General features: G+C 43.5%; 2 protein-coding genes across 2 annotated transcripts; both read right to left on the bottom strand.

Moving 5' to 3' along the window:
- Positions 1–9,264: 9,264 nt before the first annotated feature.
- On the bottom strand, positions 9,265–38,256 carry LOC117668587 (perilipin-3-like). Its single transcript, XM_087893933.1, has 8 exons — positions 38,114–38,256; positions 24,933–25,003; positions 23,745–23,940; positions 22,111–22,193; positions 16,779–17,076; positions 15,723–15,922; positions 15,293–15,424; positions 9,265–10,563 (listed from the first exon to the last, which is right to left on the bottom strand). The coding sequence occupies exons 2-8, from the start codon at positions 24,993–24,995 to the stop codon at positions 10,135–10,137; spliced, it is 1,401 nt and encodes a 466-aa protein (XP_087750059.1). The 5' UTR covers positions 24,996–25,003; positions 38,114–38,256; the 3' UTR covers positions 9,265–10,134.
- A 9,629-nt stretch (positions 38,257–47,885) lies between these two features.
- Positions 47,886–51,647, bottom strand: LOC117668580 (phospholipase A2 inhibitor beta). The gene is made up of 2 exons (XM_087893624.1): positions 51,297–51,647; positions 47,886–49,628 (listed from the first exon to the last, which is right to left on the bottom strand). Exons 1-2 carry the CDS (start codon positions 51,317–51,319, stop codon positions 48,629–48,631), a joined length of 1,023 nt encoding a protein of 340 aa, XP_087749750.1. The 5' UTR covers positions 51,320–51,647; the 3' UTR covers positions 47,886–48,628.
- Between the last annotated feature and the right edge of the window lie 1,311 nt (positions 51,648–52,958).

Below are 52,958 nucleotides of genomic sequence, written 5' to 3'. Positions count from 1 at the left end.
TCCTGGGGGTCGCCAGCCGGCATTGTTTATTTATTGTTAAATGTTAGTTTATTCCAAAGAAAGATTAAAATACAAAAGGTCAAAATATTTTTTTGAAAAAACAAACAAACAAACAAAAAAAGAAACAAAAAAAAGACGCTTTTGCACTTTTATATGAAAAGGAAAGTCAATTCGGGCACCTTCAGGGATTGGGTTCAGTAATAAGAGTTGGAAGGGACCTTGGAGGTCATTTAGTCCAACCCCCTGTTCACGCAGGAGAACTTGTACGAGGGATTTGAACCGCCGAACCACAGACCTTTCTGATTGACAAGCTCAGTGTCTTAGCCACTGAGCCACCTAGTCAGGCTCAATTAATTGATTATTAATTAATCAATTAATCCAGCCAGTTTGGGCTACCTCCAGGGATCTTGCAGTGCGATTCCTCGGAGCTGATTTCTCAATGAAATAAATATAAATTATCTCTTGGATGAGCCTCGTAATAAAGATGGGAAAAAAAGAAAGAAAAGACACGGGATCGAAATGTTAAGGCGGATTTACCCAGAAGTAGCTGCGTTACGAAACCAGCTTTTTTTTTTTTTTGCACGATTCCTTTTGTGGCTTGTTTGCAAACCTCTGGAGTGAATCAGGAGGGTAGAGAATCGTTTTCCAGTAAAAAATTAATAATAATAATAATAATAATAATAATAATAATAATAATAATAATAATAATAGATTTCCTAGAAAGTGATTCAGGTTTGTGGTTAATCTGTTGCGATGTTCTTGGGCAGGATTGTTTCATTTTTTTGTAGCATTTTATCTTGGCAACAGATGGGAAGTGGCTTGCCTGTAGCAAAGGCAGGAAGCTATAGATTACAAATACAGGTAGTCCTCGCTTTATGACCACAATCATCATCAATTTTTAATGACCCCATAATCCCTTGAGTGGGTTGGAGTCTGGGCAACTGAACAGAGCTAGCAGAGTGTTTAAATGGCCGGATGCCTTTCTTGTCGCCGATGCGGAGTTTTGCTCAGCCAGATACATTCTCAGTGTGTCCTTAGGACCACAATGGAGGCCAAAATTTTTGCTGCTAAGCGAGATGGTTGTTAAGTGAGTTTTGCTCCATTTTGCGACCTTTCTTTGCCACAGTTGTTGAGGGAGTCGCTGCAGTCATTAAATTAGTAACACGGTTGTTAAGTGAATCTGGCTTCCCCATTGCTGATCAGAAGGTCACAAAAGAGGATCACGTGATCCCGGGACACTACAGCCGTCATAAATATGAGCCAGTTGCTAAACATGTCAATTTTGATAGCGTGACCATGGAGTGGTTGTAAGTATGCAATGGTTGTAAGTATGAAAATAGTCACTTTTTTCAGTGCCGTTGTAACTTTGAACAGTCACTAAATGAACTGTTGTAAGTCGAGGACTACCTGTAATGGAGAATATGTGACATACCAGTATTATTATTGGGGCAGCATAACCCTTTGGGGAATTTTATTTATTTATTTTATTTATTTATTCGATTTGTATACCGCCCTACTCCCGAAGGACTCAGGGCGGTGAACAGCCAAACAATAAAATAACATAGACATAAAAAATTTAAAAACCAGATAAAATCAAATTAAATTATTTTGGCCCAGACAGATTAAAACACCCCAATAATTTAAATAATTTAAAAACAGATTAAAATTTACATATTTAAAAGGGAAGAGATTAGGCCAAGCCCGCCTGCTGGAATAAAAAGGTCTTCACAGCGCGGCGGAAGGTGCTGTTTTTTCCCTTCACTTTTTAATATCTTGTTTTTCTTTCCAATTTTTAAAAGTTCACCCAGAATTGGCTAGGGAATTCTGGGAGTCGAAGTCTGTAGCTGGTGGCTGGGGAATTCTGGGAGTTGAAGTCTGTAGTTGCTGACTGGGGAATTCTGGGAGTTGAAGTCTACATATCTTAAAGTTGACATAATTGAAAAACGCTCTCCTAGATGCTTTTAACCCATAGCCCTGGGATCTCCTGGTGGTCCCTCTTCCAAACATTTAGAAGGCCAACCTTGCTTAGATCCTGGACTAAAAGTCTGCCAGATGCTACCGACTCCCGCCAATAGCTGCTAGGTTTTTTTAAAAAAGTTTTATTATATATAAGAAATTCCATTTCTAAATAAACAGTGTTTTGTCTGTGTACAAATAATTTTGAGAGATAATCATATTTACAAAAATATTCATCCCATTGGTATTGATCTCATAATAATCATAGTATTTGCTTGTCCATTTTAATAAACCTTGCTTATAAAATTAGTCCTTATTTTTCCATATTTCTAACTCCTGTTTTAATTGGCATGGATAACATGAGTCCCATGTTAAAAAGTATTCAGTTTCTTCCTTTTTCTTAATTTTAAGCGTTAATCTATCCATTTCTGCATAGCTGCTAGTTTTTATTTAGCACAAAAATCTTGAGTTTTTTGATGCCTTGTGTTCCTACTGACGATAGGATAAAAATTACCCAGTTGTTAAAATGCAACCCAACATAATTCATAGCGAGACCAACCTAAAAAGGTAATTAAAGCCTTTGAAATAAGACTGTAAAGATTTTTTAAAAAGGCATAGAGGATGAACATAACAATCTGTGTCCAGAAATCAATCTTGACTCTTTGATTTGATTTTTTGGGGGGGGGGTGTCTCTCTTCAGAATCGGGATGGGACACCACCAGGTGATCCCACGACTGCGGCGCTGACTGGGAATTTTAAAAATCGTATTAAAAAGCAACAATAAATTTTGTGGTTGCTGAATTCATGAGATGGATGTGGGCTCAGAAAGTTGCAAAGTCATTTTTGTTGGAAAGAAAATTTTATCTGTTTTGTGTTACCTGGGATTAACCTGGGTGCTTCTGTGTATATTTTGGCTATCAGCTGATTATAAGGGGGGGGTGTCCCTGGTGACCTTGGGGGGGTGTCTCTGAACTATGTGAAATTCCTTCAGGGCCTGATCGTGACTCACTTGCCCAAATAAGTAAAGTTCAGCTTTCTCTGGGCTAAAATTCAACCCGGCCTCAAGGTTTGTAACTGCATGATCGCATTTATATTATATACAGGTAGTTCTCGACTTAGAACGGTGCATTTAGTGTCTGTTCGAAGTTGCAATGGCACTGAAAAAAGTGACTTATAACCGTTTTTCACATTTACCACCAGCATCCCTATGGATATGTGATTAAAATTCAGATGTTTGGCAACTGACTCACATTTATGACGGATGCAGTGTCCTGCAGTCACTTTTGCGACCTTCTGACAAGTAGAGGCCATGGGGAAGCCCGATTCACTTAACAACCGTATTACTAACTTAACAACTACAGTGATTCACTAAACAAAACTGGCAAGAAAAGTTGTAAAATGGGACAAAACTCAGTTAATAAATTTGTCACTTAGCAACATAAATGTTGGGCTCCGTTGTAGTCGTAGGTTGAGGACCAATATACAGGTAGTCCTCGACTTACAACCATTCATTTAGTGACCGAAGTTACAGAGGCACTGGAAAAAGTGTCTTATGACAATTTTTCAAACTTATAACCATTTCAGTATCCGTGATCAAAATTTGGACACTTGGCAATGTACTTATGACAGTTGCAATGTCCTGGGGTCAATGTGATTCACTTTTACGACCTTTTGAGCAGGAAAGTTAATGGGGAAGTCAGATTCACTTAACAACCGTGTCACTAACTTAACAACTGCAGATTCACTTAACAACGGTGGCAAGAAAGATAATAAATGGGGCAAAACTCACTTAACACACATCTCACTTAACAACAGAAATTTTGGGCTCAATTGTGGTCGTAGATCGAGGACTACCTGTATTTAATCTTAATTTTTACAGCTAATATTATTTTCCCAACACACACAAACGTCTACTATTAAATATACAATATAGAGAAAGTCTGTTGAACTCAGGTGGGCTCATTCCTGCGTAAGCATGTACAGAATTTCTCTTTAAACATAGGAGAAAATATACTGTATTTTATGATGAATATTAGTTGATTGTTCTTTTAATTCTGCCCAATAGCTGGCATGCACACAATCAATCAGTAAGAGAAAGGCCTTCCTGCAGGCCTTATTGATATAATTAATATAAATTAATTAATTAATTAAAAATTAAAAATCCCATTTTTCTTCCCCATTACAGTAATTCTTTAAATTCAATAGTTTTTATATATTAACCAGCTAGAACTTCAGGAGAAGATGAAATGGCATATGATAAAACAGAGGCGAGATATGTAGAAATATAATATGTAACACTTTTATATAATATTAACATCAAAAAGAGATTCCAGCATTTTTAAAATGCTAGACAGAATTAAAAACACTTTTTCAATTCAACACTTCAGAAATCAAGGGAGCAAAAACTTTGTTCATAATTTCCCAGACGTTCAAAATAAATCCCCAAAGCGCACGAAACGATTTTTATTTGGTATAAAGAATAAAGCCTTTTAAATTACAAAATAATTAAGTTTGCCCACATTGCCCATAATGCTTTGCTTCCAGCCTTTCCTCGCACGCGTGCGCACTCATAGAAGGGCCCCTTTTATGCGCTTGCGCAGAGCCATCTCAAGGGCTAAATTTCTCGCGAGCGCAGAAGGTTCCCCTTTCGTTCCTCGAGGGAGGGAGATGGAGGCCTTGTTCGCGTTCTCCGCATGCGCGGTGAAGAGCTCGACCCAGCGGCCGTCGAGAGCTATTGCAGGCGCCGTAGTTACTTTGCCATTTGAAAAATTGGCGCATGCGTATATCTTCGATCCCCGGATTGTTGGCAGGTTCGAGTCCCGTCTTCTCCCCAAAAATGTTTTCGGTGGCTGCACCAGGAGTAAAATGTTAGGATAAAGTGGCAATGGAGATTATTGCTACTATTATTAATAATCCTGATATCATAATAACCAAAGACATACTGTTATTAATAATAACATTGTCCCTTTGGTTATTTCCCCTTCTCCTGTTGTTTTCCTTTTTATTCCTTTTCAGTTCCTTTCTTCCCTCCCTCCCTACTTCCTCCCCTTTTTGTCTTTCCTTTCTCTTGTCCTTATTTTCATGCCTTTTCTTTTTCACATTCCTTTCTGTCTTCTGTTTTTCTTCTCTTCCTCCTGTTCTCTCATTTTTTTCCTTCCTTCCTTTCCTTTCCTTCCCCTTCCCTTCCTTTGTTCCTCTTGCTGTTGGAATGAATCATCTTTGGAAAGGTTAGCAAGAGCCCATTCTCCCAGTCCTCTCACAGGGAGGGACTGGCCCAAAATCATCCAGCTGCCTTTCATGGTTAAGGCAGAACTAGAACTCCCAGGCTCCTGGAGACTGTCCCAGTCACCCAGCTGCTTCTCATTCCTAAGGCAGGACTAGAGCTCCCAGGCTCCTGGTGACTGTCCCATGGTCAGCTGCCTCTCACACCTAAGGCAGGATTAGAACTCCCAGGCTCCTGGTGATTGGTCCAGTCCCCAAGCCGGCTTTCATGCCTCAGGCAGGACTAGAACTCCCAGTCTTCGGGTGACTGCCCCAGTCACCCAGCTGCCTTGCCTCTCATTCCTAAGGCAGAACTAGAACTCTCAGGCTCCTGGTGACTGCCCCAAAGTCACCCAGCTGCCTCTCATTCCTAAGGAAGGACTAGAACTCCCAGGCTCCTGGTGCCTGCCCCAAAATCACCTAGAAACCTCTCATTCCTAAAGCAGAACTAGAACTCCCAGGTTCCTGGTGATTGGTCCAGTCCCCCAGCTGGCTTTCATCCCTCAGGCAGGATTAGAACTCCCAGTCTTCTGGTGACTGCCCCAGTCACCCAGCTGCCTTGCCTCTCATTCCTAAGGCAGAACTAGAACTCCCAGTCTCCTGGTGCCTGCCCCAAAGTCACCCAGCTCCCTTTCATATATAAGGCAGAACTAGAACTCCCAGGCTCCTGGAGACTGCCCCAGTCACCCAGCTGCTCTCATTCCTAAGGAAGGACTAGAACTCCCAGGCTCCTGGTGCCTGCCCCAAAGTCACCCAGCTGCCTCTCATTCCTAAGGAAGGACTAAAACTCCCAGTCTCCTGGTGATTGGCCCAAAGTCCCCCAGCTGGCTTTCATGCCTAAGGCAGGACTGGAACTCACCCCCTTTCTAACCAGGTGCCTTGACCACTAGGCCAAACTGGTCTATTTCTCTCCATCTCTTATGATGATCACTTCAGACATTGTGCTAAACTCTGGAATAACCTTTCCCTGGTCAGGATCTCCCCATATGTTAAATGGGCAGCCAGAGGGGTGTCTTATTTTTCTTCCTTTTCTTTCTTTTTCTTCCGCCCGTCGTTCTTTCTCCTTCTTCTTGGCCTACCAAATTCCGCTTCTGTCTCCTTCCTCCTCTTTGGCATTCGGCAAGGGGACGAGCCGTTTTCCGTCCAGCTCTGCATTTGGAAGATGTCGCGATATTCTTTTATCGTATTCATTTACGGAAGAATATTAGAATATTATTCATACGTCGCTGTACGTACCGTAACGGAAGCGTTCATCACCTCCATACACGCTTTCTTGAAAGAACTGGAAATTGGTTATATATGAAATTCTGTGGGAAATATTTCCAAATACTTTTTTTTTCTGACTGATTTTTTATTTCAGATTTATCCCTTATATTTATCTCAGTCCTGATACAAGTTTTAACTACAGGTGATCCTCGACTTACAACAGTTCATTTAGTGACCATTTGAAGTTACAGCAGCACTGAAAAAAGTGACTTAGGACCATTTTTCACACTTATGACCATTGCAGCATCCCCATGGTCACGAGATTTAGATTTGGGTGCTTGACAACTGGCTCACATTTATGACGGTTGCAATGTCCCCGGGGTCACGCAATCCCACTTTTGCGACCACCTGACAAGCAAAGTCAATGGGGAAGCCGGATTCACTTAAGGACCACGTGACTAATTTAACAACTGCAGGGATTCACTTAACAAAGGTGACAAGGAGGGTCGTAAAATGGGGCAAAACTGACTTAACAAATTTCTCACTTAGCAATGTACCTTCTGGGCTCAACTGTGGTCATAAGCTGAGGAGTACCTGAATTTATTTACTTTTGCTGTAAAAATTCCACCATTGCAAGCTAAGCCTTGGTAGTACAGAGCCTTGGTAGTACAGTGGTCTAAGGCACCCTGTTATTAAGCTGGTTATTAAGACCAGCTGCCTGCAATTACTGCAGGTTCGAATCTCACCAGGCTCAAGGTTGACTCAGCCTTCCATCCTTTCTAAGGTAGGTGAAATGAGGACCCAGTTTGTGGGGGCAATAAGCTGACTTTGTATAAATATACAAAAGGATGAAGGCTATTGCTTAACGCATTGTAAGCCGCCCTGAGTCTCCGGAGAAGGGCGGCATATAAATCAAATAAAAAAAAAAAAAAAAGTGAGCCATCACGACTTAGAATCTCAACCACTGGGAAATAGGAGCAAGATAAATTATATTTAAGTATAATCAACCCTAGAAATACAGGTAGTCCTTGACTTACGACAAGTGAGCCCAAAATTTCTGCTGTTAAGTGAGACGTACAAGTGAGTTTTGCCCCATTTTCCAATCTTTCTTGCCACGGTTGTTAAGTGAAACACTGCAGTGGATAAATTGGTGACCCGGTTGTTAAGTGAATCCGGCTTCCCCATCGACTTCACTTGTCAGAAGGGGATCACGTGACCCCTCCCCTCCCCACCCCAGGACACTGCAACCGTCATAACTATGAGTCAGTTGCCAAGTGACTGAATTGGGACCGTGTGACCTCGGGGATGCTGCAACGGTCGTTAAGTGTGAAAAACGGCCATAAGCCAGTTTTTTTCGGCACTGTTCCAATTTTGAATGATCACTAAATGAACTGTTGTAAGTCGAGGACTGCCTGTATCAAGTTAGAAGACCCTCCAAGGATCATCTAGTAGTCCAACCCTATGCATACAGGCAGTCGTTGACTTACAGCCGTCTGTTTAATGACAGGTTCAAAGTTACAACGGCACTGAAAAAAGGACCACTTTTCAGACTTACGACCGTTGCAGTAGCATCCCAATGGTCACACAATCAAAATTTGGGCATTTGGCAACTGGCATGGATGTGCAGCGCCCTGATGTCATGTGACTCCCATTTGTGACCTTCCCAGCTGGCTTCCGACAAGCCAAGTCAATGGGGGAAATCAGGCTCGCTTAACAACCTCATGATTCACTTAACAACCGCAACTGCTTAGATACTGTAATAACAAAAAAAAAAAATATGTTGTAAAATGGGGTGCAATTCGCTTAACAACTGCCTTGCTTATCAACAGAAATTTGGGGTGAACTTGTGGGGAACTTGGGAAGGGCACCCAAGGATCATCTAGCCCAACCCCCTGCAACGAGCCAAAAAGTTAACTAAACCACCCTTGAGAGATGATTGCCTAGGCGGCCAGATCTTTTGCATGCGTTCAAACAAATCATTCGGGTCTCCTCCGCGAATTTCTGGTCATGTTTATTTATTTTATTTATTTATTATTTCTATTTCTATACCGCCCTTCTCCCAAAGGACTCAGGGCGGTGTACAGCCTATTTAAAAACACAAAAACAAAAACAACAATTAAAATTTAAAATCATTAAATAATTAGGCTCTAATTAAAATCCCAGAAATTTAAAATACCCCAATTTAAAACGTTATGTTAATAGCCCAGCCTGGCGGAACAACAGGGTCTTCAGAGCGCAGCGAAACACCCGGAGGTCGGAGATCTTACGCACTTCCGGGGACAGTTCATTCCACAGGGCTGGGGCTCCCACAGAGAAGGCCCTCCCCCTGGGTGTCGCCAGCCGACATAACTTGGCCGATGGCACCCTGAGGAGACCCTCTCTGTGGGAACGGACTGGTCGGTGGGAGGCTGTTGGTGGCAGAAGACGGTCTCGAAGGTACCCGGGTCCTATGCCATGGAGCGCTTTGAAGGTGGTAACCAACACCTTGAATTGCACCCGGAAGACCACTGGGAGCCAGTGCAGCTCGCGCAGGAGGGGTGTCACGTGGGTGCAACGAGTTGCGCCCATAACCACCCGCGCGGCCGCATTCTGGACCAGTTGGAGCCTCCGAATGCTCTTCAAGGGGAGCCCCATGTAGAGAGCATTACAGTAGTCCAACCGGGAGGTGACAAGGGCGTGAGTGACCGTGCGCAAGGCGTCCCGATCCAGAAAGGTATTCTTTGTCTCTTTCTGAGCTCGGAAGATAAGCAGGGTTGGGTTAGAAAAGAGACCACAAGGAAAACCCAGGTTAGACTGATTTCTTCTATAAATATGGAAAAAAAGCTAAGAAGATCTTTTAACTTTTGGGAGAGACTTTTAATGCCTCTGGCTTGGCTCACTCAAGATTCGGTTGCAAGAAAATCCGTTTATTCAATTCGATAGGATGCTTGTAAGGCCGTTTGCAGAGAGGGTACATTGAAACAACAAAGATGGCCGCCGCTCAGGCATGATTTGAACCCACAGCCCCTTTTATAAAACATTCAAGGTACCATCTTGGTTATTTTGATCCTCCCACTGACACCGTAATCTAAGCTTGTGGTGTTTCTTAAACCTCGGTCTCTTTCAGATGGGTGGACTTCAACTCCCGGAATTCCCTGCGGGCTGGGGAGTTGAAGCCCACCTACAGGTAGTCCTCGACTTCCAACAGTTTATTTAGTGACTGTTTGAACAGCACCGGAAAAAGTGACTTATAACCATTTTTCACACTTTCGACCGTTGCACTTTCCTCACGGTGACATGATCAAAATTCAGACGCTTGGCAACTGTTTCATACTTATGACCGTTGCAGTGTCACGTGATCCTTTTTGCAACCTTCCGACAAACAAAGTCAACAGGGAAGCCCGGATTCACTTAACGACGGTGTTACTAGTTCAACAACTGCAGTGCTTCCCCTTAACAAAATGTGGCAAGGAAAGTCATAAACTCGCTTAGCAAATTTCTCACTTAGCAACATAAATTCTAGGCTTGATGGCAGTCGTACGTCGAGGACTTCCTGTATCTGAAAGGGACCGAAGTGGAGAAATCTTCTTCTAAAGGCACAACTGAAAGCAGATAAGGCAATCTTTTTGAAATCCCCATTCCTGATAAAATTCTATATATTTTTTAGTTTTTTAGCCATTCGCAGGAGAGTCCTAACTTGTTGGCAGGAGCCGTTTTCGAATCACGTCTCCTTCAACTCTCTAAATTAGAGTTTCCTTCTGCTCTTTTCTTGGCCTCCGCGATGAGTTTGAGTCTGGGGTTTTCTCCTTCCTCGTTCCCCTCCATGCTGGAGGCGTAAGGAAGTTCCACCAAGCTGGGGGCGAACGGCCCCACCACCCAAGGCAGGGGAACGTTCTGCACCACGTAGTCCACGATCTCGTCCACCGAACCCCGGGATTTGATGAGCCGTTGACAGCTCTGAGCCAACGTGGCTGACGGCACCTCTTCGAAGGAACCGGCGGCCGAGAAGGATACCTTGAGGTCCTCCAACGTGTGCCAGATCAGCTTGGCTTTGTCTTGGATGCCGGTGGGCAGACCCCGGAGCTGAGACATGAGGGTCAAATAGGAAAGCTGCACCTGTTGAGTCAGTCCACGAAACATGGCCAGCGTCCGGGACTCGACCTAGAAAACAGCACCAGAAAAAAGTGCTTAAGAAGTCAAAAGGAAAAGATGCCCTAGAACAAGGATGGCGAACCTTTTTGGTACCGAGTGCCCAAACCGGAACATCCGTGCATGTGTGTGCATGTGTGTGCCGGAGCGCCGGAAACCCGAAGACTGGCGTGCACATGCCTGCTTTTGGGCTGTTTTGGGGGCCATTTTCAGGCTGTTTTTGGGTCTGTTTTCAGGCTCTTTTTGGTCCGAAACCTGCCCGAAAATGGGCTGTTTTTTGGGCGTTTTTCAGGCCATTTTTTTAAAAAAGTTTTTTTTTATTTTTTAAAACATAAAATACATCTTTTTAGAGCAAGGATTTGATCTGGTATAAAGTAAATACAATTACTCACATTCCCTCAACCAATTTTGTTCCAAATTTTATCCATTTAAAATTTTATCCTCTTTAAAAAAAAAAGAAAAGAAAAGAAAAGAAAAAGAAATCTTATTCTAAACATTTAGATTTTAAACATTTAAACATTCTACTATGTCACCCTAAATTCTAAACAATTATTTCCAAATAGACATCATTCCAAATCTTTGTCATTTTAACAATCAATATTTCATATATATTCCTCATTTCTAAGACCCATTACATCGAGTTTGTACCTCTTTTAAATGACAACTAATATCCATAATCTTAACAAAAAATATTATCCTCCTCTCTTAATTGTTTCTAAATCAATCAACATTTCCATCTAAAATTTGTCACTCCCAAAATACTTTATTTTAAAGTCTAATATTTAACTGATTCATAATTTAAATAGCTATTTCCCAACAGTGTTTTCCGCCACTTCTATCTCTATTTATTTAACTGGTTCACAGTTTGGCTTAACTATTCTCCAGTATTGTCTCCTCCACTTCCTCCTGAATTTATTTTTTGGCTGGTTCGCAACTTAATCAGTTGCTTCCCAGTGATGCTTTCCTCCATTCCTGAGCTTACTTATTTATTTATTTTATTTATTTATTTATTATATTTCTATACCGCCTTTCTCCCGTAGGACTCAAGGCGGTGTACAGTCAAGAAAAATATAGACACACAAACATCATAAAATTGCTAATTAAAATTATTACTTAGTTTGGTCAATTAAATAAAACCCAGAATTAGATAACATTTAAAAAATCATTCACATGTTTGTATGTTTAGCCCCGCCTGTTGGAACATCAGGGTCTTGAGGGCACGGCGGAAAGCACGGAGATCAGGGATATTCCGTATCTCAGGGGGCAGTTCATTCCAAAGGGTTGGAGCCCCCACAGAGAAGGCCCTCCCCCTGGGAGTCGCCAGTCGACATAATTTAACTGACGGTACCCTGAGTTGTCCCTCCCTGTGAGAACGAACTGGTCGGTGGGAGGCTATTGGTGGCAAAAGATGGTCTCGTAGGTACTCAGGTCCTAAGCCATGGAGCGCTTTAAAGGTGATAACTAACACCTTGAATCGCACCCGGAAGACCACCGGGAGCCAGTGCAGCTCGCGTAGGAGAGGTGTTACATGGGCGTAACGAGCTGCGTCCATAATCACCCGCGCGGCTACGTTCTGGACCAGTTGGAACCTCTGGGTGCTTTTCAAGGGGAGCCCCATGTAGAGAGCATTACAGTAGTCCACACGGGAGGTAACTAGGGCATGAGTGACCGTGCGCAAGGATGATATTTGAGCTGGTTCACAGTATAATTTAACTGCATACCAACGTTATCTCCTTCAATCCTCCTAAATCTATTATGAAACTGGTTTGCAACTCAAATAGTTGCTTCCCAGCAATGCTTTCCTCCGCTCCAACCTCTATTTTTAACTGGTTCACAACTGTATTTTAGTTGCTTTCCAGGTATATTCAGGCCATTTTCTGAAGACCAGCTGGCCAGAAATGTGTGCCAGAAATTAGGAACCAGAAAAACAGCTGGTGATGGCATGCGTGCCCCCAGAGAGGGCTCTACGTGCCATAGGTTCACCATCACGGCCCTAGAATTTTGACTTTAAAAGAAAAGTGTTTTTTTTAAAAACGAAAAGTTTAGCCCTTTAAAAAAAAAGGGTGAAAAAAGGAGGAAAGGAGAGAGGAAGAAAAGAGAGGGGAAAAGAGTAAGAGCGAAGGTTAGAAAGGGGGAAAAGAGGGGAGGAGTAGGAGAAAGGAAGTAGGGAAGTAGGGAAGTAGGGAAGAGGAAGGAGAGGAGGAAGGAAGAAGGTAGGAGAGGAGAGGAGGTAGGGAAGGGAAAGAAAGAAGGAGAAAAAGGTTTGTTGTAAAATGAGGGGAAAGAAAGGGTAGAAGAGCAACCCCGAATGCAATTAAAATGTTTTATTGTTATGCTTTCTTTAGAAAAAATATGTATACAGTATGCATGATCAATTATGGATAAGAGAATATACATTTACAATATGGGTATAAGAAATAAAAATAAAAATCTTTTCAAAAAAAAAAATAAAAAAGGGGTGAAAGAAAAAAAAAAGAGGTTTTATTTTCCTTTCAATAAGGTCGAAGAATTTGAAAGAATGCAATGAACCTTGTTGATCAAAATGGTGACAGTTCGCAAAAGTTATTTATGAGGGGCAAAGAGAACGACATACTGTTTCCACAGCCAGGAAGATAAAAAGCAGGGATGGTTAAATTGATTGTTTTATTCAAAGAGGAAGTTACCACGGCACTGAAAAAAGTGACTTATGGTCATTTTTCACACAAACGTTGCAGCATCCCCATGGCCACGCAAGCAAAAGTCAGACTCTTGGGGTTCTGCCCCAGCTACGGACCCCAAAGAACGCAGCACACACAAAGTCTGTACAAACCTTAGTTTACTAAATTAAATCAGTCTTTTTTCAAACAAAGGCTGTTAATTAACTTTCTTAACAGCCTACAAGAATCCAAAGAATAAATAATCGTAATCTTACTATGGTTGGCAAAAAGCCCAGAAGCAATTTGCAGAGAACTAAGATCAAGGCACGAAGGAGAGTGAACTAAAGTTGTTCCCTGTAAATTGCTTCAGTCGGCATTCCTCCTTAAATAGGGTAAGGAAGTGGCCAATTAGCCCCCAGCCTTACTCTCGAGGAGACCTGCTCCTGAGGAGCCACTCCTGCCTTTTGGCAGCTCTGCGTGCCCGTGCATCGAGAAGAGGCTCCTCCTCTTCTTCCTCTTCACTTATGGGAGCTTCTGGAGGTTCTGAAGGCCTTGGCTGAATTCCCGCCTCTGGAACCACATCTTCTCCAGCCTCCTCATTGTCTGACTCGAGTGCCAGCTGCACAGGCTGCTGGCGCAGCACACCAGCCTCCTTGCTGTCGGAATCAGCTACTAGCTGCACAGACCGCTGACGGGCCACAACACTTGGCAACTGATTCATATTTATGACAGCTGCAGTGTCCCGGAATCAGGATAGTGACTGATTCCCTTAGTGACTGAAATCCTGATTCCAGCTGTGGCCATAAATCAAGAACTACCTGTACAACATTGACTTTTAAAGAACAGAAGCAATGCGACAAGAGGGCTACATATCACCGACTACCAAATTCCTGCTTGCCAGCCTGTGGCTTGGAATGCTGGCTGATTGCAGGCACCATGGTTTACAAACCATGGCTTAGCATGTTGCAGGATGTTATTGGTTTAGTGTAGGTTTAGTACTGAGAGAGGAAATTTGTTCCCAGCAAAACTAAACTAAACTAAATTAATTAATAAAACAAAACATAATAATAAAAACTAAACTAAATAATAATAAACTAAAAAAATAAAAATAAAACAAATAAATCAAAACAATAAAAACTAAATGAAGTAATAAACTGAAAAAATAAAAATAAAATAAATCAACAAAACAAATAATAAAAACCAAGCTAAACTAAATAATAATAAAATAAAATAAAATAAAGCAAATTAATAAATCAAAACAATAAAAACTAAACGAAGTAATAAACTGAAAAAATAAAAATAAATCAACAAAACAAATAATAAAAACTAAACTAAACTAAACGATAAACTACAAAAATAAAAATAAAACAAATTAATAAACACAATAAAAACTAAACTAAATGATAAACTAAAAAAATAAAAATAAATCAACAAAACAAATAATAAAAACTAAAAAGAAATAAAACAAAGCCAATAAACTAAAAAAATAAAAATAAAACAAAATTAAAAAATAAATTAAAATGAATAAAATAAAATTCATTAGTTAATTAATAAAATAAAAATAGCAAAATAAATAATGAAATAAAAGTAAAATAAAATAATAAAACAAAACAAAAAAGTAAAATTAAAATAAATAAAATAAAGTAATAAAAATAAAAAAATAAAAATAAAAATAAAACAAATTAATAAATCAAAACAATAAAAACTAAATAAAGTAATAAACTGAAAAAATAAAAATAAAATAAATCAACAAAACAAATAATAAAAACTAAACTAAATAAACAAACTAAAAAAATAAAAATAAAATAAATCAACAAAACAAATAATAAAAACTAAAAAGAAATAAAACAAAGCCAATAAACTAAAAAACAAAAAATAAAACAAAATTAAAAAATAAATTAAAATGAATAAAATAATAATAAAATTCATTAGTTAATTAGTTAGTTTTTATTTAATAGCAAAATAAATAATGAAATAAAAGTAAAATAAAATAATAAAACAAAAAATTAAAATTAAAATAAATAAAATAAAGTAATAAAAATAAAAAAATATAAATATAAAATTGAATCTAGTCCCAAAGAGGTCAGAAAAAACTGCCAAGCTACCTCGGGCTGTGCTGATGAATCCAGTGGCTTAAAGGTCCCAGCAGGCATCTCGCTCCATACCAGCCACATCTGATGAAGCTTCTCTTGGCTGTTTTGGAGGGTCTGGTCCACCCCGTGTTTGACGTGTTCAATCTAACAAAGGACAAAAAGCAGAGAGATGGGACAAGCTGCCCAAAACGTTATGTTTACCAAAAATCTTCTCTATCTTCCAGCATGCATAGCTGTACCTATACAATGCAAAATCCTGAGCTATGGGCATTTACTACGCTCTAGCCTTCAATTTTCAAAGTTGGCAGCTTTAAAATGGGTGGACTTCAACTCTCATTTTTTTAAAAAAAATCATTGATTTTTATCCACCCTGTTAAAAACCTCCAGTGATGAATCGCCCACAACCTCTGGAGAAAAACTGTTGAAAGAAAGTTTCGCTTACCAGTACTAAGGTCTGGTGGAGCTGGCCCAGGGCATCTTGGGCGCCGTCTCTGGCATCTTTCAACTTAGCCAGGAAATGCGGGAAGACGCGCTGGCGAAGTTTGCCGGACAAAGACCCCAGGCGCACAAAATAGCTTTTCTGCTGCTTCTGCTGCTCCACCGTGGCAATTTCGAAGCCCTCCATGGAGGTGGCCAGTTCAGCTGGAAGAAAAAAAGACGACACCTCATAGCCGGGAGGTTCAAAGTAGAAGTACAGGTAGCCCTCGACTTACGACCGGTCCCTTAGCGACCATTCGAAATTACAACGGACCTTGAAAAGGTACGCTTAACGAGCTCCGGTGATGCAGGGTTTAGAATGCAGTATTGCAGTCTAATTCTGCCGACTGCCAGGCATTCGATCTTCACTGGCTCAAGGATGACTCAGCCTTCCGCCTGAGGTTGACTCTGTAAACTGCTTAGAGAGGAGCTGTAAAGCACTGTGAAGCGGTATATAAGTCTTAAGTGCTATTGCTATCCTCTATCTCTTTCTATCCATCCACCATCTGTCCGTCCATCCGTCCATTCATCTATTCTTCTATCTACTTTTCTGTCTATCTCTATCTATCCACCATCTGTCTGTCTCTCTGTCCGTCTCTCCATCCATCTCTATCTATCCACCATCCATCCATCCTTCCTCTATCATCTCTCTATCTATCCATCCACCATCTGTCTGCCCATTCATCCATTTTTTCTATCTATTTTTCTGCCTATCTCTATCTATCTCTATTCACCATCCATCCATCCATCCATCCATCCTTCCATATCTACCTACCTACCTAATCTCTCTATCTTCTGTCTACAATATCTATCTACCATTTCTCTTTCCCCCCACCTTTGTCGCAAGAGCTCCGGTGGCACAGTAGTTAGAGTGCCAGGTCACAAAATGGGGCAAAACTCACTTCTCTCGCTTCTCTCGCTTAGTAACCGAAATTTTGGGGCTCAGTTGTGGTCGTAAGTTGAGGACCACCTGACAACCTCTGGATTACGGCAAGATGCTTAATTAGAAATTAGCACCCACCGAGCTCTCGATCCGTCATGGGGAGGTAATAATCCACCAATTCTTCGGACTTGCCCAGCATAGTATCCATACCGGCAGCGATCATCTCGCCCACTCTGGAGCCCATAACGCTGTTCACACCTCCTGCCACGACAGAGTAGGTCATCTCCACGCTGCCCTGGACGGCTCCCTTGGCTATGTCCACCATCCCACTCACGCCACAGGACACGGCTTCCTTCGCCCCGTTGACGGTGCTGGAAACGGCATCTCGGGCTCCGGTGACTTTGTTGGACAACAATTCCTTGGTGTCTGCTACCACCTGGGAAGGGAGATGAACTGTGAGAGGGACCTTGGAGTCCTAGTGGATGAATCATTTAAACGGGAGCCAGCCGCGTGCAGTGGCTGCCAAAAAAGCCAACACAGTTCTAGGCTGCATCAACAGAGGGAGAGAATCACATGAAGTGTTAATACCACATTATAAGGCCTTGGTAAGGCCACACTTGGAATACGGCATCCAGTTTTGGTCGCCACGGTGTAAAAAAGATGTTGAGACTCTAGAAAGAGTGCAGAGAAAAGCAACAAAGATGATTAGGGGACTGGAGGCTAAAACATATGAAGAACGGTTGCAGGAATTGGGTATGTCTAGTCTGATGAAAAGAAGGACTAGGGGAGACATGATAGCAGTCTTCCAGTATTTGAGGGGCTTCCACAAAGAAGAAGGAGTCAAGCTATTCTCCAAAGCACTTGAGGGCAGGACAAGAAGCAATGGGTGGAAGCTCATCAAGGAGAGAAGCAACTTAGAACTAAGGAGAAATTTCCTGACTGTTAGAACAATTAATCAGTGGAACAACTTGCCACCAGAAGTTGTGAATGCTCCAACACTGGAAGCTTTTAAGAAGAGATTTATTTTATTTTATTTTATTTTATTTTATTATTTTATTTTTATTATTTTATTATTTTATTTTATTTTATTATTTTATTATTTTATTTTATTTTATTATTTTATTATTTTATTTTATTTTATTTATTTTATTTTATTTTATATTTTATATTATTTTATTTTATTTTATTTTATTTTATTTTATTTTATTTATTTTATTGAATTTGTCTACCGCCCTACTCCTGAAGGACTCAGGGCGGTGTACAGCCATAGAATAAAACATATAAATACAAAATTTAAAATAGAATAAAACAAATTAAATAATTTGGCTGAACAAATTTAAAACCCCAATAATTTAAAACCAAATTTAAAATTTCCATTTAAAAAGGGGAAAAACTTAGGTCAGGCCAGCTTGCTGGAATAGGAACGTCTTGAGCGTGCGACGGAAGGTATGCAAATCCGGGATCCTCCGTATCTCCGGGGGGAGCTCGTTCCAGATCGTAGGTGCCTCCACAGAGAAGGCTGTCCCCCTGGGGGCCACCAGTCGACATTGTTTGGCCGACGGCACCCGGAGGAGCCCCTCTCTATGGGAGCGTACTGGTCGGTGGGAGGCTATTGGTGGTAGCAGGCGGCCCCGTAAATAACCAGGTCCTAAGCCATGGAGATTGGACAACCATTTGTCTGAAATAGTATAGGGTTTCCTGCCTGAGCAGGGGGTTGGACTAGAAGGTCCCTTCCAACAATTCTAATTCTAATTAATTCTAATTCCTATCCTATCCTATTGCATCCTATCCTATAGCCTGGTTCCCAAGATTTCGCTGGGTTTTAGTATGTAGGCAGTCCTTGGCTTACCACAGTTCGTTTAGTGACTGTTCAAAGTTACAACAGCACTGAAAAAAGCAACTTAGGACCATTTTTCACACTGACGACCATTTCAGCATTCTCATGGTCACGTGATCGAAATTTGGGACGCTTGGCCATTGACTCATATTTATGACGGTCGCAGTGTCCCGGGGTCACGCAATCCCCTTTCGCAACCTTCTGACAAGCAAAGTCCATGGGGAAGCCAGATTCATTTAACGACCGTGCGACTAACTTAACAACTGCATTTGATTCTCTTAACAACGTGTGGCAAGAAACGTTGTAAGACGGGGCAAAACTCTCTGTCATGACTGCATGACTGTAATTTTGTTGGTTGTATCCTTACGATTTATATTGATATTGTTTCCTGATTGCTTATTTGTAACCTATGACTATCATTAAGTGTTGTACCTTATGATTCTTGATGAATGTATCTTTTCTTTTTATGTATACCGAGAGCATATGCACCAAGACAAATTCCTTGTGTGTCCAATCACACTTGGCCAATAAAAAATTCTATTCTATTCTATTCTATTCTATTCTATTCTATTCTATTCTATTTTCTATTCCATTCCATATCCTCTATTCTATTCTATTCTATTCTATTCTATTCTATTCTATTCCATATTCTCTATTCTATTCTATACTATTCTATTCTATTCTGTTTTATTCTATTCTGTTCTGTTCTGTTCTGTTCTGTTCTGTTCTGTTCTGTTCTATTCTATTCTATTCTATTCTATTCCATATTCTCTATTCTATTCTATTCTATTCTATTCTATTCTATTCTATTCTATTCTATTCTATTCTATTCTATTCTATTCTATTCTGTTCTGTTCTATTCTATTCCATATCTTCTATTCTATTCTATTCTATTCTATTCCATTCCATTCCATTCCATTCCATTCCACTCTACTCTATTTTACTTTACTCTACTCTACTCTACTCTACTCTACTCCACTCCACTCCACTCCGAACTCTATTCTATTCTATTCTATTTTCTATTTCTATTCCATTCCATATCCTCTATTCTATTCTATTCTATTCTATTCTATTCTATTCTATTCTATTCTATTCTATTCTATTCCATATTCTCTATTCTATTCTATTCTATACTATTCTATTCTATTCTGTTTTATTCTATTCTGTTCTGTTCTGTTCTGTTCTGTTCTATTCTATTCTATTCTATTCTATTCTATTCTATTCTATTCTATTCTATTCTATTCTATTCTATTCTATTCTATTCTATTCCATATTCTCTATTCTATTCTATTCTATTCTGTTCTGTTCTATTCTATTCCATATCTTCTATTCTATTCTATTCTATTCTATTCTATTCTATTCTATTCTATTCTATTCTATTCTATTCTATTCCATTCCATATCTTCTATTCTATTCTATTCTATTCTATTCTATTCTATTCTATTCTATTCTATTCCATTCCATTCCATTCCATTCCATTCCACTCCACTCCACTCTATTTTACTTTACTCTACTCTACTCTACTCTACTCTACTCTACTCTACTCCACTCCACTCCACTCCACTCCACTCCACTCCACTCCACTCCATTCCATTCCATTCCGAACTCTCTTGTTCAGCAACATAAATTTTCAACTCGCTAAAGTCGAGGACTAACTGAATATGGTTGTTAAAAAGTCAATGTTGACTTGATGGTCCCCAAAATCACTCAATCCATCTTCTCTAATGTTTTTTTTTGTTGTTGCTTGTTTTGGGTTTCTGCTGAAGTTGCTCCATGAATTAGATCTTCCGCTAGATTTGCAAGATCATACAAGGCAGGTCCAACCCTTTCCTGCCACAGCTGCCGATCTTGAAACAAGCCTTTAAAATATCGCAATATTTCATTTCAAGCTAACTTCCAGGAAAGGTGGATTCTCATTCAAAATCAGAATGCTTTCTTAGAATGTTCATTGCGACAGCTTGCAATCCTGCGAAGCAACTCCTTAACCTCCCCTTTTTGCAAAAAATAATAATAATAATAATAATGATAAAAATTAAAATTAAAAAAACCTGGACTGTTTCTGGGAAAATTGGATCCAGTTTTTTTTTTTTTAAATTGGTGCACATCTGTAGAAAATAGCCAAGTCCTGAATAAATTTGCTGTAAATAAATCAGTGAAGGAATCCAGAGAATGCATCTAAATAAGGGGATAAATGTCCATTTTAAAGTAAGGGAGATGAAGAGGAGGAGGAGGGGAAAGGGAAAAAAAATAACATGTAGTGTTTATTTAGAACTATTTGTTTAGTGACCGTTCACAACAGCAGAGAAAAAGTGATGTGTGACCAGGGTGGATAAAAATCAATGATTTTTTAAAAAAAAATAAAAAAAATCAGATTTTTTTGATTTAAATCAGATTTTTTTGATTTAAATCAGATTTTTTTGATTTTTATCGAATTTATTTTAATAAAAAACTTTTGGGGTAAAAATCTATCGTGAGATAGTTTTCTATTTAAGATACATAAATAATTTAGTTTATTCAGCATGAAATGGAGCTTAGTTAGGTAGCATGAGGCTGTATATTCTGCAACACTGGGACTATCGGTGAGTCAACAGCGGGTCAAAGGAATAGCAGAGATGGCAGCTGCTCTTTAAAAATTATGATTTAAATCGAGCTGATTTAAATCAAGCCTTTTTCCTAGTGATTTAAATCATGATTTAAATTGTGATTTAAATCAACTCGATTTAAATCAAATCCACCCTATGTGTGACCATTGGACAAACTGTTCCAGCATCCCCGTGGTCGCGTCATTGAAATTCAGATGCTTGGCCATTGCCTCATATTTATGACTGTTGCAGTTTCTTGGGGTCAGTGATCCCCTTTTGCGACCTTATGACAAGCGAAGTCAAAATGGGGAAGCCGGATTCATTTAACGACCGGGTGACTAACTTATCGCCTGCAGTGACTCGTTTAACAACGGTGGCAAGAAAGGTCGTAAAATGGGGCAGAACCAGTGGTGAAATCTAAAATTTTTTTTTACTACCGGTTCTGTGGGTGTGGCTTGGTGGGCGTGGCAGGGGAAGGATACTGCAAAATCCCCATTCCCTCCCCACTCCTGGGAGAAGGATATTGCAAAAACTCCATTCCCACCCCACTCTGGGGCCAGCCAGAGGTGGTATTTGCTGGTTCTCTGAACTACTCAAAATTTCTGCTACCGGTTCTCCAGAACCTGCTCGATTTCACCTCTGGGCAGAACTCACTTAAGAACAGAAATTTGGGGCTCAATTGTGGTCATAGGTCAAGGGCTGCCTCTACTTGGATGGAAGTGGTTTCGCTTCAACATTTTACCCCAAAATGAGGTATATACAGGAATCCTTGAATCCAAGACTAACCAGATGCAAAAACTCTGAAACTTTTCTGAACTCAGGAAAGTGGGTTCCCCCAACCTGCTAGCTTGGTCCAAAGTAGAGCTGCCTTCAGGGATCCATTCCTTGTAAAGATCCTGGGTCTGCCTGCCATCTTGCGTTTCTCCAGGACGGATGGGAGACCACCCAGAGATCAATCAGCCGCCGAGGTGGCAGACTGATTCTGCGACGTGATTCAAGCCAAAGCAGATTCGTCATGAAATCAGAATGCCTGTGGCAAAGGGCCCCTCACCTTATCAGACGGCTGCTGCAGGATAGGTAGCTTCTCTTCCAGTTTATCCAGTCCTTTGCATGCGTACACACTGGCTGTTGCAACTGGGAAGAGAGACAGAAGAACAGCTCAGCTGGGTTCACACAATCTCCTTTACCAATCTAAGAAGTGTTTCTAAATCTTGATAATTTTCAGATGCGTGGACTTGGGACACCCAGAATTCCCCAGCCAGCATCTGGGAACTTCAACTCTCAGAATTCACAGCCAGCATCTGGGGACTTCAGCTCCCAGAATTCCATAGCCAGCATCTGAAGACTTCAATTCCCAGAATTCCATAGCCAGCATCTCGGGACTTCAACTCCCAGAATTCTATAGCCAGCACCAGGGAACTTCAACTCCCAGAATTCCATAGCCAGCATCTGGGAACTTCAACTCCCAGAATTCCATAGCCAGCATCTCGGGACTTCAACTCCCAGAATTCTATAGCCAGCACCAGGGAACTTCAACTCCCAGAATTCCATAGCCAGCATCTGGGAACTTCAACTCCCAGAATTCCATAGCCAGCATCTGGGAACTTCAACTCCCAGAATTCCATAGCCAGCATCTGGGAACTTCAACTCCCAGAATTCCATAGCCAGCATCCTGGCTGGGGATTTCTGGGAGTTGAAGTCCACACAGTTTAAACTTGCCAAGATTTTCTCAGGAATGGACCTTTTTTTGCACATCTCTTGAACTATTTGGGAATACTTCCAAAAAAATACAAAGACGTGAGCAACACACTAGATCAGCAGCTCCGTTGGGATCCCCAGAGGCTATTTTTTTTTCATCGCCTTGCCAGCCACCACAGCTGCAAAAATTTGTTTCAAGGTGCTAGTCCTCAGGATTGTTTGAATGATGCCCGGACATCAGACTTGTATTGATTGTTCATCAAGTATGCACGGCCGGTTTTAAGATTAAGAGAGTCTTAATTCTAGGCAGAAGCCTAGATCAGAAGAGCTAGGACAGGGGTTGGCAACCTTAAACACTCAGAGCCACAAAGGTCCTAACCGGAAGCCCCCGTTGAATTCTGGAGCCAACCGGAAGTCCGGTCTTCCCACCATAGAGCCTCCTCTTAACACGGCGTCCTTTTTCCTCTACCGGTCCTAACTGAAAGTCCTATCAATTGTGGAGCCGGCCAGCAACAGGGAGCCGCAACAGAGGGATGAAAGAGCCACATGTGGCTCCAGATGGGCTAGGAGATATCAAGATGTCATCTAGTTCTCAATCTTGGCTACTTCGAGACATGTGGACTTCAACTCCCAGAATTCCTCAGGCAGTATGCTGACTGGGGCATTCTAGGAGATGAAGTCCACGTGCCTGGGGAATTCTGGGTGTGGAAGTCCACGTGTCTTAAAGTTTCCAAGATTGAGAAAGTTCAGACTCATCCAACAAGCTCCAACAACAATTCGTGAAGCGGGCCGACATAGAATCCTAGGGCAGAAAATCTGGAAGGACCCTTAAAGGTCATCCAATCCATCCCCCTGGTCAACGTAGGACTCCACCGCTTCATTCCCCCCCCCCACACACACAACAGGGCCGTCCATTTCAGTGCCCAACTTTGGAGCCCATCTACTCTAGCCACCTCCCCAAAACATTGCTCCGGCCTTCTTACTCACTCTGAGGCTCCAGCCTGGTAACCAGAGGTTGGGCACCACACAGGGCAGCTGCCGTGAGGGTCTTCACCCCTTTCTCGGCCACATCGCAGACGGACTTCAAGTAGGGACTCGTCTCCTTGGTGGAGGTGTAGGCCGAGGAAACCAGGTGGCAGGTTGAGCTCACCAAGGGGAGGCTGGCCACCCGATCCATCACGTTCTGCAAGGAAAGAATTCCTGGTTGAATCCAACGCAAATCGGCTGTCGATCCCGGCGGCCTTGAATCAGAAGGAGGATCAAGGCTTGGCGGCCGCCAGTTGCCGACCAGACCTCAAAACTTCGCAACTAGACCCCAAGTTATCAAATGGCCGGTTGGGTTCTCTAGGACTCTCAAGGTCTCCAACCTTGGCAACTTTTAAGACTTGTGCACTTCAACTCCCAGAGTTCCTCAGTCAGCAAAGGTTGCTCTTGGATGTGATGTGGACACTCTGGGAGTTAAAGTTCACAAGTCTTAAAGTCAGTGGTGGGATTCACCGGTTGTAACAAACCGGTTCGCTTTGCATGCCCTCTGGAGGCCGGGAATAGGCTTGTTTCTGGACTTCCGGTAGGCCCATTTTTCACCCTCCCCAGGCACCAGAGGCTTTTCTGGAGCCTCCAGGAGGGCGATAACAGCCTCCCCCAGGCTCCAGAGGCCAGAAATGGGGCCGTTTCTGGACTTTCAGTAGGCCCATTTTTCGCCCTCCCCAGGCTCCGGAGGCTTTCCTGGAGCCTCCAGGAGGGTGAAAACAGCCTCACCTGGGCTCCGGAGGCCCTCCAGAGGCCAGAAATGGGCCCATTTCCAGATATCCAGTACGCCAGTTTTTCACCCTCCCAGAGCCTCCGTGCCTGCCCTGCACTTACCTAGCATCCAAAACGAGCAGGGTGGAGACTCCTGGGAGGGGTGGATTGGGCAGGGTCAGCCAGTCCTTGGAACAACCGGTTCGCCGAACCAGATTAAAATTAACATCCGGTTCGCCTGAACTGGCAGAATCCCACCCCTGCTTAAAGTTGCCAAGGTTGGAGAACCCTGCTCTAGGATGTGATGGGGACACAACTGCTGTGGTTTCCACATCATCGTTGTAACCCGACCGATGACGGCTTATTCAGCAAATCCGTCTTAAAAACCATCAGGGTTTGGGAATGAAGGGAGAAATCCAGGCCTAGAAAATTTACCTGCTGCTCCAAAGGTTGGCCATCAGGAACCAGGTGGTTCCCCACTTTTTCTTCCGACGACATGGGTGACGCTGAAAAACAGAATTGGGGTTCGGGGGAGTTACAAGAAGGTGCCCGGTTTTTTTAGAGGGTTTAAAATTAGGGGATGGGCCGGTAAAGGATAACTGGAGGGACGCTATGGTATTTTATTTCTTATTCATTTTTAAAATGTTATCGGTGAAATCTACAAAGATATAGGACAGCCATAATCTAAAGACGGAGGAGGAGAAGGAGGAGGAAGAGCAGAAGGATGGGGAGGGAGGAGAATGAAAAGGAGGAGAAAAGGAGGAGAAGAGGGAAAAGGAGGAGAAGAAGGGGAGGGAGGAGAAAGAAGGGGCCTGGTGGCTCAGCAGACTAAAAGCATTGTGATTAACACCAGCTGTCTGCAATTACTGTAAATTCGAATCTCACCAGGCTCAAGGTTGACTCAGCCTTCCATCCTTTCTAAGGCAGGTAAATTGAGGACTCAGTTTGTGGGGGCAATAAGCTTACTCTGTATAAATATACAAAAGGATGAAGGCTATTGCTGAGCACATTGTAAGCCGCCCTGAGTCTCCGGAGAAGGGCGGCATATAAATCATTTTTTAAAAAAAAAAAAAGGAGAAGAGGAGGAGGAGGAGAAGCGGAGGAAGGTGGAGGAGGAGGAGGGGAGGAGGATGAGAAGGAAAAGAGGAAGAGGAGAAGGAGGGGAAGAAGGGAAGGGAGGGGAGAAAAGAAGAAGAGAAGGAGGAAAAGCAGGGGAAGGTGGAGGAGGAGGGGAGGAGAAGGAGAAGAGGAAGAGGGAGAAGGAGGGGAAGAAGGGGAAGGAGGAGAGAAGGAGGAGGAGAAGGAGGGGGAGGGAGGGAGGAGGCGAAGAAATATATCCATATAAAAAAATTCCAATGAAAATATTACTTACTAAGCACGCTCAGTCCCTTACAATGACCTTAAATATGGCATATTAAAAGCACAATGCCCCATTGTCTCATTCCTACAATATAAGCTCATTTCAACCATTGACGGAAGACTCTTGAACTCACTCCTTAATACGGTGTTTTCCAAACTTGGCCACTTTCAGAAGGGTGAACTTCAATTCCCAGAATGCTTCAGGCAAACCTGCTGGATGGAGAATTCTGGGAGTTGAAGTCCACCTAACCTTCAAGCCGCCATGTTTGAGAAAGGCTGCCTTTAACATTTCTCTTGGTTGTAGAGTCAACACCAGGAATTCCTAAGAATTGTGTGATCAGTTACACATCTCGTTGTTGTTGTTAGTTGCGAAGTCGTGTCCGACCCATCGCGACCCCATGGACAACGTTCCTCCAGGCCTTCCTGTCCTCTACCATCCTCTGGAGTCCATTTAAGCTCATGCCGACTGCTTCAGTGACTCCATCCAGCCACCTCCTTCTCTATCGTCCCCTTCTTCTTTGGCCCTTCATCTTTCCCAGCATTAGGCTCTTCTCCAGGGAGTCCTTCCTTCTCATTTGGTGGCCAAAGTATTTGAGTTTCCTCTTCAGGACCTGGCCTTCTAAAGAGCAGTCAGGGTTGATCTCCTCTAGGACTGACCGGTTGGATCACCTTGCAGTAAAAGGGATCTTGCAGGAGTCTTCTCCAGCATCATCATTCAAAGGCCTCAATTCTTTGGCGCTCAGCCTTCCTTATGGTCCAACTTTCACAGCCATCCATTGCAACTGGGAAAACCATCGCCTTGACTCTACGCACTTTTGTTGGCAGCAGGGTGGATAAAAATCAATGATTTTTTTTAAAAAAATCAAAAAAATCAGATTTTTTAAATTTAAATCGGATTTTTTTGATTTTTATCGAATTTATTTTAATAAAAAAAACTTTCGGGGTAAAAATCTATCATAAGATAGTTTTCTATTTAAGATACATAAATAATTGAGTTTATTCAGCATGAAATGGAGCTTAGTTAGGTAGCATGAGGCTGTATATTCTGCAACCCTGGGACTATCGGTGAGTCAACAGCGGGTCAAAGGAGTAGCAGAGATGACAGTTGCTCTTTAAAAATTATGATTTAAATCGAGTTGATTTAAATCAAGCCTTTTTACTAGTGATTTAAATCATGATTTAAATTGTGATTTAAATCAACTCGATTTAAATCAAATCCACCCTGGTTGGCAAGGTGATATCTCTGCTTTTTAGGATGCTGTCTAGCTTTGCCATAGCTTTCCTCCCCACGAGCAAGCGTCTTTTAATTCCTTGGCTGCAGTCCCCATCTGCAGTGACCTTGGAGCCCGGGAAAATAAAATCTGTCACTGCCTCCATTTCTTCCCCATCTATTTGCCAGGAATTGAGAGGGCCGGGTGCCATGATCTTAGTTTTCTTAATGTTGAGTTTGAAGCCAACTTTTGCACTTTCCTTCTTCACCCGCATCAAGAGGCTCTTTAGTTCCTCTTTACTTTCTGCCATTAAAGTGGTATCATCTGCATATCTGAGGCTGTGGATATTTTTCCCGGCATTCTTAATTCCAACTTTTGATTCATCTAGCCCCCCCCTTTCTCATGATGTGCTCGGCATATAAATTAAATAGGCAGGGCGATAATATACAGCCTTGAGGGACTCCTTTCCCAATTTTGAACCAATCAGTGGTTCCGTGTCCAGTTTTCTCTCTCCTAACAATTAAAAGACTAAAACAGGAAAATCGATGATGCACAGCAGAAGGGAATCAGAAGGAACTAATACGGTTAGTCCTCGACTTATAACCATTCATTTAGTGGCCATTCAATGTTACAAACGGCACTGAAAAAAGTGACTTAACGACCGTTTTTCCACACTTCGGACCATTGCGGCATCCCTGTGGTCACGAGATCAAAATTCAGAGGCAACTGACTCATATTTATGACGGTCCCCGTGTCCCCCCGTTGCGACCTTCTGACGAGCAAAGTCAACGGGGAAGCCGGATTCACTTAACAACCACGTTACTCACTTAATGACTGCAGTGATTCGCTTAACAACGGTGGCAAGAAAGTTCGTAAAATGGGGCAAAACTCAACAGTTTTTCCTGAGGTGTTTTTTTTTTTTTTTTAAATGCTGGTCTTTTGCAATGCTTCCTTGTTTCTAGGCCTCATGACCTAGCTCCGTGATGGCGAACCTATGGCACGTGTGCCACAGGTGGCACGTGGAGCCATATCGGTGGGCATGCGAGCGTTGCCCTAGCTCAATTCCAGCACGCATGTGCATGAGCTGGTTTTCGGGCCCACTGGAAGTCGGGAAATGGCCCGTTTTTCCGGCTTCCGGAAGGCCTCCGGGGGGTAGGGAAGGCCATTTTCGCCCTCCCCAAGCTCCTAGAAAGCCTCCGGAGCCTTGGGAAGGCGAAAAACGGGCCTACTGGGCCCACCGTGCCATCACGTGCCACAAGTGGGGGGGAGCATGGGGGGTCATGCACGCATGTGCAGGGGGGTGGGGCGCATTGAATTATGGGTGTGGGCATGCCCCTCCCCCCCTCAGCTTTTGGCACGCGACGGCAAAAAGGTTAGCCGTCACTGACCTAGCTGAAAAATGGAAACGACATCACAAGAAGCTAAAAGGAAGCTGGGTTGCCCCTCAAGGTCTCCTCAGGCTAGCAAATTGCATTTTTGTAGGGCATAATCTGAGAATTCAACCGTCGGGGGGGGGGGGAGGAGAGAATGGGCAAGGAATTTGCCTTGATGTGCCAGGCAAATATGCTCAGAAAATTAACTTCTGTCCCACTGGGCTGCTTGCCAGGGGCACAAAAAAGATCTTACTCACTTTGGAATGGTTATCGTTCTTTCATGCTCGTGCCAGGAATGTCACCCTGCGGCGACTCACACAGAAATACAATCCCTGGGTACAACGTGTTCATACAAGACCACGGCAGAATTATCTCCTTATTTGGTGCAATGGGGCTTGTAACCCCTTATTAGGCAAACTGGCACAAGCCCAATCATCTAGGTTTTCAATCAGAAGGGATTAAAAACAATGTTTTTAAAAACAATCAGTGGCTAAAACGCTGAGCTTGCCTATCGAAAGGTCGGCAGTTCAGCGGTTCGAATCCCTGGTGCCGCGTAACGGGGTGAGCTCCCGTGACTTGTCCCAGCTTCTGCCAACCTAGCAGTTCGAAAGCACTAAAAAAAAAATGCAAGTAGATAAATAGGGACCACCTTTGGTGGGAAGTTAACAGCTTTCCATGCGCCTTTGGCATTGAGTTCATGCGGCCACATGACCACGGAGACGTCTTCGGACAGCACTGGCTCTTCGGCTCTGAAACGGAGATGAGCACCGCCCCCTAGAGTCGGGAACGACTAGCACATATTTGCGAGGGGAACCTTTACCTTTACCTGATTGCTTCCTACATCTCGCCTTTCAGCTTTGTAAAATATACACAGATTATCAGTACGCGAAATGCAACTCTGATATTAAAAACAGGTCGACGTACGACCACTTATGATCACAGTTCCGGGCTCAATTATGGTCATAAGCCGAGGACTTGCGTTCTAGAATGTCGTTCTTCAGAAATAGTGCTAAGGATGCCAATGAACAGCTGATGATCAGATGTCCTTGAAATGGACCTACACAGAATTCCTGCGCCCATAAGTAGTACATGGATCAATAGTAGTAACCTATAGTAACCTGAGAGGGATCTTGCAGTCCTAGTGGACAACCACTTAAAATGTGAGCCAGCCGTGTGCGGCAGCTGCCAAAAAAAGCCAACACAATCCTAGGTTGCATTAACAGAGGGATAGAAGAAAGATCACATGAAGTGTTAGTACCACTTTACAAAACCTTGTTAAGGCCACACTTGGAATACGGCATCCGGTTTTGGTCGCCACGATGTAAAAAAAGATGTTGAGACTCTAGAAAGAGTGCAGAGAAGAGCAACAAAGATGATGAGGGGACTGGAGGCGAAAACATATGAAGAACGGTTGCAGGAACTGGGCATGTCTAGTTTAATGAAAAGAAGGACTAGGGGAGACATGATAGCAGCATGTTCCAATATCTCAGGGGCTGCTCCAAAGAAGAGGTAGTCAAGCTAATCTCCAAAGCACCTGAGGGCAGGACAAGAAGCAACGGATGGAAACTAATCAAGGAGAGAAGCAACCTAGAACTAAGGACAAATTTCCTGACCGTTAGAACAATTAATCAGTGGAACAACTTGCCACCAGAAGTTGTGAATGCTCCAACACTGGAAGCTTTTAAAAAGAGATTGGACAAACATTTATCTGAAATAGTATAGGGCAGTGATGGCTAACCTTTTAGCCATCACGTGCCAGGAAGGGGTTGGGGTTAGGGGTGCCCACACCCATAATTCTATACGCCCTGCCCTGCGCATGTGTGCACGACCCCCCCCTTCCCCCCAGCTGCTGGCACGTGATGGCCCGGTAGGCCCGTTTTTCTTTCTCACCTGGCTCCAGAGCCTCTCTATGCATCTGGGAAGGGCAAAAACAGCCTTCCCCACCCCCTCAGAGGCCCTCCAGAGGCAGGAAACAGCCTGTTTCCCTACTTCTGGTGGGCCCAGAAGGCCTGAAAATCAGCTGGCCGGAGCTGAGCTGGCGTGCCAGGCGACATGGCTCCGCGTGCCGCCTGTGGCACGCGTGCCATAGGTTCGCCATCACAGGTATAGGGTTTCCTGCCTGAGCAGGGGGTTGGACTAGAAGACCTCCAAGGTCCCAACTCTTGTTATTCTGTAGTCTGCATTAAATAAGGAACTAAACAAAATGCTGAATTTGCACAGGTTGTTTGAAGGAGCAGAATAACAGAATCGGAAGGAACTCTGGAGGCCTTCTAGGCCAACCCCCATCCACCTATCTGTGGAAATTTATGGTCTTTCACAAGAAAAGGTGTTGACAGTAGTAGGAAAGCCAAACTGTTTTTTTTTTTTTTTAATAAGCTCCAGACTGAAAAGCAGAAACCAACATTGTTAGAAGGGCAAGGCAGATTCATTTTATGGTATTCTAGTTCTGGGCTGAAAGACTAGCCAAGGTCATTTTAATTTGGCCAGGAGCCACAGTTCAGAAAATAATGTTTCTCTTTTGGCATTAAATGTTTCAAGCCGATCAACGATATTCCCACAAATTTAATCCTGAGAAGCATTTTCGTCCCCAAAGGGGAAGCTGAGAAAATGTTATTAACAGAATATTAACAGATTTGTAGGTCATCAAGTCCAAGCAGGAGACCCTACACCATTTCTGACAGATTGAGCCCAGTCTCTTCTTGAAAGCCTCCAGTGATGAAGCTCCCACAACTTCCGAAGGCAACTTCTGTTCCATGGGTTGATTTTTCTGTCAGAACATTTCTCCTCATTTCTAGGTTGAATCTCTCCTGGATCAGTTTCCATCCATTATTCCTTGTCTGGCCTTTGGGTGGCTTGGAAAATAGCTTGACCCCCTTCCTCTCTGTGGCAGCCCCTCAAATATTGGAATAATTGCTATCCTGGTCTTTCTCTTCACTAGACCGGCCATGCCCAGTTCCTGCAGCCGTTCATCGTATGTTTTAGCCTCCAGTCCCCTCATCATCCTGGTTGCTCTTCTCTGCACTTTTTCTAGAGTCTCAACCTCTTTTTTATAGTGTGGTGAACAAAACTGGATGCAGTATTCTAGGTGTGGTCTTACTAAGGCTTTACAGAGGGGTATTAGTACCTCCTTTGATCTTGATGGTATCCCTCTGTTAAGGCAATTTAGGATTGCATTTTGGCTTTTTTTTGGCTGCCGCCGCACACAGCTGTATCATATTTAGCTGGTTGTCCACTAAGACTCCAAGATCCCTCTCACAGTCACTGCTATTAAGCCTGGTTTCCCCCAGTCTCTATGTGTACTTTTGGTTTTTCTTGCCTAAGTGTAAGACTTTACTTTTCTCCAAATTGAATTTCATTTTGTTAGATAGGGCCCAGGGTTCAAGTCTGTCAAGATCCATCTGGATCTTGAGCCTATCTTCTGGGGTGTTGGTTCTTCCTGCCAGCTTAGTATGATCTGCAAATTTGGTAAATTCTTCTTCTATTCCCTCATCTAAATCGTTTATGAAGGTATTGAAGAATACAGAGCCCAAGACGGAATCTTGTGGTACCCCACTGCTTCCTTCCTTCCTTCTTTCCATGTAGACATAGTACAGGACAGGACAGGACAGGACAGGACAGGACAGGACTAGAGGCCTTCTAGTCTAACCCCCTGCTTAGGCAGGAAACCCTACACCACTTCAGACAGCAAATTTATTTTAATTTTGCAGGTAATCCTCGGCTTGCAACCATTCACTTAGGGACAATTGGAAGTCACAACGGCGCCGAATCAACTGCTATACAAACAGTCCTCGCACTTATGACACTCGCCGCATCTCCACAGTCACGTGATCAGAATTTGGGCGCTTGGCAATCAGCACGTATTCACCATGGGGGCAGCATCCTTGGGGGTCATGGGTTCAAATTTGTGACTTTCCCGGCTGGCTTCTGATGAGCCAAGTCAATGGGGGAAACCAGCTTCGCTTAAGGACTATACGATTCATTTAACAACTACACTGTTTCTCACTTACCCACCATGTGAAATAAAGGTCGCAAAATGACACTTGGCTCACTTAACAGCCGCTTTGCCCAGCAACGAAAATTCTAGTCTTAATTGTGGTCGGAAGTCGAGGACTACATTAGTATCCTTCCATCATCCCATTCCTCAAAAATCAACAGGGTCAGGAGTTGTGAACTCCAACACGCTCCAAATCCTCAGTTTTATTAGACAACAATCTAGTCTCCACCTTACAAAAAAAAAAAAAAGATGTTGAGACTTTGGAAAAAGTGCAAAGAGGACAAGGTGGATAAAAATCAATGATTTTTTTTAAAAAAATAAAAAAAAATCAGATTTTTTTTTATTTAAATCGGATTTTTTTTATTTTTATCGAATTTATTTTAATAAACTTTTGGGGTAAAAATCTGTCATAAGATAGTTTTCTATTTAAGATACATAAATAATTTAGTTTATTCAGCATGAAATGGAGCTTAGTTAGGTAGCACATGGCTGTATATTCTGCAACCCTGGGACTATCGGTGAGTCAACAGCGGGTCAAAGGAGTAGCAGAGATGACAGTTGCTCTTTAAAAATTATGATTTAAATCGAGTTGATTTAAATCAAGCCTTTTTACTAGTGATTTAAATCATGATTTAAATTGTGATTTAAATCAACTCGATTTAAATCAAATCCACCCTGATCAGCCACCAATCTATTCCCCACCTTACAAAAAAAAGATGTTGAGACTTAGGGAAAAGTGCAAAGAGGAGCAACTAAGATAATTAAAGGCCTGGAGAATAAAATATATGAAGAACGGTTGCAGGATTTGGGTTTGGCCAGTCTAGAGAAAAGAAGGACAAGGGGAGACATGATAGTAGTCTTCTAGTATCTCAGGGGTTGCCACAAAGAAGAGGGAGTCAAGCTATTCTCCAAAGCACCTGAAGGCAGGACAAGGAGCAATGGATGGAAACTAAGCAAGGAGAGAAGCAACCTAGAACTCAGCAAGAATTACCTTTCCTGATAGAACAATTAACCGGTGGAACTGCTTGCCACCAGAAGTTGTGGTTGCTCCATCACTGGAGGTTTTTAAGAAGAGACTGGACAGCCACTTGTCTCATATTGTATTGGGTCTCCTGCATCAACGGGAGGTTGGATTAGAAGATCTCCAAGGTTCCTTCCAACTGTTACTCTGAGCCAATTCTGAGTTCTGATCACAATACAAAAAAGATGTGGAGACTCCAGAAAGAGTGCAGAGAAGAGCAGCAAAGGTGATTAGGGGAACGGAGGCTAAAACATACAAAGAATGGCTGCAGGAACTGGGTATGTCTAGTTTAATGAAAAGAAGGACTCAGGGCGACATGATAGCAGTGTTCCAGTATTTGAGGGGCTGCCACAAAGAGGAGGGGTGTGTGTGTTGTGACCCAGGCCCAAGTAAGTAGTAGGAAAATCAGCCCGTGAAAAAACAAACTTTATTCGAACAGCTGAGAATTACTTCATTCCCAGCGTCGTTCAACTAAATTAAAGCAAATTCCTCCCAACACAAATTCCTCAGTCCTATCGCAAACCTTGGTCCAATTAGGCAAACTGCCAAAGGCCTTTCTTGGCAAACGTTCAGAAGTCACAGATATAAAAATAAATACAAGACGTAGACGAAGAAGAAGACGAAGCTACCAATGTTGTTTTCCGGCAAAGCCCAAATGCCGTTGCTGGTCTGTTTTAAGCCTTATGAGAGGGGCCAATCATCTCTTGGTCTTACTCCCGAGTTGTCCTCTTTGCTTGAGCTGCTCTTGCCTTCTGGCAGCTCTTCTCATGCGTGCATTAGGAACAGGCTCCTCCTGTTCCTCTGCCTCTCTGCTGTCAGTCTCTGGAGGCTCCGGAGTCCGTACATCACTCCCCGATGGCCCTGGCCCCATCTCTGCCTCCGACGCAGAGCCCTCGTCCGGGCCTTCCCCAGCCTCCAGGACCGGCCCATGTTCTTCCTCAGCCTCCTCGCTGTGCGACTCCGCTGCCAGCTGCACAGGCTGCTGGCGGACCACAACAGGGAGCAATTTACTTTCCATAGCTTCAGAGAGCAGGACAAGAAACAATGGAATCTAATCAAGGAGAGAAGCAACCTAGAATTAAGGAGAAACTTCCGAACAGTGAGGACAATTAACCAGAGGAACTCCTTGCATCCAGACGTTGTGGGTGCTTCTTCACTGGAGGTTTGTCTGGAATGGTAGAGGGTCTCCTGCTTGAACAGGGGGCTGGACTAGAAGACCTCCAAGGCCCCCTTTTTTTAAAAATTAGATTTATATGCCGCCCTTCTCCGGAGACTAGGGCGGCTTAAAATGCGTTAAGCAATAGCCTTCATACTTTTGTATATTTTATACAAAGTCAGCTTATTGCCCCCACAAACTGGGTCCTCATTTTACCTACCTTAGAAAGGATGGAAGGCTGAGTCAACCTTGAGCCTGGTGAGATTCGAACTTGCAGTAATTGCAGACAGCTGAATGTTAATAACAGTGCTTTTAGTCTGTTGAGCTACCCAGGCTCCTTTCCAGCTCTATTCTGATTGATAGTTCTCTATGAACTTTTTGGCACCCAAAGATCCTAGAAGGGAGAAGGAAGCTGTAACGACTTCCCATTTTTTAAGCCCAATAAAAACTCTTATTAAAATCACACCAAGCCTATAGCTTTCTTATTAGCATCTATATCCGCGGTGGCGAATCTATGGCACGGGTGCCACCGGCGGCAACCAGAGCCCTCTCGGCTCCACAGTGCATGTGTGCGCGCCTCCGACCAGCCAGCTGGTTTTTGGGTTTCGGCCAAAGGGGGATGGGGCGCATGCGCATGGGTGGGGGCAGGGGGCATGCACGGCGGGGGGTGTTGAAGGTTGGTGCAGGCGGCTTTCCAGGCCCAAAACAGGGCGCTGTGGGGGGGCACCATGCTCTGTTCTGGGCCTAGAAAGCAGTGGTGAAATGTAAAATTTGTTACTACCGGTTCTGTGGGCGTGGCTTGGTGGTGGTGGTGGGTAATATGACTGAGTGGGCATGGCCAACTTTTTTTTTTTAACTTTTAAAACCATTTTTTCTACAACCTCTTCGGCTGAAGAGGTTGTTAAAAAAATGGTTTTAAAGCCTTTGACGATCCCAGCTGACTTGCCTGATCGGCAGAGGCTTTTTTTCCTTTTAAAAACATTTTTTCTATAACCTCTTCGGCTGAAGAGGTTGTAAAAAAAATGCTTTTAAAGCCTCTGACGATCCCAGCTGAGCCGCAGGATCATCAGAGGCTTTTTTTTTTTACTTTTAAAAGCACTTTTTCGGCCAAAGAGGTTGTAGAAAAAATGCTTTTAAAAATAAAAAAAAAAGCCTCTGATGATTGCGCGGCTCAGCTGGGCAATGGAGGGGGGGGCTAGGATTTTTGCTACTGGTTCTCCGAACCACCTGCTTCCATTGCTACCGGATCGGGCGATCCGGTCCGAACCGGGAGCATTTCACCCCTGCTAGAAAGCCTCTTGCATCAACCTAAGATCCAAAATGGGGTGCAGGGGTTCCAGAGTGCCTGCATGGGGGCCGTGCCCATCTGACGTGCGATTGCATTGCATTTTGGGGGTTCAGGCATGTGTGCATGCATTCGCACGTGTGGCACTCGGTACCCAAAACGTTAACCATCAATTTCTGGAGGGGAAAAAATAATAATAATCTTGAAGTGTGTCCAGGCAGTCCTTGATTTACAAGCCCTCCTTTAGAGACCGTTCAAAGTTACTACAGCCCTGAAAAAAGCGTCTTAAGATCATTTTTCACCAGGGTGGATAAAAATCAATGATTTTTTTAAAAAAATCAAAAAAAAAATCGGATTTTTTTGATTTAAATCGGATTTTTTGGATTTTTATCGAATTTATTTTAATAAAAAACTTTGGGGGTAAAAATATCGTAAGATAGTTTTCTATTTAAGATACAAAAATAATTTAGTTTATTCAGCATGAAATGGAGCTTAGTTAGGTAGCATGAGGCTGTATATTCTGCAACCCTGGGACTATCGGTGAGTCAACAGTGGGTCAAAGGAGTAGCAGAGATGACAGTTGCTCTTTAAAAATTATGATTTAAATCGAGTTGATTTAAATCAAGCCTTTTTACTAGTGATTTAAATCATGATTTAAATTGTGATTTAAATCAACTCGATTTAAATCAAATCCACCCTGTTTTTCACACTTACGACCGTGGTAGCATACCCCCCCCACCCTTGGTCCCACAATCAAAATTCAAACCCTTGGCAACTGATTCATACTTATGACGGTTGCAATGTCCTCATGATCCCCTTTTGCGACCTTGACAAGCAAAGCCTCGGTGGTGCAGCGGATTAAGTGCTGTTAAGTGCTAGCACTTAGCTGCCAGCTGCCTGCAATTAATGCGAGTTCAAATCTCACCAGGCTCAAGGCTGACTCAGCCTTCCATCCTTTCGAGGTAGGTAAATTGAGGACCCAGATTGTGGGGTCAATAAGCCGACTTTGTATAGAACAACACCGCTTAGGGGGAAGGTGAAAGCCCTAATAAGCAGGTATATACAAAAAAGTATGCAGGCTATTGCTATAATGCATTGTAAGCCGTCCTGAGTTTACGGAGAAGGGTGGCATATAAATTGGACTAATAATAAATTGGACTAATAAAGTCAATGGGGAAGCTGGGTTGGCTTAAGTTAACTTATCTTAAGATAAGTTAACCACCAGACTGCTAACTTATCCACGGCAGTGATTCACTTAACAACGAAGGCAGGAAAGATGGCAAAAAGGGGCAAAACTCACTCAACGTGTCTCTCTTAAGAAATTTTCAGCTCAATTGTGACAATTGAAAGTCACTGTATGTGTGTGACTGCACGTATTCAGGATGAGTGTGTGTATGTGTAAGAGAGGGAAACCTAGAAAGAGGGGGAGGATGGAACTAGACGGATAAATTATTTTTAATGCCACCCATCTCATCTAAGTAACTCTGGGCAACTCGCAACAACAATCCAACAAAAACAATATACAAACGTATCAAAACTGCCCCTAAAGTTTTTAAGAAACAAAAACAAAGCAGAAAATCACGATCAACAGCTGGATTCCTTCGACATCAACCACTTCTCCTTTTAAAGAAGAAAAGAGAACCCCGCAGGGGAAGGAATATTTGACCTCACTTTAGGTTTTTTTAACCAAATGAGAGAGCTTTTCCAAAAAAACTTACTTTTAAAGTTCTTCAAACTTCGAATAACTTTGAAAAAACAAACATGAAAAATATTTTTTTTTTAAAAAAAATAAAAATAAAATCACCCTCTCAAAACCGACACAAGGCTTTTTCATTGTTCGGGCCCGCTTGGCTTGATATGACGACTCAGGGGGGGAAAAAAAACTTTTTAAAAGTTTAAAATCTATTTTATAAAAAAAATCGCATCAGAGGAAACCACGCAGATAGTTCACCCCGTATGGGAAATAGTCTAATCTATAAGTTCGGGCGTGCAAGAAGGCGGCCCTTTATGAGTTTCAAGAAGGCGCAATAGAAACTCGCAAGCACGCGTTCCCACGCGCGAGTTTCCCCGCATTAAATCTCAAGTCACCGAACTTCTGGATTTCCCCTCAAGCGCGGAATATTGGGGAAAAGTCTCCCTCGAAGCCGGCAGCTCCAATTCCCACGCTCCTCCTCCCCGTTGCACGTAAGTTTCCGACCCGGTGGAGCTACTCCTTACCCTCTTACTCCCGTGTGAATCGACGTCACGCTCAAAACTCGACCCGCGAACGACTGCAGCTGATGCGGAGAGGGGTGGGTGGGCGTGGTTAGAACGTTGGCCCGGGAATTTTCGTTCCATCGCAGCGCGTCGGAGCCAATCAGCGAAGGGGAGGGCTGGACGGCAGCCAATGAGGAAAGAGACGGGACGGAAGCGGGCGGGGAGCCGCGGGGAGAGCGAAACTTCGTGCTGCACGTGCGTTGGAAAGCGAGGCGTTTCTAGATAGGGCGAAAAAAAAGGGAAGGGGTTTATGATTAATAATTATTAGTAATATTAGAAGCCGTGGAATATTTTCCAGAGGGGTGGGGAAGGAGGCAAGGAAGAGGGGAACGGCGCTAGAATGTATGCAGATGGAAAGAGGGGGAAAAAAAGAAAAAGGAGAAAAAGAGTGCCTCTGAGCATATGCAGAAGGCGGTGGAAAGGGAATAATAGCACATAGATGGCAAGGCTTACAGTTCGGATTTAAGGAGGAACCACGGCTAGGGTGCCCGGCAGTGGTCTAAAAACATAGGTCTCCAATTTTGGCAACAGTCAAGGCTCGTGGACTTCAACTCCCAGAATTCCCTAGCCAGCATGGCTGGCTGGGGAATTCTGGGAGTTGAAGTCCACAAGTCTCAAAAGTTTTGTCAAGTTTGGAGATCCTTGATTTAAGGCGGTGTTTCTCAAGTTGGGCGAGTTGTGGACTTCAACTCCCAGCATTCCCCAGCCAGCAGGCCTCCAAATTTGGCAACTTTAAGGCTCGTGGACTTCAACTCCCAGAATTCCCCAGCCAGCATAACATAGCTGGCTGGGGAATTCTGGGAGTTGAAGTCCACAAGGCTTAAAAGTGTTGTCAAGTTTGGAGATCCCTGATCTAAGGCAATGTTTCTCTAGGTGGGTGAGTTTAAGATGTGTGGAATGGAGTGTTCTGGAGAAGGGCATGGCTGGCACAGTAATCAGGTCTTAAGTCAATTGGCCCTTCACTGTGGGACATCTGCAATTCTATAATGACATCTGGAGCACATGAAGTCTGGGGTGGGAGGGGCGAAGAGTTAGTGACTATGGCAACCACCTTCTATACTCCTTTTGCTGTGAAGGCTCTTGTTACCATGGCAACCCCCCCAATGTGAAGCTGATGCTGGAAAGAGGAGGATGCATCCTGATGGGTGCTGAGCCCCACATTTGGACATCATCCTTATCAATTCAGAACTATTCGGATTACAGGCAGTCCTCAATTTACAACATCAATTGAGCCCTACATTTCCGTTGCTAAGCAAGACAGGAGTTAGGTGAGCTTTGTTGCCTCCAAATATTAATCAAATGTGATGTAGCAGACCTTGGTTTAGTAAATTTCACATTTTTTTTTGGTCATCTGCTTGTCCGTTAAACAAGGTTTTACTACAGGAGTGTCCAACCTTGACAACTTTTAAGACTTATGGACTTCAATTCCCAGAATTCCCTAGCCAGTCAATTCTGGGAGTTGAAGTCCACAAGTCTTAAAAGTTGCCAAGGTTGGACACCTCCGTTTTACTACAAAGGACACCCTTTAAAACAATGTCCCACAAACGTAGCCACTTTAAGACTTGTGGACTTTCAACTCCCAGAATTCCTCAGTTAACATGGTTGGCTGAGGAATTCTGGGAGTTGAAGTCCACAGGTCTTAAAATGGCTGAATTTAATAATCACTATTTTAAAGCAGAAGTAACGTAAATATAAAAAGGACAGGGATGGACAGAAATGAGCAAAATGGATGCACATGACGGCCATCGAGATCTAGATAAAAGACACTCACTCCTTTTCCGTCCTTGGATGGAAGACCACCAGGAAATCTTACCACCTTGGGCAAGGTGATTTGGAAAACCATACCATTGTTGGAAGAAAAATCCAGATCCAGTTCGAAGCCGGGAATAAAATGGAGGCTGCTTAAGAAAGGAAGTTTGTTGATGAGCAGCTGGGACAGCTGAAAAATTAGCTTTGACGAGTGCAAGGATTTTTACACAGTGTCTGTGGTGTCAATATTTTTTTTATTGAATTATAAAGTATTATAAAATACAAACTACAAAGTAAATAGAAAAGCAGTGGGGGGAAAGATGAGGAAAGAGAGGTGAGGAAAGAAAAAAAAAAAAGAAGCATTGACTTCCAACTCTCTCTGTTACAATAAAATTGGGGCCAAATTAATATATATCCTTTTAACTGTTTTTAATGTTTGTATTGTATGTTTTTATCTGGCTGTACACTGCCTTGAGTCCCTCGGGAGAAGGTGCGGTATATAAATTCGAAATAAATAAATAAATAAATAAATAAATAATAAAATAAAATAAAATAAAATAAGGCATTAACATCACAACTGTTTTTTTTCATAATAATACGAACAAGCCGTTTCTGTAAAGATCTATCAGTCTAATGGGTAAATCCCAAAATCAGATTTTCATTCTTTTCCACATCAAGCACGGAGTTCAGAAGCGGTCTCCATGTGGAAACAAAAGTGCTTATCGGTATGTTCTCTTCTTTAATCAAAGTGGTCAATTTTGCCATTTCGGCCAACTTCATCAACCATTCATCCGTGGTAGGAATCGAAGTGTCCTTCCATTTTTGTGCATAGAATACCGGTAGTCTTGCTGCAGTCCACCTATAGAATAACAAAAGTTCCAATTTCCCCCCCCCCCAATTCTTTTTCCATTAAACCCAAAAAAGAAAAAGTTCTGGTTTCATTTTTTATCTCCGTTTTCAACATTTTCTGTATGAAAATATGAAGGTTTTTTTTACACGGTTTCTGAAATGCTGCTGGGGATTGTGCAATGCAGAGAGCGCTGCGTCTTTTGCTATTCTAATCATCTTCTTTTAACGACCCCGCAACTAAATGGAGCTAGTTTAATGGCCAGATGCCAGTGGTGAAATCCAATTTTTTTTTTACTACTGGTTCTGTGGGCGTGGCTTGGCGTGGTGGGGCTTGGTGGGCGTGGCTTGGTAGGCGTGGCAGGGGAAGGATACTGCAAAATCTCCATTCCTACCTCATTCCAGGGAAAGGGTACTGCAAAATCTCCATTCCCACCCAACTCCATGCGAAGGATACTGCAAAATCCCCATTCCCATCCCACTCTGAGGCCAGCCAGAGGTGGTATTTGCCGGTTCTCCAAACTATTCAAAATTTCCGCTACCGGTTCTCCAGAACCTGTCAGAACCTGCTGGATTTCACCCGTGCCGGATGCCCTTCCTGTCACCAGTGTGGAGTTTTGTTCAGCAGATATATTCTCATTGTGCCCAGAGAGAGAAATATCGGCCTCTAACCTAGGATCGAACTTACAGCCTCCTGATTGTGAGGTGAGAGCTTCATCTCTAGGTCACCTCTGTCATTTATTTATTTATTTATTTATTTAATTTGTATACCGCCCTTCTCCCAGAGGGGACTCAGGGCGGTGAACAGCCACAATTAAAAAACATACAAAATACTGGAAAGATAAACAAATCCCTCCAGAGATGACAATAACAAATAAAATTCTAGAATGTGCAGAAATGGCAAAATTAACTAGTGTTCTTAAAGACGATGAGAATTCAAAATTTAAGGCAGTATGGGAAAGGTGGTACAAATGGTGGAATAATAGAACAAGGCTATAAGGATATGTCTATTTCTAATAATGATAGATTTGAAGATACTTGATGTGTATATAATGTATATATGTAATCGCATGATACCTCAGATGTTACCTGAGATTTGATATTTTCTTTTTAAAAAACCTTTTTTTAAAAAAATCAATAAAGTATTTAAAAAAAAACAAAAAAACATACAAATACACAAGTTAAGATAATTAAAAAAGAATTAAATCATTAGCTTCCCAATTTAAAACCCCCAAATCCATAAAATTTAAAATCCCAATTAAAAAACCATTTAGGCTAGGCTTTTGCTATTCTAAGGGTGGTGGGTTAAACCTATTATGTCCAAAAAGATCATGTCCTGTTCTTACAATTTGGGTGGAGAAGGATGTAAATTTTAATCCTGCCGCTGAAGGTGAAGGTGTTTTCTTTGTGAATAGGCTGGCCCAGACTTTCTTAATGGTTACAAAATCTGTTGGGAGGCTATTAAGAAAGACTGGGGGCTGCTTTCTGCCTCTAAGAACATGTTTCTCTGTTTCTCCCTTTGGGAAAATAGAATATTCTGCCTCTTTTAATATCCCCCCAAATATTTCATTCTCTAGAACACGGATGTCAAAATTAGATTTATTCGAGGGCTGGATCAGCATTATTAGTTCTCCGCGGGCCGCCTGGGGGGGGAGGGGGCAGTTTTCGCGGCCGGTTTTCAGCCTGGACAGGCTCCTGCATCACTTTACTGGCCAAAGCAAGCCACGCAGAGGCCATGTGCCCCCCCCGTGCTCCGTTTTGGCTGGCAAAGTCTTCAGGAGGCCGTCCAGGTTGCAAACGGGCTGTGCAGGGGCCGTGCGCGGGCCCCCCCATGCCCTGTTTTGGCTGGCCAAGAGGCATGGCGGGCCAATCCTTTGTTATTTCCAGGCCGGCACTGCGGGCCAGATTTAAGCGCCCTGTGGGTCGAATTCGGCCCACGGGCCTTGAGTTTGACATGCCTGCTCTAAAAGGAGGAGGGTGGGGCTTCCCACACCATCACGGTATTGTTTTCCAAATCAGCCAATGGGAACACCCCATATTGGTGCAGTCCAGTGCTGGGTTTCAAATTTTTTTACTACCGGTTCTGTGGGTGTGGCTTGGTGGGCGTGGCAAGGCTTGGTGGGCGTGGCAGGGGAAGGATACTGTAAAATCTCCATTCCCTCCCCAATCCGGGGGAAGGATACTGCAAAATCCCCATTTCCTCCCAATCAGCTGGGACTTGGGTGGCAGAGAATAGACGGGGGCAGAATTTTTACTACCGGTTCTCCGAACGGCTCAAAATTTCCGCTACCAGTTCTCCAGAACTGGTCAGAACCTGCTGAAACCCACCTCTGCTGTCAGCTGGAGCAGAAACGGATTTAACCTTGTAATTCTGGAGATGTGTCTTCTTTTTGGATTCAGTATTTCTGGCACCGTGTTTTTAAAGATTTCGGCAGGTGCCAAGCTTAGATGCCAACTGAGTTCCTCCCCGCGCCAGATTCAGCATTTGCAACGGCCCGAATTCCTCCGTCGGTTTTATTTCCCTGCAGTTTTCCCGTCCCTCCTCCTCCTTCCCCCTCCCCTTAATTCTTAATTTGCCTTTATTTCTGTTTACATCAATCGCGGGGATTATTTAAAGGAAGGAGCAGATAAGCAAATAAATGCCAGAAAGAAAGAAAAAAACCGCTTTGGGATATAGCAAGTGCTATTTCAGCTTGGGTTTTTATTGCTCAGTTAAATCACCGCCAATTGGCGAATATCTTCGAAGCGATTGGATTTAATTTAAAACTTCCAAGGGACTTGCGCCATTGTCATCCATTTGCAAGCTGAAACAATAGCGGGTAACTCGTTTGTTTTCTTCCCAATTAGAAAGCGAGGTTGGGTGGGGAGAGCCGAGGAAAATAATTAAGGAACCAAACCAAGCAATATGCAAGAGAAGCAGTTGGGAGAGCTATTTGTTTAGCTGTTTGCTAAAACAGAAGGGAGACGTTTGTTAAGTGAATTTGTTTGGTAAACCAATTTAAGTAAATCCCCTCTCTTCCCTCCCTTTATTTTACGACCGTTCTTGCCACAGTTGCTAAGTGAATCACAGCCGTTGATAAGTTAGTACGGTCGTTAAGTGAATCTGATGGTCGTTAAGAGATTCTCAGTCTCAGGATTGTCCCAAACGTCCTTTTTTTCAAGAGGCAACTGGACTTTCTTGTTTTTTCTTTTGAAGACATTTCGCTTCTCCTCCAAGAAGCTTCTCCAGCTCTGACTGGATGGTGGGGAAACGGAAGGATTTATATTCCTTGCAGACAGCTGGTCATTGGCATCCTTTGAGAGGGTCGTTGAGGCTACTTGGAGGTTTGTCTGTGTCCTCAGGGTGTTGTGGCCCGTCAGCGGCTTGTGCAGCTAGTAGCTGATTCCGACAGCGAGGAGGCTGGTGTGGTGCTGTGCCAGCAGCCTATGCAGCTGACACTCGAGTCGGACAATGAGGAGGCTGGAGAAGATGTGGTGCCAGAGGCAGGGATTCAGCCAGGGCCTTCAGAACCTCCAGAAGCTCCCTTAAGTGAAGAGGACGAAGAGGAGGAGCCTCTTCTCGATGCACGGGCGCGCAGAGCTGCCAAAAGGCAGGAGTGGCTCCTCAGGAGGAGGTCTCCTCGAGAGTAAGGCTTGGGGCTAATTGGCCACTCTCTTAGCCTATTTAAGGAGGAATGCCGACTGAAGCAATTTGCAGGGAACAACTTCGTTCCCTCTCCTTCGCGTCTTGATCTTAGTTCTCTGCAAATTGCTTCTGGGCTTTCTGCCAACCCTAGTAAGATTACGATTATTTATTCTTTGGATTCTTGTAGGCTGTTAAGAAAGTTAATTGACAGCCTTTGTTTGAAAAAAAGCTGATTTAATTTAGTAAACTAAAGTTTGTACAGACTTTGTGTGTGCTGCGTTCTTTGGGGTCCGTAGCTGGCGCAGAACACAGGGTCACCTGAGTGGTGGAAATAGTTCCTGTAGTCTGCAATTTTTTCCCCTGGAAATCCATTCCTAACTGCCACACCATTCAAAGGGGGTTCATCCCAAATTGTACAGCTAAAAGTCTGTCGAGATTCTCAGTCGTCCAGGTTATGGTTGCCCCAAAGGTGCTTTTTTTTTTGCTTTAATTTATATGCTGCCCTTCTCCGGAGACTCAGGGCAGCTTACAATGCCGCCCTTACAAAGAGCCTTGGTAGTACAGTGGTTTAAAGCACCCTGTTATTAACACAGCTGCCTGCAATTACTGCAGGTTCGAATCTTACCAGGCTCAAGGTTGACTCAGCCTTCCATCCTTTCTGAGGTAGGTTAAATGAGGACCCAGATTGTGGGGGCAATAAGCTGACTTTGTATAAATATACAAAAGGATGAAGGCTATTGCTGAGCACATTGTAAGCCGCCCTGAGTCTCCGGAGAAGGGCGGCATATAAATCAAATTTAAAAAAAAAATGCATTAAGCAATAGCCTTCATACTTTTGTATATTTATACAAAGTCAGCTTATTGCCCCCCACAATCTGGGTCCTCATTTCACCTACCTTTGAAAGGATGGAACGCTGAGGCAACCTTGAGCCTGGTGAGATTTGAACTTGCAGTAATTGCAAGCAGCAGATGTTAATAACAGCGCTTTAGTCCACTGTACTACAGGCTTTTTTTCAGGAGGCAACTGGACTTTTCTTGTTTTTTTCTTTTGAAAACATTTTGCTCCTCATCCGAGAAGCTTCTTCAGCTCTGACTGGATGGTGGGGAATGGAAGGATTTACATTCCTTTCAGACAGCTGGTCATTTGTATTCTTTTGAGAGAGTCCTTGAGGCCACTTGGAGAACCCTCAACAGAGGGGAAGGGATACGATGTCATCTATCTCCAGTCTACAACACAGTCCTTTCAGCAGTTCCAAGGAGGCTCCACACCTATTTGCACCACTCAGGTGATCCTAAAGACACAGATAAACCTCCAAGTGGCCTCAACGTCTCTCTGAAAAGGATGCAAATGACCAGATTTGTCTGCAAGGAGTAGAAATCCTTCCGTTCCCCACCATTCCGTCAGAGTTGAAGAAGCTTCTTGGAGGAGAAGTGAAAGGTCTTCAACGAAAAACCAGAAAGTCTAGTTGCCTCTTGAGAAAAAAAAAAGGCACCCTTGGGAGTACCTGAAAAGGCTGATAGGTTCACGTTCACACCTGCCACTGCCCAGCCCCGTCTCCCCCCTCCTCGGTTTCTGCCTTCCATTTCCAGATGACAGGATAACGGAGTTGGAAGAGGACCTTGGAGCGCCAGTGTCCCTGTTCAAGTCCACCATCATCAACCTGTTGCTCAAGGCTGTTGGGAGCTTTCGGAATCGTCCCCTCTCCTAAAATGTTTGCATTCGCTTTGTGTTATCTGCCGATTTGATAAGGGGTGGTTTGACTCAGTGAGCAATTGTTGCAGCAGTCAGAGTTCCTTTCCTTTTTCCTTTTCCTTTTCCTTTCCTTTCTTTTCCTCTTTCCTCTTCCCTTCCCTTCTTCATCTATTTACTCCCTTCCCTTCTTTCTTTCCTTTCCTTTCCCTTTCTCTATCCTTCCCTTCCCTTCTTCATCCATTTACACCCTTCCCTTCTTTCCTTTCCCTATCCTTCCCTTCTTCATCTATTTACTCTCTTCCCTTCTTTCTTTCCTTTCCTTTCCCTTTCCCTATTCTTCCCTTCCCTTCTTCATCCATTTACACCCTTCCCTCCTTTCCTTTCCTTTCCTTTCCCTATCCTTCCCTTTCCTTCTTCATCTATTTACTCTCTTCCCTTCTTCTTCCTTCCTTCTTTTCCCTTCTTCATCTATTTACTCCCTTCCCTTCTTCCTTCCCTTCCCTTCTTCATCTATTTACTCCCTTCCCTTCCCTTCTCTTCCCTTCTTCATCTATTTACTCTCTTCCCTTCCCTTCCCTTCTTCATCCATTTACACCCTTCCCTTCTTTCCTTTCCTTTCCTCTCCTTTCCCTATCCTTCCCTTCCCTTCTTCATCCATTTACACACTTCCCTTCTTTCCTTTCCCTATCCTTCCCTTCTTCATCTATTTACTCTCTTCCCTTCTTTCTTTCCTTTCCTTTCCTTTCCCTTTCCCTATTCTTCCCTTCCCTTCTTCATCCATTTACACCCTTCCCTCCTTTCCTTTCCTTTCCCTATCCTTCCCTTTCCTTCTTCATCTATTTACTCTCTTCCCTTCTTCTTCCTTCCTTCTTTTCCCTTCTTCATCTATTTACTCCCTTCCCTTCTTCCTTCCCTTCCCTTCTTCATCTATTTACTCCCTTCCTTTCCCTTCTCTTCCCTTCTTCATCTATTTACTCTCTTCCCTTCCCTTCCCTTCTTCATCCATTTACACCCTTCCCTTCTTTCCTTTCCTTTCCTCTCCTTTCCCTATCCTTCCCTTCCCTTCTTCATCTATTTACTCTCTTCCCTTCTTCTTCCTTCCTTCCCTTCTCTTCTTCATCTATTTACTCCCTTCCCTTCTTCCTTCCCTTCCCTTCTTCATCTATTTACTCCCTTCCCTTCCCTTCCCTTCCCTTCCCTTCCCTTCCCTTCCCTTCCCTTCCCTTCCCTTCCCTTCCCTTCCCTTCCCGCAGTTGTTAAGTGAATTATTGCATTTGTTAAATTAGAAACACGATTGTTAAGTGAATCCAGCTTTCTGATTTGACTTTGCTCACAGAAGTTCGCAAAAGTGGATCATGTGACCCCGGGACACTGCAACCGTCATAAATACGAGTCAGTTGCCAAGCGTCTGAATTTTGATCACGTGACCACTCCGCCGTTGTAACTTTGAACGGTCACTAAATGGACTGTTGTAAGTCGAGGACCACCTGTTCTTTACAGAGTTTTTTGTGAAAGTGGAAGAAAGCGAAGGGGTGATTTTTGGATTGAAAAAGGACTGACTAAGGGGTGGAAGGGAAGTCTATAATGCTGAAAATGGCGGAGAGAGAAAACGGGTTTGTTAATGTTGAAAAGGAAATCAAAAAGCTTAATTTTTCTGATTCATGTTTAATTATCTGGTGTGTTTTCTTTTCTTTTATTGTCTGGCTTTCTACAGCTTTTTCCCTCTTTCATTCTTTTAAACATATCTTACAGCATGCTCATTGGGAATTCTGGGTTGAAGCCCCCTATCTTAAAATATGCCGGCCTGGGAATTCTGGGAGTTGAAGTCCAGGCATGGTGGCTGGGGGATTCTGGGAACTGAATTCTGGGAGTTGAAATCCATACATGGTGACTGGAGGATTCTGGATGTTGAAGTCCATTCATCTTAAAGCATGCCACCTTGGGAATTCTGGGAGTTGAAATCCATGCATAGTGGCTGGGGGATTCTGGGAACTGATGTCCAATCATCTGAAAGCATGTTGGCTTGTGAATTCTGGGAGTTGAAATCCATACATGGTGACTGGAGGATTCTGGATGTTGAAGTCCATTCATCTTAAAGCATGCCACCTTGGGAATTCTGGGAGTTGAAGTCCATGCATAGTGGCTGGGGGATTCTGGGAACTGATGTCCAATCATCTGAAAGCATGTTGGCTTGTGAATTCTGGGAGTTGAAATCCATACATGGTGACTGGAGGATTCTGGATGTTGAAGTCGATTCATCTTAAAGCATGCCACCTTGGGAATTCTGGGAGTTGAAGTCCATGCATAGTGGCTGGGGGATTCTGGGAACTGATGTCCAATCATCTGAAAGCATGTTGGCTTGTGAATTCTGGGAGTTGAAATCCATACATGGTGACTGGAGGATTCTGGATGTTGAAGTCCATTCATCTTAAAGCATGCCAGCTTGGGAATTCTGGGAGTTGGAAGTCCATACATGGTGACTGAGGCATTCTGGGAATTGAAGCCCACCCATCTTGCAGCACGCCAGCTGAGCCAAGTTGGGAAAAGATCCGTCTCGAAGGTTTTAGCAGGCACAAAGTTGAGATCCATTAAGCGGAGTTACAACTTGACCCTTCAGACTTTTGGGGAAAGCGCAGACAACGTTCTCGTTGGGGAACAAATCCACGCCGTCTTTCTGGACCCAGTTTAAGAGAGCTTGTAGGCGGCAGTCACACGCCCACGGGTTCCCGGAGAGATCGAGAGTGAGCGCGAAAGTCACGTTGACCAAGGGAGAATCCAGAGAGGTGATCTCGTTGGCGGAGAGATCCAATCGTCCCAGTTGTTTCAAGGACTGAAAGAGCCCAGCTGGAACGTGGGTCAGGCCGGTGTTACTCAGGGAGAGGATCCACAGCGTGGGAGTCCCACGGAAGGTGTTGGGGGCGATAGACCGGATGGGGTTGTTATTCAGATTTAAAACCGTTAAAAATGTGAGGCCTCTGAACATCTCCGGAGAGAGACAACGGAGGAGGTTGGAGGAGAGATCCAGCGACAGCAGCAGCGTCAGCTTACGGAAGCAAGAAGTCGGGATCTCCTTCAGCCGATTGTGGTCGAGATGCAGCTTCTTGAGGTCCTCCAGGGTTTCGAACCAAGATGGACGCAGTTCGGCCAGCTGGTTTCTACTGAGCGCTAGGTAGGCCAGGCTACCTACATTTTTGAAGAGCTCTGGAACTAGATCTTCCAGGAGATTTCCCGAGAGATCGAGGGAGTGCAGGTGTGGGAGGTTACGGAAGAGGCCATCCGGAAGGGTCTTCAGCTGGTTGTTGGACAGATAAAGACTCTGGAGCTCCGGAAGACCCTTCAAGGCCTCCGCACCAAGGCTGGAGATCTGGGTGGACTGAACGGAGATGGTTGTGGTTTCAGTGGGGAAGCCGGTGGGAAATTCGCGGAGCGATGAATCGTTGCAGTTAAAACCCGTGGTATTTTTTGAGCCGAAAAGCGGCTGGCAGTGAGGGACCTGTTGGGTGTAGCTGTTGAGGGACATCACAAGGCAGGCGATCAGAAGAGGTGGAGCTGAAGGCTTCATCCTATGGAGAAGCCGGGAGAGAAAAAGAGAGATCCAACACCTTCAGCTTCCCTTTCACACATGCCCCAGCCAGGACTCGTCTCCCCGTCCTCTGTTTCTGCCTTCTGCTCCCAGATGCGGAACTGACTTTTCCTTCTGTTCAATTCCACCGACACCAACCTATTGCTCAATCGGGGTTGAGAGCTCTCCCGAAATATCTGCAGCCCCTCCCGGCTGTGGGTTATTTCCAAATTTGATAAGGGGCTTGGAATAGAAGATGGTCAGACTGAGCTGAGGCTGTCGACTGGGAGGGTTTTCAACTCTTTTCCTTCCCTTTCCTTTTCCTTCCCTTCTTCTCTTTTCACTTTGTTCCTTCTTTCCTTCCTGCCTGCCTGTCTGCCTCTCTCCCTTCCTTTCCCTTGACCTCCCTCTATTTCTCCTCCCTCTGTCCCTTCCCTGCCTCCCTCCCTTTTTCATTCCTCCCTTTCCTCTCTTTCTCCTTCTTCCCTACTTCTCTATCCTCTCTCTTTCAACTTTTTCTCCTTCCTTCCTTCCTTCCCCCTCTATTTCTTCTTCCTTTCTTCCATCTATCCATCAATCCCGCTCCTTTTTCATTCCTTCATTCCCCTTCTCCTCCTTCCTTACTGTCATCCTTCTTTTTCTCCTTCCTTCCTTTCTTCCATCCATCCCTTGCTCCTTTTTCATTCCTTCCTTCCCTCTCTTTCTCTTCCCCCTCCTTCTCTCCACTTCTCTCCATCCTTCTATCCTCCCTTTCTCCCTCCTTCCTTCCTTCCTTGCTTCCCTCTTCTTTTTGCCTCCCTCCATTTTTAAACCCCCAAGAACCCACCCACCCCCGGCAAGGCCCAATAGCCACAATTCCTTGTTTGCTTCTTCTTGCCATTCTCTTTCTTCCAAAATGTGCATCTCGGTGTGAAACATGTTTGTTTAGGGTCCAATCTTTCTGTTTCTCAGTTAGAAAATCTTAAGGACTAGAAATTTGGAAGAATGGGAATCAAACCGATGTGACTTTTTGCAGCTTCCATGGCTTTGATTCCCACACTCTCCTTCCTTCCTTCCTTCCTTCCTTCCTTCCTTCCTTCCTTCCTTCCTTCCTTCCTTCCTTCTTTTTTTCTCTCTCTCCCTCTTTCTTTCCCTTCTTTCTCTCTCTCTTCTTTCTTTCCTTCCTTCCGTCCTTCCTTCTTTTTCTCTCTCTCTCTCCCTTTCTTTCCCTTTTCTCTCTCTCTTCTTTCTTTCCTTCCTTTCCTCCTTCCTCACACTCTCCTTCCTTCCTTCCTTCCTTCCTTCTTTTTCTTTCTCACTCCCTCTTCCTTTCCCTTTTTTCTCTCTCTCTTCTTTCTTTCCTTCCTTTCCACCTCCCTCTCACACTCCTTCCTTCTTTTTTTCTCTCTCTCTCTCCCTCCCTCTTTCTTTCCCTTCTTTCTTTCTCTCTTCTTTCTTTCTTTCCTTCCTTTCCTCCTCCCTCACACTCTCCTTCCTTCCTTCTTCTTTCTTTTCTTTCTCTCCTTCTTTCTTTCTCTTCTTTCCCTCTTTCTTCTTTCCCTCCCACTCTCCTTCCTTCCTTCCTTCCTTCCTTCCTTCCTTCCTTCCTTCCTTCCTTCCTTCCTTCCTTCCTTCCTTCCTTCTTTTTCCAAACCAACACACCAAACCACACCAAAAAGTGTGTACTTACCTGTAGTTTTCTCGAAACCACATGTCTGCCAGCCTCCCTCTTTCTCGAATGCTGTGTTCAGCAGGAACTCTCTTATATACCTGCGCTGGGGGGGAAGTTTCTATCCTCAAACATTAGTAAAAAATTCCCCCATTCCGTTTGCATCACAGTGAGGGGGGAAAAAACCATTTCTGTGCACAGCTCAACCTTTGTTCAAAGGCAAAGACAAATGTTGACATTCTCTTTACCTGAAGTGTTTTCCCAAAAAGAACATTTCTCTGGGGTTTTTTTGGCAGGAGAAACAATTTCCTCATCTCTCTTGGGACAGTGCCTAAATTACAGAGGCCTTCAAACTTGGCAGCTTGAAGACTTGGGGACTTCAACTCCCAGAATTCTCCAGCCAGCATAGTTGAAGTCCCCAAGTCTTCAAGCTGCCAAGTTTGAAGGCCTCTGGCCTAAAACAGGTGAAAAAAAAACACCACCTGGGCCTCAGGTTGCTCCCATTTCCACATGACCCTGAAAAAAAGCATCTCATGAAGAAATGGAAAAAGTTCAGAGAAGAGCAAGTGAGTTGATTAAAGGCCTGGAGACTAAAACATATGAAGAATGGTTGCAAGATTCGGGTTTGGGCAGTCTAGAGAAAAGAAGGACATGATAGTAATTTTCCAGTATTTGAGGGGCTGCCCCAAAGAAGAGGGGGGGTCAAGCTATTCTCCAAAGCACCTGAAGGCAGGACAAGAAACAATGGATGGAATCTCATCAAGGAGAGAAGCAACCTGGAATTGAGGAGAAACTTCCTGACAGCGAGAATGATTAACCGGTGGAACAGCTTGCCACCAGAAGTTGTAGGAGCTTCATCACTGGAGGTTTTAAAGAAGAGACTAGATCAAGGGTGGGATGTTGAGGGTTCGCAGGGGTTCGGAAGAACCTCTAGCTAAGATTCTGTGCAGTTTGGAGAACCCCCAAATCCCACTCCTGGATGGCCCCCTCTACCCTGGCCCGGCCCTCCCAGGAGTCCCCACGTGGCCTGTTTTGGATGAGGTAAGTGCAGGGTATGCATGGAGGCTCAGGGAGGGTGAAAAACTGGCCTACTGGTAGTTCGAGAGGGCCTCCGGAGCCTGGGGAGGCTGTTTTCGCCCTCCTGGAAACTCAAAGAAAGCCTCCGGAGCCCGGGGAGGGCAAAAACACCTCCCTGCTGTGGTACTGTTGTGGAATAATTTGACCAACACAACTTTTCTAGGTTAGTCAGAGACAGTGTATTGCGCAATAGGTTCAAAGCCCGTTTGTACATGAAGCTTTGAACAAAGACAAAACTTAGTTACAATGGTTTTATACTCTTCTAAGACAAAGGATTCTGTTAACTCAGCAGTTTTATCATTGCAGACATTCGTTACATCAAATGACATTTTTCTAATTACAAAGTTTGTTACATTATCTTTGCTAAACAGTCATAATTCTTCTTGTAAATCACCGAAGCATAGATTCAAATTATCTCTTGTTGATATTTCATGTGGTCATCCTTGGACTCTTTAACCTTCAAACTGTATATCACCAAATGTCTCTATCTCTGACAACCAAGGGGCCCCTCTTATAGAATGTTTCTACTTCAAAGGAATTTATCTGCCTTTGTACTGGATATAGTTGCTTCTTTCAAACAAGCACATTTTCTTTCTTACAATACTA

The sequence above is a fragment of the Pantherophis guttatus genome, chromosome 1 (assembly GCF_059756535.1).
Source record: "Pantherophis guttatus breed Tessera chromosome 1, ASM5975653v1, whole genome shotgun sequence".
In the NCBI taxonomy this organism is placed as follows: domain Eukaryota; kingdom Metazoa; phylum Chordata; class Lepidosauria; order Squamata; family Colubridae; genus Pantherophis; species Pantherophis guttatus.
Note: the sequence above shows the minus strand (reverse complement) of the source record. Positions and strands in the feature narration are given on the sequence as shown.

Bases quoted from the DNA above. Each gene is read 5' to 3' on its own strand.
- LOC117668587 (XM_087893933.1), bottom strand. From the start codon at position 24,995: ATGTCGTCGGAAGAAAAAGTGGGGAACCACCTGGTTCCTGATGGCCAA. The intron at 15,923-16,778 runs GTGGGTGCTAAT...TTTTTCTTCCAG, and splicing joins CATGACGGATCGAGAGCTCG to CTGAACTGGCCACCTCCATG. The intron at 10,564-15,292 runs GTAGCTTGGCAG...GCTGTTTTCTAG, and splicing joins ATTCATCAGCACAGCCCGAG to GTCGAGTCCCGGACGCTGGC.
- LOC117668580 (XM_087893624.1), bottom strand. From the start codon at position 51,319: ATGTGGTTTCGAGAAAACTACAG. The intron at 49,629-51,296 runs GTAAGTACACAC...GCTTCTCCATAG, and splicing joins TGGTTTCGAGAAAACTACAG to GATGAAGCCTTCAGCTCCAC.